The following is a 72,089-nucleotide window of genomic DNA, read 5'->3' on the forward strand; positions in this document are numbered from 1 at the left end:
GTATGGGGTGACCTGTCATGACTATGGGCCCACTCCCTCTTTCGTGGCTCATCCCTGACAGTTGAGGCCGGGGTTGGCACCCTCAGCTCTGGTCTGGGGGTGTCCCCGTAGGTCTCAAATTCGGCCTGGGCGTGTCTGATGGCAGTGGCCATCAGCTCGTCGTAGTTAGCTGGAGGATTATGGTTGATTCCATAGAGAAATTCTCCGCGCCTTAAGCCTCTCCTGAAAGCCAGCTCGGCCAGTTCCTTATTAAGGTCCCGGCACTTGGCGGTAGCCGCCTGCCATCGATTTACAAAAGACTTCAAAGTTTCATTCTCTCCCTGCTGGACCTTTAACAGGCCCTTTGGTGTGTGTATCCCATCGGTGCGTAAGATGAATCGAGCTACAAACTTGTCAGCTAACTCCTTTCCTACAGAACCGACCGGCAGTTCGTAGAACCAACTCAAAGCTTCCCCTGACAAGGTCTCCTGGAACATATTACAACACACCTCATCCGTATATCCCTTGGCGCTTGTTTGCGAGCGGAAGGCTTGTAGATGTTGGTAGGGGTCTCCAACTCCCGTGTAGTCAATCTTCAGTGGCTTCGATATATCCGCTCGGATGGCTCCTCTAACCTGTTGGGTAAAAGGGCCCGGGCGGTCCTCGTAGGTGGTCATGGCTCTCCAGGTGTGTTACGTCCCGAACCCAAATTCACCCGTTTACTGGTCATTTGGACGGTAAACGACAACTATTTTCACTTTGACTGTCGTTTCAGCACTTTTAGTGGCCCTAAAAGTTGACTTTTTGTTCGGGTCAGAATTTGAGAAAATTTTCTTCACGAAAGTTGTAGAGGATGTTAAACCGAGCGCGTGCATATGTGGTTCGTAAAAATCGGAGCTCGTATGCGAAAGTTATATGCGAAAAAGGAAAAGTTACTGTTCAAGGTAAGTTTCTATATAAAGGGAAAATCACTGTGGTAAGTTTCCAATTGGAAACTTACCGGGCTCCCTCTCTCTCCTCTCCCCCGATCTCTCCTCCTCCGGTTCGGGGGATTTTTGAATTTCCGGCCAAATTTCCGATTCCGGCCACCTGACGGCGTGCCACTGGTCATTCTGGGACCGCCTCTTCCTTCCCTACACGCTGGTACCCTGGGCTTTCGACAATTTGGCCGAAAAACCTCGATTCGAAGCAAATTCTCCTCCGGGTGCAATTTTGGTTTTTCCGGCGATTTCGCAGTTTCCGGCCGTCTCCGACCACCAAACTTGGACTGAAGGAGCGCCTTGAGCCGGCGAACATTTCCCCTAAGGTCTCTTGCTCCGATTTGCATCGTGGAGGCCGAATCGACGAAGAACATCCTTGGGTCCGAAGCAATTTTCTGGGCAAATTTCATCAGCTTAATCCGAGCTCTTAAAGGTAAAATTGTGAGATGTTGTAGTTGAATGAATGGTTAGTTTTGTTGAGTAGAAGCTACTGTCCAAATTTGGTGGCCATCGGAGGTGGTGGCCGCCGGCGCGTGGGCCCCACTCGCCGCCACTGTGGGTGGCGCGTGGTGGCGCGTAGGGCTGACATTTAATTCCAATTTTTAGCCCAATAAATCCTATAATTTGAGTAGAGCTTGTTTATGAAGTTTGGTAATTTTTGGAGGAGTTTGGAATTGTTTGTGAATTTTGAAAGTGTGGAGTTTCGGTTGGTGATTTGTGGGAATCCGGCCTTCGGATTTCCCTTATTCCGTCATGGAATACCTTAATCGATGGATTGATATAAATGGTGAAGTTTGGCTTGAAGTCGAAAGGAGTTGGAGTTGCTAGTTTACGTGGGGTTTTCGGGATTCATTATAGAATCGTATTGTTTTATCGAATTGTTGTTTATGGAATACAATTGTGTACAGGACGAGATACTGACTCATCGCTCGACGAGGATCCTTACGCTTGGATACCACGCTAGCCGTATACTGTGAGTGGACTTTTATTTTCAAATAAGTGATGCATGCATTTATTTATTAAAGTATGCTTTATTTAATTAACATATTATTTTCCGAGCATATGAATTGATTTTGGAATTTGATTTCAATTTATCTCGTGGATTTGCTTTCAATAATGATTTTCATGAAGTAATTATGATTTATACCGGTTGTGAATTTTGATTATTAATTTGTTATGCTCGGATTCGAATTTATAATTGATGTTGAATTTGGACGAATTATTTTTCCGAGGTGATTTCCGGAATTAATTATATTTCTATTCATTGTTTTGAGATTTCTGGAAAGCTTTTCGAAATGGGATTTCGATGCAGTTATTTCTTATTTATCTATCGACTTTCGGTTTTGGCATTGGGAATGCCTTGTTGATGATCTAATTATTTTCTTAGCGTGTGGGACACGCTGTTGATTTATACGACGTTTTACGAGAATTTCCGGGTACGGTTGGGAATCGTACCCGTGTTTTCTTTATTCGTGGGACATGGGGAAGCCTTAAGGATTTATTGGATTTTATTAGTTTTTACCCGCCATACCTGGGTCGTCATATTTATTGCTAGCTAGCCTATTAGTACTCCTCCCTGCTTACTATGTGTTTGTGGGTGAGTAAGAGCAGAGCATGGGATGCTCCAGAGTGTGGGACACTCCGACCCGAGCCTGGGAGGCTCCCTTCTTTCGTATGGTGAAACTTCTTCCCCATATTTTATCGTTGCTTGACTAGCGGGGCTAGTCCGATTTCACTGTAGCCAGCGGGGCTGGTCTTATCTTTTTGAGAAACGAGATTTCGGTTTTACGATATATTTTTCGAATGTTGTGACTAGCGAGGCTAGTCGGTTTATCGTTTTGAAATTCTTGGTTTTAAAGCTAAATGTGTTTTACCATTTGTGCATGCATCGAGTTTTTAAAGGAATAAATGTGGAAAAGCACAAACCCACTTTTCTTTACAATTATTTATTTATTTATTTTGTCCACTCACGCTAACGTTTTTATGTGCTTTTCCCCTGGGCCCTTCGGTTTCAAATGCCCAGTCTGCAGAGTAGCTGGTTCGGCATAGTAGGATTCGGGGCATAGCATCTGCTGCTGTTGTTTTCATTGTAGGTTATCTGTTGAACCTACCTGTATTGTTATTTTCTTCTTCCTCTTTTAGATTGCTCTGATAACCTGTTGGGGATAAATTATGTAAAGGTTGGAAGATACTTTGGTGTAATTAAGAATATGTTATTTTCGGATTTCAGTTGCTTATTGTGGAGTTGTTGGATTTTGGGGAGCAGGGTGGCTCCAGGATATTATGGATGATTGTTAGAAGTGTGATTGTAATTCTACAGGTTGGGTAGTCCATTTTTAGGGGTGACTCTGCCGAATTTTCGGTAGAGTTATTCCTAAGGTGGGCCCCACAGGGCCACCTCGGAATTCAGGGTGAAATTCGGGGCGGGTCCTGTCAACTTGGTATCAGAGCATTAGGTTGTTAGGTCCTGTAGACTTCTTTCTTTCCTACTACTCTATATGCTTAATGGCGCCTAGTACCTCCCGAGTGATGGCCCTACCGCGGCGGATCCCCATTATATACTCTTCGGTGCTAGTGTGTTCATTATGTATATAAAGTAGATAGGTTAATGTCCTAATCCTTGAGCTTTGTTATCCTTCTCTTCTTCAGGTGCTATGCCTCCTAGACGCCGAAACCGCAGGGAGACTACTCCCGCTTCAGGAGATGGGAATGCTCCTGAAGGACTAGCGAATGCCTTGGGGCATATTTTCCAGCAGCTGACTGCAGCACTTCCTGGTTCCAGAACCGATTTTACCATGGAGCGAGCGAGGAAGCATGGAGCGTATAGTTTCTCCCATGCTCCTGATGCTATGGATGCTCAGAATTGGCTGAACAAGATGGAGAGGGTTTTTACTCAGATTAATTGTCCGGAGGACCGGAAAGTGGGCTTGGCAGTAGACTTTCTTGATGGTGTGGCTTTTGATTGGTGGAATATGACTAGCAGGGATTTAGAGAATGATGGCCCAATCACTTGGGAACAGTTTAAGGAACATTTTACTGAGCGGTATTATGGTACAGCTATCCGTGACAGGATGAAGTATGAGTTCTTACATTTAGAGAAAGGGGACAAGACTGTGACGGAGTTTGAGCAGCGGTTCACCCAGCTAGCCCAGTTTGTGCCTGATTTGGTTGGCACTGAAAGAGAGCGGATCTATAGGTTTGTTGATGGATTGGGGGGTAAGTATCGTGAGCAGTTGACAGGAGTGCCATTCAATACTTACTCTGAGGTAGTTAATGCTGCTCTGCGACTTGAGACCATGTATTTGTCCGGTGTTCGACCTCGAGATGCGGGTGGCCCTAGCCAGGGTCCATCCAAGAGAGCTGCTTCTACTTCTGGTTCAGGATCTTCTGGAGGTGGTAGACGTGTTAGCTCGGATTCAGTCACCCTATCTGATTTTGGAGGACTTAATATGGGAGATGGTCAGTCTGAGTGGCAGTTCAGTGACGGCACTAGTCAGTACGGTGGTACCTCAGAGGGATTCCATACTTGGAGGGATCGTCCCCAGCGTTGGACGAGGGATGTGACGTGCTATCAGTGTGGACAGCAGGGTCATTATAGGAGGGATTGCCCTACTTTGACTCAGGATGTTACTCCAGACGTCGGTCAAGGTTCTAGTCACGCATCAGGAGGTTCATCTAGCGGCACTTCCACTAGTTCTGTCAGGGGCGGCACTCAACGAGGTAGTGGTCGCCGTGGACGTCCTACGACTCAGACGAGACTTCATGCCATGTTTCAGCGAGAGGATCACGTTCCTCCATATACTCCTGACGGTACGATATTCTTTTCCTTGTATTATTTTCTTATATTGTTTCACCGGGGAACGCGTAACCAATAGAGTTGGTTTAGTTAAGCGTTTTATTGTTCGTGTGAATTTCGAGGACGAAATTTTATAAGGAGGGGAGATTGTTACGTCCCGAACCCAAATTCACCCGTTTACTGGTCATTTGGACGGTAAACGACAACTATTTTCACTTTGACTGTCGTTTCAGCACTTTTAGTGGCCCTAAAAGTTGACTTTTTGTTCGGGTCAGAATTTGAGAAAATTTTCTTCACGAAAGTTGTAGAGGATGTTAAACCGAGCGCGTGCATATGTGGTTCGTAAAAATCGGAGCTCGTATGCGAAAGTTATATGCGAAAAAGGAAAAGTTACTGTTCAAGGTAAGTTTCTATATAAAGGGAAAATCACTGTGGTAAGTTTCCAATTGGAAACTTACCGGGCTCCCTCTCTCTCCTCTCCCCCGATCTCTCCTCCTCCGGTTCGGGGGATTTTTGAATTTCCGGCCAAATTTCCGATTCCGGCCACCTGACGGCGTGCCACTGGTCATTCTGGGACCGCCTCTTCCTTCCCTACACGCTGGTACCCTGGGCTTTCGACAATTTGGCCGAAAAACCTCGATTCGAAGCAAATTCTCCTCCGGGTGCAATTTTGGTTTTTCCGGCGATTTCGCAGTTTCCGGCCGTCTCCGACCACCAAACTTGGACTGAAGGAGCGCCTTGAGCCGGCGAACATTTCCCCTAAGGTCTCTTGCTCCGATTTGCATCGTGGAGGCCGAATCGACGAAGAACATCCTTGGGTCCGAAGCAATTTTCTGGGCAAATTTCATCAGCTTAATCCGAGCTCTTAAAGGTAAAATTGTGAGATGTTGTAGTTGAATGAATGGTTAGTTTTGTTGAGTAGAAGCTACTGTCCAAATTTGGTGGCCATCGGAGGTGGTGGCCGCCGGCGCGTGGGCCCCACTCGCCGCCACTGTGGGTGGCGCGTGGTGGCGCGTAGGGCTGACATTTAATTCCAATTTTTAGCCCAATAAATCCTATAATTTGAGTAGAGCTTGTTTATGAAGTTTGGTAATTTTTGGAGGAGTTTGGAATTGTTTGTGAATTTTGAAAGTGTGGAGTTTCGGTTGGTGATTTGTGGGAATCCGGCCTTCGGATTTCCCTTATTCCGTCATGGAATACCTTAATCGATGGATTGATATAAATGGTGAAGTTTGGCTTGAAGTCGAAAGGAGTTGGAGTTGCTAGTTTACGTGGGGTTTTCGGGATTCATTATAGAATCGTATTGTTTTATCGAATTGTTGTTTATGGAATACAATTGTGTACAGGACGAGATACTGACTCATCGCTCGACGAGGATCCTTACGCTTGGATACCACGCTAGCCGTATACTGTGAGTGGACTTTTATTTTCAAATAAGTGATGCATGCATTTATTTATTAAAGTATGCTTTATTTAATTAACATATTATTTTCCGAGCATATGAATTGATTTTGGAATTTGATTTCAATTTATCTCGTGGATTTGCTTTCAATAATGATTTTCATGAAGTAATTATGATTTATACCGGTTGTGAATTTTGATTATTAATTTGTTATGCTCGGATTCGAATTTATAATTGATGTTGAATTTGGACGAATTATTTTTCCGAGGTGATTTCCGGAATTAATTATATTTCTATTCATTGTTTTGAGATTTCTGGAAAGCTTTTCGAAATGGGATTTCGATGCAGTTATTTCTTATTTATCTATCGACTTTCGGTTTTGGCATTGGGAATGCCTTGTTGATGATCTAATTATTTTCTTAGCGTGTGGGACACGCTGTTGATTTATACGACGTTTTACGAGAATTTCCGGGTACGGTTGGGAATCGTACCCGTGTTTTCTTTATTCGTGGGACATGGGGAAGCCTTAAGGATTTATTGGATTTTATTAGTTTTTACCCGCCATACCTGGGTCGTCATATTTATTGCTAGCTAGCCTATTAGTACTCCTCCCTGCTTACTATGTGTTTGTGGGTGAGTAAGAGCAGAGCATGGGATGCTCCAGAGTGTGGGACACTCCGACCCGAGCCTGGGAGGCTCCCTTCTTTCGTATGGTGAAACTTCTTCCCCATATTTTATCGTTGCTTGACTAGCGGGGCTAGTCCGATTTTCACTGTAGCCAGCGGGGCTGGTCTTATCTTTTTGAGAAACGAGATTTCGGTTTTACGATATATTTTTCGAATGTTGTGACTAGCGAGGCTAGTCGGTTTATCGTTTTGAAATTCTTGGTTTTAAAGCTAAATGTGTTTTACCATTTGTGCATGCATCGAGTTTTTAAAGGAATAAATGTGGAAAAGCACAAACCCACTTTTCTTTACAATTATTTATTTATTTATTTTGTCCACTCACGCTAACGTTTTTATGTGCTTTTCCCCTGGGCCCTTCGGTTTCAAATGCCCAGTCTGCAGAGTAGCTGGTTCGGCATAGTAGGATTCGGGGCATAGCATCTGCTGCTGTTGTTTTCATTGTAGGTTATCTGTTGAACCTACCTGTATTGTTATTTTCTTCTTCCTCTTTTAGATTGCTCTGATAACCTGTTGGGGATAAATTATGTAAAGGTTGGAAGATACTTTGGTGTAATTAAGAATATGTTATTTTCGGATTTCAGTTGCTTATTGTGGAGTTGTTGGATTTTGGGGAGCAGGGTGGCTCCAGGATATTATGGATGATTGTTAGAAGTGTGATTGTAATTCTACAGGTTGGGTAGTCCATTTTTAGGGGTGACTCTGCCGAATTTTCGGTAGAGTTATTCCTAAGGTGGGCCCCACAGGGCCACCTCGGAATTCAGGGTGAAATTCGGGGCGGGTCCTGTCAAGGTGTCCCTGTTTTCTGTGGCCTGCACCCTTGCCTGCAGGGCATGCAAAGAGTTGCTCATTTGCATAAGTAATGTCGTGTTAGCATCGGTTACCGGGGGGATATTCAGAACAGGCTGTGGTAACGGAGGTGGTGGTAGATGCCCCAAGCTTTCCGGGAACAAGTCTACCGGCACTTGTATTATCCGTTGACCGCCTTCCGTGGAAGGTGTTGGGGCGGCGTTGGAGTCTCCTGCTATCGGGGCAGCGTTCACGCTTGCTGCTAGTTGGGATGCTCTAGCTAAGGCCTGGGTGAGTGCCTCGTTGTGTTGGTGCCTCCTGTCCAGTGCTCGGGCCAGCGCTGTGTTTTCATCTTCCAAATCCTGTATTTTCTGTTGCGTAAGGCGGTTTGCTTCCCTATCGGTATTCTGTTGTTCCCGATCGATCCTGGATTGTTCCCTGAAGGCTGCTATCTCAGCTCGCATAGACTCCAATTCCGATATCGGAGCCACTTGGTCCGGGACTTGCGGGTCCAAGGATCCGAGACCATGCATTCCATCAACACGTGGCGTTTCCGCTGATGAAGTTCCCGGAGAGAATATCAGTGCCCTGGCGACACTTCTATCCTCTCCTGTCGTTCCTTCCGGCTCGGTCATGATTCTCCCCTATCTGGCGCGCCAATGTTTCTGGTGGCTTTCTCCGGGTACTTCACACAGAATGCTATACCGTCAGGGGTACCGATCCGACTCCTAAATCCTGTATCAAGAACACACGCTTAGAGGGGTAAACCGTACCGGACGGTTTACGCCTCTCCGATGCTTGAATGAGAAACTAATATAGATGTGTAACAAGTAAATAGTGGACAAAAGGAGTTATTACCCGTAAAAGGTGGTTGTGCTAATGCCTTTATACTCGAGCATGTGAAGGGAGTCTCCCCCATCTTCTATGTGGGACACTAGTTGTTCTTCTGATGCCATATCAGTCCTGTTGTGTAAATAGTTGGGCTGTGCTGGCCTTGCCCAGGGCCCTGGGTGCCCGGGGTGGCATCCCAAATGAGCCCCGCCATGGTGGGTCACCTTTGATGTCATGTTGATGAAAAAAGCTCCTAGTGGGGAGGGAATGAGCGTGGTTTGGGATTCGCCGTAGGGCGTTAGAATGGCATCAAACATTTCTTGAGGAAGTCTTGTTTGATTGAATTTGTGTAATGGAATGCTAGTTGAGAATCTAAGCATGAGGCTGTAGTCACCAGTTGACTTATGTAGGCACGATATGGAAGATTATGGAATTGATGGCCATAGGTGTGAGCTATGTGTATATCGTGTTTAGGTTGAGGTGACTTAAGAAATGTGTTTTGCTTTGTGGTTTTGAGTTTACTCATACGAGCTTCATAAGCTTACAGGGTTTGTTGTGTGGCAACCCGGTGCACTATTCAATGGAATTGTGTAGGGGTAAATCTTGCAGGTCAGGGTGATCGTGGCTGAAGCTGAGGTGGCTTGTTGGCAGCAGAACGGGTAGGAAGCATATTTGATTGGCTTTGCCATTTTTATGACTTCCGTTGTGTAGTAAACTCTGAGGAGCAGTTACGTTTTATATTGTGTTGGCAATTTAATTCGTAAGCTTATGTAATATATGACTCTACGGAGCGGGTCAATATTGACATAGTAGGTTCAGGGCATCAATATGTGTGTAGTTAAAAGGAGAAAAAGTTTCCAGGTATTTTGTATTGATGACTGAACGTTCACGCGTGTATAATTATGGGGTTATATATCGATTTTTATTTGTGTTAAAAAATCAGGGGCGTGACATGCTTCTTTTAAGGATAGTAGCAATTGTGTATCCCGGAGCCATTAGTCCACCAAGAAGACACACACTGACCAAGAAGCCACCACCATGTGGATCAATTTATAAATATTTGTGCTTTAGAATGCAAATGTGAACAGCTCAAATCCAAAATCACATATATCGAATAGATGTTACCAAAGTCTTACCAAAATGTCAGCTGAACTATGTCACTGTCACAACTAGCTACCACCTCCAGAACTTGCCTGAAAACAAAGTCATGTTGAAGAAATGAAGAAGGCAAATACTTATTCTGAGGTAAAATAAAAACCACTTCATCGAGTCAAAGAAAAATAGTGGTAATCATTTAGTACCTTTAGATTATTGTTTAGCAAGAGCATGTCAACCATCAAAGAAACACTATGTGGCACCATGGCACCATAGATATAGTACAAAAGATATAGATTTACTCCAGTTGTAGAAAAATAGTTCTGAAAGTGCATATCTTCATGATCTAAAAAATTTTAGTTGATAAATCATGAACCAATTGGGTATATAAACTTACCAAGCCACCGTAAACATAACCAAGTGCAAATCCAGCTACAAGAGTGAGAAGAACAAATCAGTGATTACGCTACTTTTAATTCCTGGATTCATATATCATAATAAAAATTACACAGTTTTGTGAAGAATTACACAATTTTAATTCCTGAATTCATATATCATAATATAAATTAGAAGACAGAGATTACTGAGAGCTAATTCCTGAATTGCAAAACAACTACCAACAAAATTTGAACAGAAACCAAGTTGATTACAATCAGACCCTCTTCCAATTATCTACTCAAATCCTCAATGCCCTAAAACAAATTGATTACAATTAAAATTTGAACCTATAGAGACTTCGATGCTTATACCCACTACCATTACCCAATTGAATATCACCCAAGATTTATTAAGGCATAATCCAAATCCCTCAAACAGTCACCCAATTGATGATTTGAACCCTAAGATAATCCTAAAATCCCAATAATCAAGCAAATAATGAAACTGAAATTACAAGATACTTACAATATGCAATAGAAGATTCAAGCTGCAAAATTCCCACGAGCCATTACTGCAAAATTAAGCTACCAAGTTAACCAAAGATCTAGAAACTTGAGTAACATGGATCTGGGATTTCATTTGGAAACTAAAATCCACAGCATTAATGGCAAAGTTGTAAACTTAAACAACAAAGGCATGAAATCTAAATAAGAAATTACTGATAAAGAATTTATCTGGGCAAATTGAGATGTTGATTGAAAACTTTACCTTCCTTGCAGGAAATTCATAAACTTGAATACCAATTCTCAGCAATGAGAATAGAAAAGTACCCTTGTTTGCATTTGACCAGAAGTAGGGTTCGTATTTAGGACACAGCAATTTAGTACCCTTGTTTGCTTGTGATATCATAGACCAACAGATGCAGCTGCACAGTGGTAATACATGGGAGCCCGGCTATGGTAACGTTCCTGACCTGCAGTGTCCCATATAATAGAGTGGATCAACCAACATATATTCCTCTTGCTATAAAACAAGTAGACAGCTATGGACCACAGGAATTTATTACTACTACATCAATTTATCATTACAACATGTAACTGCTCCTACATGCTTCAAATGAAAATGTTCAAGACCTTTTCTTGTTAGTCATATTTCAATTAATGATCATGTCACTACAACAAAGAATCTGCTGTGCCACATGATCCTGTGGTTTAAAAAGAATCATATATCAATCATCAACCCAACAATATCAACCATGGGTGGTCTCTCTTGGACTCTACAACTTTGTGATTGCAAAGCACCAAAATCTCTATTACTGGCATAAATTCACAGACAATAAAAATAAAACACTAATATTACCAGGATCTTTGCAAATATTGATTGAACTTGTACAAAAAGATCCAACCAACCCAACCGAAAAAGTGAAACCTAAAAAAAAAGAAATAGAAAAGACGGTACAAGAACCCAGATTTGAAGGCCACTTCAAATCAAATTCATTTCATTGAAGAACAATAACCTTACTTCACATTCAGTATACCCATATCGTTGAGCATAGAGAGTTGGGTTCACTACCCTTTTCAATGTGCAAATAAATAATATGAAAAGTGAATTTTTACATGAACAAATAAATAACATAGAAGGAAATTTAGAATACCTACAGAAGATGGCTAAAAAAGCTTCATTTTAAAGCAAAACTGCAAACTGAAAAAATCTTGAAAACAAGCCATCTCAAGTCAAAATTGAATGAATCAGACCTCAATTTAAGAATAAGAAACAAGAATGACGAAACCCATAAATCAAATTTGGAATCCAAACAACTGAAATTATCATACAAGTTTGAATAAAAAAAAATCTATAACATGGATTAGAAACCCTAAATCAGATGGATACCAAAGATTGGGCAACTGGATTCGCACACAGCTGAGAGGCTGCTTGTCAACGCCCGCTAAATCGAGTATGACATCTTGCCTTTCACAAGGTTACAGTCGAAGTGGTGGAGGTCGTCCCAGCGATGGTGCATAGCGATAAGGTTGAACACAGTGTTATCCGGATACGTGCGTGTCGGAGGATAGTGAAGAGGCCGATAGTGAAGCCAAGGTCATGGCGATATCGATAATGGAGAAGGCGAGGAAGAGGAAGGATTTGGGAGGAGAGAAAGAAGAGATTTGAGGAGAGAGAGAGAGAGAGAGCAAAATGCGAGTGAGCCGAGTGTTTTTCTAGAGATGAGAGAATAGTGTTCTATCTTTTTTATTGGTCAGACAAAGAATGGGTGAGGAGGGAATCTGAAAAATGTGCAGCGCGAAACCATTCTTTTTGGTTTGATAAATTTGTCGGGGAGAGAGAAATCATTAAAAATAGTTCCAACAAAATTCAAAGCCAATTTACTCCTTTGACAAGACAACAGATATATGTTGTCTGAATACAAACAAAAAAAAGAAGCTACGACCCAAAACGAAATCAATTTATCTCCTTTGACGATACGACAGATAACTGTTGTTTGAAAATAAACTTAATTCTCAAAACTAACTTACCATGGTATGTTGCTATATTCAGACGACAGTTTTTACACTGTCTGTCGTTAAATTATATCAGACGATAGAAACCAATCTGTCTGTCGTCTGATGAGGTTATTGGCATAGTGTGGCCATCAGGTTGCAGGTGTTCTCCGGTGGTTGCAGAGGGAAGAAGAGAGAGGGAGCGAGAGGTCAGGGGAGAGAGAGAAGGAGGGAGAGAGAAAATATAAAAAAAAGGGGAGAAAAATTACAAAAATAGAGAAAAAAATTAAAATAATAATAAAAATAGGAAATGAGGGGCATAATAGTCATTTCGGATCATTTTGGACTTGTTATATGAGAATTTGATAGAATAAGGACTATTCAGTTTAATTTAAAAGGTGAGAGACCAAACTGTTTTTCAGGAAAAAGTACGAGGAGTAACAAGTATTTAATCCTATATATATATATATATATATTGCTCTCAAATAGGTCATTGATTTCGAGAAGAGCATAATTGGCACAATTGGTTAAAATATACTAAACAGAATAGGAAATTGGTATCATGTTTTTCTTATTTTGCAAAGAGTTGTCTAAAATACTATAGAATTTTTTTTTTTCTTTTTCCCTTTTCAAGTGAGCAACTCCTTTATCACTGGAAATGAGGAAAACAAATGTTTTTGTAAGGTTTGTAAAAAGAGAAACAGCCATTTCAGATCATCATTTGCTGTTTAATTATTCATATGAATTGATCATGGCTTCACGGTGTCACATAATAGTCTCAGTTTGCCAATGGAACCGCTTACATACATTTTATTGCATTTTAGAGTTTAATGATGAAGTAATTTTACAGTTTAATGCTGAACTGGAAATGAAACGAGAATAATATCTAAAGAAGTTTTATCTAATTAACAATTTGTTCAGATAGTTCCATGTTTTGTGTGAAAAAATTGTTTTTTTTTTGTTTTCTGCAGTGTACATCCAAAAATGCTTTTTGGTTGTCTGTATATATTTTGTTTTCTTTACATTCAATAATTCAAAATTGTTTCGTTCTTGCAGATTATATGCAAAAAACTTTTGCCAACAATTTTCTGCTGCTGTTCCTTTGTTTGCTCTTCAATATTATATTGGTTTTGTATTGTTACTCAGGTATGAAGTATAAAGTACTGTTAGACTATTTCTGTATTCCCTTTATAATATGTACAGCTAATGTAATATCAAATTTTTTTAACTGTTGTCATTTTATTTTGCAGATTTGGGGAACAGTTTGCAGTCAGATTCGTTAACTGTTATTGATCCAGGTAAACAAATTTTTGAGGCTATGCATTACAACTGTACAGCTTACTGATTGTATTTGTTTTTTTTTTTTTTTTTTTTTTGTTTGATGAGAACTGATTGTATTTGGTTTGTAATTATATTTTTGCAAACCTGCTGGCTCTATCTGAATTCTTGCTTTTGTTTTTTTTCTTTTTTTGGTCATGCATTATCTGATTTAAAGAGATTGTTAGACTGCTTTTTTTTTTTTTTTTTTTTTTTTAGAGAAGCGAGAGGAGGACTAACTCATTGTCCTCTCTCGAAATTTTATTAATGCTCGAAGAAAATAATACAAACGGGATGGAGGACTCAGCCAAGGCCAAACCCAAACAAAGGTACATGAACAAATGAAAAACCAAACATAAAAATGAACTTTCTAGAAAACTCCATGCAAGTACATAAGTGATCAAGCAAAACAAACTCAAAAACCTAGAACAAAGACATGAGACGTCCATGATGAACCTGGGAACATAATTAAGAGAATCTATATGCTGGCCTTGAAGAGAAATCACGTCCAAAATCAGCAACCAAGAACGAGGGTAGAGACAACCACATATTCCCTCCGTCATGAGAGGCACCATAATTAGCCAAAGTGTCAGCAGGGGCATTTCCTCTCCTGAATATGTGTGAAACATGCAGATGCAAACCCTTTGCACGAGCCAAACAATTGGACGACTGAACACAGAGCCGCTACGGAACCAATTTTGGTGAAGCAAAATACCTTAAAACAATTGTCGAATCCGTTTCGACCTATACGTATTGCCACTCTTTCAGCTTGGCCACCCTGATAGCCTCAATAAATGCCAATACCTCAGCATCAAGAGCACTAGGAACCCGCACACGTGAAGCAAAAGCCAGAACAAACGCACCGTCATTGTTCCGGGCAATGCCACCAAAGCCTGCGTGATCCGTTAGACTGCTTGATTTTGCTTTGTAAAGAGGTTGTGTATTCCTGAGTTAACACTCACTCTAGAAGATAGGTGGTAATTATAGAAATCAATATTGATATTTGCTTTATCTATATATTCTGCCATATGTTTGTACTCATGATAATAAACTGCAAATATAGTTGCAGCTGTAATAGTATAATAATGAATGAACCATGATGGAACACTAGAGTTTATGTTATTTGTTTGACACTTTCAGACCTTTGTTTTACATGTGTGGTTAACGTTTCTTATTATTATTTTTTTTCAATTCAGTGTCACGCCCCGGATTTTGAATGATAAATTCAAATCCGAAACCTGAATAATTACAATTACAAAAAAACAAATCTCGAAACTTCGAGTTCATTATTACAATTCACTCTCACAATATATTATAAAGCTCAAATGAGCATAACACACCTCACAACTTACAATTGTTGTAAAACTCTAACAATTGCTCTAACCGCACGATCACCGTCCTGGTTCTCCTGTCCTGTAGGATTACCCGCTACACAATTTGAATAGTGTACCGGGAGTTGCAACAACACAAAACCCGGTAAGCTTTTTACAGCCAGTATGAGTAAACAAGAAAGAACTGTTGATTTATTAGATTTCAAGACTACCACAAACCCACGTTACTTTCTCACTCTCATATATATATATAGACACTTATGAGTTACTCTCAATTTAGCTCATAAGATCACTCACTCTCATATATATATATATATACACTTATGAGTTACTCTCAATTTAGCTCATAAGATCACTCACTCTCATATATATATATATATAGACACTTATGAGTTACTCTCAAATTCGCTCATAAGATTTCCCAACATTTGGTAGACAGACTCATATATATATATAGACCCTTATGAGTTACTCTCAATTTCCCTCATAAGGTTACCATATATATATTGACACTTATGAGTTACTCTCAATTTCACTCATAAGGTCACTCCACATTTGGCAGACAGACTAGAGCTCTAACTGAACGTAACCACTCGTCCGGCCACAGACGTGATTACGATTTAATACTATTAATAACCACCAGCCCGGTACGAGAGCGTGATTCACTAATAGATGCCATGGTCACCTCGTGACCTAGTGATCTCCACAGATCACAACAATTTATTGTTCCTCAACAATAAAACTCAACACCTCTCACAATATATTGTTTCTCAACAATAAACTCAATACCTCTCACAATATATTGTTTCTCAACAATAAACTCAATACCTCTCACAATATGTTGTTTCTCAACAATAACTCAACACAACTCCAACAATACATATTATTTCACGTAATAATATATATACAGACATTCACACAGGAATGTCTAGTAACACCAACAATAGTTCATATGATTGCAACAAAATAAAGCAATTAATTGTATTGGGTTCGTAATATGAACCACGTGAGGTTTACTCACCTCGATAATCCCGCTGCGTCTTCAATTCAGCTCAAAATACGATCCACAATCGTCCACCAACTCAAACCGTCAATCACCTAGTCAGATACGATCTTAACTTAGCAATCATTCATAAACCACACATATACGGAAATCCAACGGTCGGATTCTAATTTAATGATGATCCAACGGTCAGATCGAATTTATACGATGATCCAACGGTCGGATCCTAATTATACGATGATCCAACGGTCGGATCAAAATTATACGATGATCCAACGGTCGGATCAAAATTATACGATGATCCAACGGTCGGATCCTCACGGATCGCCCTTAGGATCATCCTCCAAAATTATCACAAAGATCCAATGGTCAGATCTTCTTGAATCACTCTAACAAACATCTCCATAAAATTATACGAAAATCTGACGGTCGGATTCTCACGAATCGCCTTCCGAATCATTGTTTTACATTTATACGAAAATCCAACGGTCGGATCTTCGCCCATGACCACACAAAGCCACTGGGACAGTCATAAGATCATCATATCCAAATTTGAAGTAAAACCGATGGTCAGATCCTCACAGATCGTAAACCGAAGATAAAACGTAAAAACGTTAAATAGTAACGTCAAAACATAAATTCACTATTTATCAACGTTTTCTAAAATGACCTTGTAATATATCAAAACGCTCGTAAGGATGCGTAGATCATCACCTAGATAATAAAAACTCAAAATATGGTCGAATACGCCGCCACAAGCGGCGGTCAGTGGGCGGTCAACGGCGGTCAACGCGGCGGTCAACCACCTCCTCTGGCCACCAAATTTCATCCACAGCATCATCTCAACATTTCCAATCACTTTCTCAACTGTGACAAAGTCAGAAAATACCTTGAAGTAGCCGAACAATTAAGCACTCCGATGTACAGTGAAATTTTCCAATTATGCTTTCTTCCTCCATGCTTCGATCTGGGTTATGAGACTTGGCGAGCATGAAGAGCGGCTTAAGGCGCTTCTAATGGACCTGGGTTTATGACTGGAGGTGGCCGGAAATCGGCGTTGACTAATTTGCTACAGTAAAAATGTTGGCTTCGATCTCCACATTTCCGGCCAAATCGTCGTAAACAACTCCCACATGCGTGATAAGGAGGAAGAGACGAGTCTATCGATGCTCGCAGCTCGCCATTTGGTGGTCTAGAGGTGGTGAAAGAGGAGGTTGCAGAAGAGAGAAAGAGAGAGTTGCAGAAGAGAGAGACTGAGAGAGCACGGGGGAAGGAGAGAGAAAAGAAAGAAAAGTTACCTGGCTACAGTAACATTTCAAATTTATACCAATCTACCATAAACAGTAACTTTCATATTTTGCTTATAACTTTCGCATACGAACTCCGATTTTTACGTACCACATATGCACGCACTCGGTTTAATGTCCTCTACAACTTTCATGAAGGAAGTTTTCCCAAATTCCCAATGTATAAAAAGTCACTTTTTGAGACCCCCTAAATAACGTTCGTTTTTTCGAAAATTAATCGTTCGAACTAATTCCACAATTCCTCCGAGCCTCGTACTCGCTCCCACTATCGTGAAATCATTTCTAAAAATCCACAGAATTTAATTTGGATTTTTCGGGGTATTACAATCTACCCTCCTTAAAGAAATTTCGTCCCGAAATTTAAGCGTAAGTCAATTCCTCTCGATTAAGGTTGACCTAATCATAGAATCTCCATCTTTTCCAAATCTGTAGTAATCTACAAAGCCACAATCCTTTGTATAAAAATACATTCCTATGGCCACTAAATCCCTTCATCACAATGTAAATTCACAAAACAACTGTTCAACAACACTCCACATCACATACACAAAATCGTCACATGGATCATCTCATAGATCCTCACATAGATCTTCACATAGATCATCACATAGATCTTCACATAGATCATCACTCTGTACTGGCATACAAGCACAGTAATCACTCCCACAAAGTGTTTCGCTACTCAATTAGCATCACGGTAAATCTCCATAGTAAAACTTAAGCATGCACCACTCTTCACAACCATAGAGATGCATCACTCAAAACAAATCATCCCCAAAAGTACGCCAATAAATTATGTCACCCAATGATGATGACTTGGGCTTGCTCAATCCTTGGGCTAAGCACTAGGGCTGGCCAATTGGGCCTGAAGAAATCGGACCATCCACATTTCGAACCGGCCCAAACCACTTTGGGTTTAACATTTGGGCCTACTATTCGGGCCGAACAATTGGGCTTACCATTTGGGCCTACCATTTGGGCCTACCATTCGGGCTTACTATTTGGGCTTACTATTTGGGCTTACTATTTGGGCTTACTATTTGGGCCTACCAATCGGCCCACCAACTTCCAGCTCGGCTACGGTATGAAATTGTACATACCGTATATACGTATGCATACCGTACAGATCGTATATACGTATGCATACCGTACAACTGTATATTCGTATGCATACCGTACAGACCGTATATACGTATGTATACCGTATATACGTCGTATATCAAGCATATACGAGATCCAAAAATATTTGTAAGAGGTAAGGTTCGAACTCCCGACCTCAAACACGAAGGTTTTGCTCCCAACCACTGAAGCAAGAGCTGCCTTCATTAATATATGCTCACGTGTTATATTTATTATGTCATAAGCGACATAAATAAAATAACGGGGGAGGCAAGGTTCGAAACCTTAACCTGCTGCACAAGGGCTTTGCCCACCAACCACTGGAGCACAAGCTGTGCTTAATATAATGTGTACAAATGTTTTACTTATTATGTCATAAGCGAACATAATAAAAATAAACGAGAGGCAAGGTTCGAACCTCTGACCTCTTGTACATGAGCCTTGCTCTTCAACCACTAGAGCACCAGCTGCTCTCGTTACTATCCATGCAACTTCTTTTATTTATTCTATCATAAGCGATAGAATAACAACAAACTGTCGGTACACTCCACGTGCCACGACACGTCTCTTCCGTGATTTACGGAAAGCAAATCACTTTCGGCTAAAGCTGTCTGCCACAGCGTCTCGAGGTTCGGCCTGTCCCCTTACACGCTCAACACGCGCCAACAGCTTTTCCGGGTTTCGGGGCGACTTTAATCCAACGCGTGGATTCAAATTCTGAGATCGTTCATCCAACGGTGGAGATCTGCTCACCTTGTTCTATAAATAGGTGCATTCTGGAGAAAAACTGTTCACTCCAAAAGAAAAGAAATTTTTCTTCCGAGCTCAAGTCTTTCTCTCTCAACTCTTCAGCCTTTCTCTTCTCAAATCCTTTCTTCATCAATTTCAATCCTTCTCTTCTGATCTTCTCTCCCATCTAGTTGATTCAATCCCATCTTTCCTCTGAACTTTCAGATCTTCAATATTTTCCTCCAAATCTTCAATCCTTCTTTCTCAGATCTTTTCTTCCATTTGAAGATTCGATCTCATCTTTCCTCTGAGAATCTCAGATCTCCAATCACCAGTTCAACAACTCCAATCCTTCTAACAAAATCTCCCTCAAACACTAAACCATGTATTCCTCGATTTCCACATCCTCTCACCCCATGACCCAAGAGCCACGAACTCTGCAACTAATGGAGCTCCAAACCCCGCAACAAATGGAACCACAACAACAGCAACCAACAGAGGAGGGAGGAAACACCCAAGCAGCTGGAAGTAGTGCCAACATGGATTTCTGGCGAAGCCGTACCAGGTGGATTCCTACTCCAGAACAAATAAGAATCCTCAAGGATCTTTACTATGTCAAGGGATTTAAGTGCCCAACTACAGAGCAGATTCACGAGATCTGTCTCCAGCTGAACCAGTATGGGTATGTTGAGGGTAAGAACATTTACTTTTGGTTCCAGAACGTCAGGGCTCGAGAGAAGCAGATGAATAGGTGTAATCAGGCTGCTCCAGTGCCCATGAGAACTAGTTCTCTTGGTACTGGTAGATCCATTGATCTCAATTTTGGGTCCACTGGTTCTACTGGTGCTGGTGGATCCATCGACATCAATTTTGGGCCAGCTGGTGGATCCATTGACATCAATTTTGGGTCCACTAGTTCTACTGATGATGGTAGATCCATTGATCTCAACTTTGGTTCCACCTATTCTACTGGTAATGAAGGATTTATTTACTTAAATTTTGTTTCGTATTCTTCCTCACACTTCAACACTAATACCAGTACAACTCTTTTGGCACAACAGGAGGACAAACATCCCTGCAACAACGAGGAGGAGATCACCAGGAGGTTCAAACTCTTCCTCTGTTCCCCGTGCACGGCGAGGACGTCTTTGGTAACCTGAAGGCTACTTCCGAGGAAGGTAGCGCTTTTGGTTACTATTCTGGTGGCTCAGGCGGTTACCACAGTGGCTCAAACGTTTCTCTTGAGCTCAGCCTAAATCCATCCGGAGCTGCTGACTAGGCTTAGTATAGCATAGTCCTTGTTTTTTTTTTTTTTTTTTTTTTGTAATATAAAATCAATAAGATGGTGTGCATGTTTTCTTTTCTTTTTGTTTAACCAACAACAACACCAAGGATCGAACCTTGGTCACCCAATACTATTTTCAAAACCATAAACAACTCTACTGCACACATCTTTCATAATGATGTAATAAAAACAATCACTCAAAAAGAATCCAACAATCAAATAAGTCGCATCGAGGTCTAGCTAGTATCCTCTGAGTCAAACCAAACACAAACAATTTCGTCGTTAGAATTAGGGTTTAATAAAGCTAAACACATCCTGAGTTAGCTAGGAAAAACCCACATCCTTAGAGTTACCCATACAAATCTTATAAAATCTCAACCATTTCCTCTATTAATTGCTCCATTAAACTTACCACAATTCATACCCTATGAATTTACGATTTAGAAACCGAATCAAACTCCATATCACATAGTAATTCACTTGAACCACTATGGATATACCTAACAAAGTCACTAAAATCAATATCCGAAATTGCGTTTAACTATATCACCTAAGATCAATCACCAAAGGCACACACTCTCATCCAACATCCTTCACAAGAACTGATTCTAACTTTCCCAATTAATTACACCAAAATCAACTCCATTTCAAAACTTTAAGTGTCCCGCCTACTTAAACTTAAAACACAAACAACCTCAAATTCACTTCAGTCCAACTCCATACTACGATCCAAAACTTAAGAAAACTAGTTCACAAAATCAATTTCCTTCACTTAAATAAAACTATGTCCACAAGTCATAGTCAGGTCAACAGACCAAGGTGTCCAAATGGAGAATTTCCAATCCAGTTGTCTTTGTGAAACGCAAAATATCAATCAAAAATGATGCTCGCAACATCAACCACGTATATAAAACACGTTCCTCGAACTCGATTCAATTTTAGAATCACTAAAATTACTACTAGTCCCACTTCAATAACCCTTATGATTATAGGTACTTGTAGATAACTTAAATATATAGTCGTTCGTCTCAATCACTCAAACACAAGATCAAACTCCGTTCTCGCACCTCAAACTCTGCTCAACAACTTACAAACACATGGAAGAATTAACCACAATAATTCCTTCCCTAACCGCAACACTACTCACAACTCCACATGAGTCAAGAATCTATTCAAAAACATTAGTATATCCAACTTAAAAAGGCAAAATTACTATCGATTAATACTCGTATCCACATTACAGACGAGCATAGGTCCACACCATGCCTTCAACCAAACACTTCAACAATCAAAAGAACCTCATTTCCATAAAACAATCCTCGTTGACTTAACAGAGTTGAATCAAGAGGTTTCTATTCCTCAAGGATTGTAACTCGCGGCCACTGAACTTATTCCAATACGAACCTACAAGACAACTGTAAGGTTCTAAGTACAACCCCTTCGAATCTCCATCACCTAAGGAGTATAGTATGCTTGGCTAATACATGTATAACACCTAAAACACAGTATAAGTCAAATACAAATTCATATTAACCAAGTCAATACTATAGGGAAGGTATTCACGTTCCTAAAACGACCTAGCGGCCTAAACAACTCCCAACACTCACGCATACCCAATGACTTAGCCAATACCGAAGAGCACACGATGGGGATCCGCTGCAGACGGGCCATCACTCGGAAGGTATTGACACATCACCAAATATGCACCTTACGCTCTGATACCAAACTGTCACGCCCCGGATTTTGAATGATAAATTCAAATCCGAAACCTGAATAATTACAATTACAAAAAAACAAATCTCGAAACTTCGAGTTCATTATTACAATTCACTCTCACAATATATTATAAAGCTCAAATGAGCATAACACACCTCACAACTTACAATTGTTGTAAAACTCTAACAATTGCTCTAACCGCACGATCACCGTCCTGGTTCTCCTGTCCTGTAGGATTACCCGCTACACAATTTGAATAGTGTACCGGGAGTTGCAACAACACAAAACCCGGTAAGCTTTTTACAGCCAGTATGAGTAAACAAGAAAGAACTGTTGATTTATTAGATTTCAAGACTACCACAAACCCACGTTACTTTCTCACTCTCATATATATATATAGACACTTATGAGTTACTCTCAATTTAGCTCATAAGATCACTCACTCTCATATATATATATATATACACTTATGAGTTACTCTCAATTTAGCTCATAAGATCACTCACTCTCATATATATATATATATAGACACTTATGAGTTACTCTCAAATTCGCTCATAAGATTTCCCAACATTTGGTAGACAGACTCATATATATATATAGACCCTTATGAGTTACTCTCAATTTCCCTCATAAGGTTACCATATATATATTGACACTTATGAGTTACTCTCAATTTCACTCATAAGGTCACTCCACATTTGGCAGACAGACTAGAGCTCTAACTGAACGTAACCACTCGTCCGGCCACAGACGTGATTACGATTTAATACTATTAATAACCACCAGCCCGGTACGAGAGCGTGATTCACTAATAGATGCCATGGTCACCTCGTGACCTAGTGATCTCCACAGATCACAACAATTTATTGTTCCTCAACAATAAAACTCAACACCTCTCACAATATATTGTTTCTCAACAATAAACTCAATACCTCTCACAATATATTGTTTCTCAACAATAAACTCAATACCTCTCACAATATGTTGTTTCTCAACAATAACTCAACACAACTCCAACAATACATATTATTTCACGTAATAATATATATACAGACATTCACACAGGAATGTCTAGTAACACCAACAATAGTTCATATGATTGCAACAAAATAAAGCAATTAATTGTATTGGGTTCGTAATATGAACCACGTGAGGTTTACTCACCTCGATAATCCCGCTGCGTCTTCAATTCAGCTCAAAATACGATCCACAATCGTCCACCAACTCAAACCGTCAATCACCTAGTTAGATACGATCTTAACTTAGCAATCATTCATAAACCACACATATACGGAAATCCAACGGTCGGATTCTAATTTAATGATGATCCAACGGTCAGATCGAATTTATACGATGATCCAACGGTCGGATCCTAATTATACGATGATCCAACGGTCGGATCAAAATTATACGATGATCCAACGGTCGGATCAAAATTATACGATGATCCAACGGTCGGATCCTCACGGATCGCCCTTAGGATCATCCTCCAAAATTATCACAAAGATCCAATGGTCAGATCTTCTTGAATCACTCTAACAAACATCTCCATAAAATTATACGAAAATCTGACGGTCGGATTCTCACGAATCGCCTTCCGAATCATTGTTTTACATTTATACGAAAATCCAACGGTCGGATCTTCGCCCATGACCACACAAAGCCACTGGGACAGTCATAAGATCATCATATCCAAATTTGAAGTAAAACCGATGGTCAGATCCTCACAGATCGTAAACCGAAGATAAAACGTAAAAACGTTAAATAGTAATGTCAAAACATAAATTCACTATTTATCAACGTTTTCTAAAATGACCTTGTAATATATCAAAACGCTCGTAAGGATGCGTAGATCATCACCTAGATAATAAAAACTCAAAATATGGTCGAATACGCCGCCACAAGCGGCGGTCAGTGGGCGGTCAACGGTGGTCAACGCGGCGGTCAACCACCTCCTCTGGCCACCAAATTTCATCCACAGCATCATCTCAACATTTCCAATCACTTTCTCAACTGTGACAAAGTCAGAAAATACCTTGAAGTAGCCGAACAATTAAGCACTCCGATGTACAGTGAAATTTTCCAATTATGCTTTCTTCCTCCATGCTTCGATCTGGGTTATGAGACTTGGCGAGCATGAAGAGCGGCTTAAGGCGCTTCTAATGGACCTGGGTTTATGACTGGAGGTGGCCGGAAATCGGCGTTGACTAATTTGCTACAGTAAAAATGTTGGCTTCGATCTCCACATTTCCGGCCAAATCGTCGTAAACAACTCCCACATGCGTGATAAGGAGGAAGAGACGAGTCTATCGATGCTCGCAGCTCGCCATTTGGTGGTCTAGAGGTGGTGAAAGAGGAGGTTGCAGAAGAGAGAAAGAGAGAGTTGCAGAAGAGAGAGACTGAGAGAGCACGGGGGAAGGAGAGAGAAAAGAAAGAAAAGTTACCTGGCTACAGTAACATTTCAAATTTATACCAATCTACCATAAACAGTAACTTTCATATTTTGCTTATAACTTTCGCATACGAACTCCGATTTTTACGTACCACATATGCACGCACTCGGTTTAATGTCCTCTACAACTTTCATGAAGGAAGTTTTCCCAAATTCCCAATGTATAAAAAGTCACTTTTTGAGACCCCCTAAATAACGTTCGTTTTTTCGAAAATTAATCGTTCGAACTAATTCCACAATTCCTCCGAGCCTCGTACTCGCTCCCACTATCGTGAAATCATTTCTAAAAATCCACAGAATTTAATTTGGATTTTTCGGGGTATTACATTCAGTTTGTTTAATTTTATTTTGATTTCGAGTTTTGCATTTATACCTAATAAATGATACTTTTAAAATACAGTTATGCTGCCGAATACTGGAACAACAAAAGGAAAAAGATCCTTGCAACAGAGGGATCATTACATTAAGTCAGAAAGATGGAAGCAATTAGGTGAACATCGATTATCAAGTTTAAGATATGATTTGCATTTATAAATTTAAAACGAATAATGTTGTTAAATTTCTATTTATAGTATCTTAACAAGGCCCGGTGGAAGAAGAAGAGATTGTGCAGATCAACAATGAAGAAATCGATCATCAAGCCAAATCAAGGACATCAAAAAGAAGAAAACAAGGTCAGTATATATATATATATAGGTCCGGATCAAGGGACACACAATTGTACACAATTTTTTACACTCCCTTATGAGCCCTTAGATTTTAAAACATTCAATGGTTTAGATTAAGTGTGAGAATGACATTGCATAAATAACCAATAATATATATTTCAACCAAAATAAATAAATAAACTTTACTTTTCTGAAGAAAAAGTAAAATACAAAATACAAAATTAATAAAGAATAATGAAATTAAACAAGAACAAAAACACCACGTTGCCTTCCCTAAGCTCCATCCCCGGCCATCACCTTCCCCAAATTCCAAATATAGAAATTGAGATTCATAATGATTTGTGAATCGGTATATGGAGCACCAATTCGTTCAACTTAACCCAGACCAAAATAAGAGGGAAACCATGGGCGATGGAGATTGGGAAGTAGTGGATGTGGAAGGAAGCAGGTGAGAGTCCTTGTGGGGGTGTTGATCATCAAATGGCCTGAGGAGTCGTTGATTGGGGTGCCTCGATTCGCAACCCAAACGACGTTTCTGACTAGATTAATGTTCTTGTACACTTGGGGATTTGGAACTGCCTGGGCTGAAGAAACCCAGTTGAAATACCCCACTTGGGGAAACCGTTGCCATCAGTGATGTTAAACTTCATTACCAAAAGCTGAAGAAAATAACAAGGGACACAATTAATCCCAGAATTCCAACCCAAAATACAAGCTGAGGAAATATTATGGGAAGCATTAATAGAAAAATAAAAATAAAAAAACAGTTTAATCCACTTTTATTTATGGATTAAATACTTATTACTCCTCAAACTTTTTCCTGAAAAACAATTTAGTCCCTCGCCTTTCAAATTAAACTGAATAGTCCTTATTCTTTCTAATTCTCACACAACAGGTCCAAAACAGGTCTAAAATGACTATTCTACCCCCAAGATCCTTTTTTTATTTTCTTCTCTCTTTTTTTCTAATTTTTCTCTTTTTTTTTCTCTTATTTTATTTTATTTTTTTCTGGTTCTCTCTCTCTCTCTCAAATGCTCTGGTGACTCTTGCAGCTCCATGCTCTAGTTCCCCAACCCCAATTCCAGCTCCGACCAACCCAGCTTCGATCCCATTTCTAACCAGCCCGCCTCCACCGAGCTCCAGTCCCAGCCGGCCAGTCAAACCCTCAATCTCTCACCCATCTCTACCTCTTTGATCTGCTCCACCGAATTCCAACCCCAAATGCCAAGATCCAGGAAACTACATCGGCTTTAGACTAACCCAACAGCGACTACGTGCCAACTCAGCACCACAAATCCATTGTTTTCCTTCTCGACCCAAACGTCGAGAACACATCTTCATTTCCGCAGTCGCATTCTTCTCGCCTCCCCCATACTCTGAACGTTCTTGACAATCATCATGCCGAAATCGCCGCCGTTCTCCTCCTCGTTGTCGAACTAATTGAGTGAGGCTCGAGGCTGCCGAAGTCCTTGGGGAGGAGTTTGAGGACCAGGGGGGAGGAGCATGGCATATGGATCGGGTCCTTGGTCTGCCCAGCTCTTGGGATTGCAGCGTCGCTATTATTTCTGGTCTCGATCAGTTGAATTCAAAATTGGATTTGTCATCGCCGTTGACAACTACAGTGAATGGTCGAATTTCGGCGGGATTTTTCAGTGAATGGTGCCAGTCGGATCCTTTTCAGTACATGCAGAGCCGCCGAGCACCAAGCTCTGGATCCGACGGCAGTCCACGGCTTCAAAGAGTTCTCGGATCTGTCCGAGGAGGCGTTCGGCCAGGTGAGGTGGGTTCAGACGGAGAGGTCCTACGACGGGATCGTGACCGTCCATTTTGACGATCTCAGGCATGCAGAGAAGGCCTTGGCGGAGAAGAGGTGGCCAAGGTGTGTTACTGTTTTTGGGTATGGGGTTACTCTTGGATTTGGGAGTGTGAATTTGGAGAGGTGGAGGAATTTTGTGGGGAGGATTGGCTCTAGATTAAGTTAAATTGGAATATGGAGTAGAGTAAGAAGGGGGGAAAAAAGAGCAGAGAAGAACGAAGAAGGAAGGAGAAAAGAGGCGCTTGGTGGTAGAATAGTCTTGGAGAGAGAGAGAGAGAGAGAGAGAGAGAACCAGAAAAAAAAAAAAAAAAAGAGAAAAATTAGAAAAAGAGAGAGAAAAAAAATAAAAAAAGGATATTGGGGGTAGAATTGTCATTTTAGACCTGTTGTGTGAGAATTAGAAAGAATAAGGACTATCCAGTTTAATTTGAAAGGCGAGGGACTAAACTGTTTTTCAGGGAAAAGTTTGAGGAGTAACAAGTATTTAATCCTTTATTTATCTCTTGTTTTTTCTTTTTTGTTAGGAAATAAATCAAATGTCATGTCATTCTCACACTTAATCTAAACCATTGAATGTTTTAAAATCTGAGGGCTCATGAAGAGTGTAAAAAATTGTGTACAATTGTGTGTCCCTTGATCCGGACCCTAATATATATATATATATATATTTATTTGTATTTACAGAACAAAAGAACTAACTAACATTCTTTACATTATATTTATAGTATCTCAACCAATAATGACAAGACAGAATCAGCTTGGGGAAATGAGCAATCAGAATGTTGACATAATGGAAGATCGTGATCAACAAGAGGTTGGTCAGATCACAGGTATATCTATATCCATAGTGATTATGTAACTATTGTTTTAACAAATATTATAACTATTTTTTTTTTCACATTATATACAGATGAATATCAACATTCATACGGTCAAGCATCATATCAAAGAAGTAGACAAGGTTAGTACTTTCAAATTCTATGAACCATTGTTAAAAAAATTAATAATTGTGTATATTATTTGACAAAAAGTAAAATTGTGTTCGCAGGATCCGCTATTGCATATGAAGATTCAGGTGACAATGTTTACACATGTGATTATTGCGGTGCATGTTTTTGGTTTGATGAAGCTATTAAACAAACATCTACAAGAATATCACCTATCTACACAAATTGTTGCAAAAAAGGACAGATCAAACTTCCAGAACCAAAACCAACTCCCGATTTTCTTAGAACACTATTGGATCCGAATAATGGTTCAGAAAGTAAACTTTTTAGAGAAAACATCAGCGTTTATAATTCAATGTTTTCTTTTACATATATGGGAGCAACAATTGATCATCGAATAAATACTGGATCAGGTCCTTATGTTTTCAAAATCAGTGGTCAAGTCCATCATTTAATGGGTTCTATATTACCTTCTGACGGTGAATCTTCTAAATATGCTGAATTATATAAATATGATACAAAAAATGAGATTTCAAATCGTATTAGTGCTATTGATCCTACTCACGTTAATCAAAACATCAAACCATATATTGTTGAAGGGCTTATTAAAATGTTTGACGAAATTAATGAATTAACAAAACAATTTTGAACAATAAGAGATAAATTCGAAAATCATTCTTTACCTTTATTTAATATGAGCATACTTGATTGCTTACCAACTGATAGCAAACAATATGAAAGACCGACATCTGATGAAATCAGCGGTCTAATTGTTGGCGATATTGGACAATATAATTCAAATAGAGATATAATTGTTGAATCAAATGATAGACATTTACAATGAATTTCCAAAATACATCCAAAGTATATGTCACTGCAATATCCAATTCTTTTTCCATATGGTGAAGATGGGTATAAATCTAATTTACTAATGCAAAAAACTTATGCAAATTCTCAACAAAAAAGAGAGAGAATATCAATGCGGAGTTATATTACATATCAAATTCAAGATAGACGTAACATAGAAAATACTTTATTACAAGGTGGCCGATTATGGAACAGCAGCAGAAAATTGTTGGCAAAAGTTTATGGCATACAGAACAGAGATGAAAATGCATCCACATGGAAACTTACAATACGAAGCTGTTGTAGGTCTGTAAATGCTTCAGAACAGAGATGAAAGTAAAAGATGTAATCAGAAAAAATGTGGAAAAACACATAACAAATTGAAGAAAATCAGCTTAAATGCTTTCACGATGAACCCAATCTTCTAGGTACAAACTCCAGTTACTCAATAGCGGATCTGCACAGCTTATGGCCATCTTTGTAGCATCATGGAAATGCTTTGTCTCCTACTTGGCTTTCAGTCTTTCACTATTATGTTTTTAATGGGGGTTTTGGCGTTATGCTTTACTACATCAGCCACAAATATAGAGTAAAATTATATGCGGTTTAGAATCTTGAGTTTTTGAAGTTACTACAAACAAGATTGTACACAATTTCCACATTTTTCACAGTTAACTACTGTTCTCTCTCTTTTTTTTTTTATATATAAATTTCAGTCACGAGGACATCAATGATTTTCAAATTTGGTTCAACATAGATATAACTTGGAATTTGATTCAGTTGGCTTTCCTTATTTTGTTTTCCAATTTAGACTTTCTCAAAGCAATACTCAATTATCTGAAATGGTTGGGACAACAGGACAGTTAATTAGTTAAAGATAGGTTCACGAAATGGTTGTCTTACTTTATATCAGTTTATTGTGAATTATGATCATCATAGTATCGCGTAATCAAAGAGGCTATTTAATCATACTTAAACTGCATATAGATGGTCAAATTTTAAGTGAACGATTAAGTGACTTAAACTGCATAACAATTTTTAGTTGATGCTTACGCAACTGTTGAGGAAGATCGTTTAGATTGGATAAGGAAAAATAAAAAAAATCTCCGAAGTGAAATTTATGAACAAATTTACACTGTATCTTCATCTGGAATTAATAAAGGTCATGACTTAGGACAAAAAGTTATTTTACCAAGTTCTCATACTGGAAGCCCTAGAAATATGATTAATAATTATCAAGACGCTATGGCAATTTGCAGACAATATGGTAATCTTGACTTATTTATAACTTTTACTTGCAACGTTAAGTGGCCAGAAATAGATAGATACTTCAAAAATAATTCCAAGTGTAAAGTTGAAGACAGGCCTGACATAATTTCAAGAATATTTAACATCAAATTACAAAATATGATTGCTTATATTAAATCTGGTGAACCTTTTGGACAAATTGATGCTGATGTTTGCACAATAGAATTTCAAAAAAGAGGACTTCCTCATGCTCACATGTTGTTTTGGTTGAAAAAAGATTGCAAATGTTACACAGCCACAGATATTGATTCTATTATTTCAGCTGAATTACCAGATAAAAATATTAATCCAGAGCTTTTTAAAATTGTCAGCGAATTTATGATTCATGGACCTTGCGGACAGATCAATCCAAAATCTCCTTGCATGAAAAATGGAAAATGCTCTAAATTTTTTCCAAAACCATATAATGCAAAAACAATATTCGAAGCTAATTCACCGCCAACATATAAACGCACTAATGATCATACAAAATTTGTCAAAAAAAATGGTGTCCATATTGGTAACAATTTTGTCGTGCCCTATAATTCAAATTTATTATGAAGATACAACGCTCATATTAATGTTGAATCATGCTCTCAATCTATGTTGATTAAATATTTATTTAAATATATTAATAAAGGGCCAGACCGAGCTCGAATTTTGCTACAAGAAAATTTAAATGATGAAATTCAAACTTATCTTAATTGTCATTATTTAACTCCTCATGAATCTATTTGGAGATTGTTTGAATATCTGAAGTGGGTCTGTTTTTAACCTGAACCATTCCAAGAAATTGTAAACCAATTAACCTACATGCCAGAAAATGTCCAATAATCATTAAATTTTATAAATGATTAAGAGTTCCAAACTTGGGAATACAATTAAATCAACTCGGTCATGTTATGGTAAAATGATGTCCAAATGATTATAAGTTCCAAACTTGGGAATACAATTAAATCAACTCGGTCATGTTATGGTAAAATGATGTCCAAATCTTTGAATGTCCTTTTCAGTAATGGCTGCAACATTATTGGAGCTTTATTTAATAATTTGTTTTGCAAGCAACCACATTTAATATGGTTCTTCATAATGGAAAGGCCAGCTTGGCCAGAAGTGTTCAAATGTGTGTTAATTGTTTAATATATACATTTTGTCAGATTGACCGAATGGGCCGAATGGTTCCATCCAAGTTGATAAGTACAAATACTGGTTTACAATGTTGACTGTTGTGCTTTCTATAAGTTGCTAAGCTCATGATTGATATATATATATATATATATATATATATATATATATATATATATATATATATAGAGGATAATATATTGCTCTCAAATAGGTCATTGATTTCGAGAAGAGCATAATTGGCACAATTGGTTAAAATATACTAAACAGAATAGGAAATTGGTATCATGTTTTTCTTATTTTGCAAAGAGCTGTCTAAAATACTATAGAATTTTTTTTTTCTTTTGCCCTTTTCAAGTGAGCAACTCCTTTATCACTAGAAATGAGGAAAACAAATGTTTTTGTAAGGTTTGTAAAAAGAGAAACAGCCATTTCAGATCATCATTTGCTGTTTAATTATTCATATGAATTGATCATGGCTTCACGGTGTCACATAATAGTCTCAGTTTGCTAATGGAACCGCTTACATACATTTTATTGCATTTTAGAGTTTAATGATGAAGTAATTTTACAGTTTAATGCTGAACTGGAAATGAAACAAGAATAATATCTAAAGAAGTTTGATCTAATTAAGGAAGATAACGAAATTAACAAAAATTGCGAGATTATTAAACAAATTTTCCTTAATATATGGTGCTAATATAAATTGCGAGAATTAAGACCATTACCATTACCTGGTTAATCTTTTTCCTTAATTTATTATAAGTTATTAATAAATTTGAATTATAGGGCACGACAAAATTGTTACCAATATGGACACCATTTTTTTTGACAAATTTTGTGTGATCATTAATATAAATCAACTTATTCATTCCTTAATATAAATTGGCAATTTTTCTCGCAACTTTTACTCTTTTCTTAATTGTCGTAATTCATTATTTGATCGATTAATAGAAGCAAAAATATTGACAGGAATGAATATAGATCAAAACAAATGACCATTCATTGTATAGGTCATGGGTTTGATTCTCACTGACATATGTAAGGGTGGGGTGGGTTAAGGGTTTTTTTTAAAAAAAAAAAAAAAAAAAAAAATGGCCATTCATTTTTAAAAGACGCCAATTTTCAATTAGACCATGTTACGCTATGACAATTAATAAAAGTCAAGGTCAATCGCTAAATCAAGTTGGTATATATTTACTTGAACCTGTTTTTACTCATGGACAATTGTACGTTGCACTTTTAAGAGTTACATCAAAAAATGGTTTGAAAATTATGATAAATAATAGCGATAATATACCAAATAAATACACTAAAAATATAGTTTACAAAGATGTTTTACTAAATCTATGAATGAGAATATATTTTACACTATATGCAAATATAACCACACTGCAATTGATATTTAACAAAAACAATATTTGGAGGTATGCTCTTTACAATTACAATCTTGCACTCATGTTATCAGAATTTATAGTTTGCCATTGTTTCTCATATATAAACAAAACAGCTAATCTATTGTGTTCAGGAATTAGCAACAGTGAGACCTCGGTGAGAGCTCAGCTTTTTGAAATCAATATCAACACAAGAGTTACAACATTTGCTAAAGAAAAGTTCTCCAGGTATCTTATTCAAGTTGTAAACGTTTAGTTCACAGAGTTTATGTGCGATATTTCAAATACAATTTGACATCTTGAATTGTGGGTTTGATGTAGTATTTCAGATTTTGATCGTAAATGGCTGGGGTAGGAAGATTTTGGTCTACTTTTAAAGCAGAGTTTGGGGTTTGTTTTGGAAAAGGTTGCTGCTAGAATTTTGATCGAGTTTGAGAGCAAGCTTTCAATAGGTATGTGTTTGATTTAGGTTCTTTTTCAACTCTCGAAAATTGTGGTCTTAAGTGAGTTTTTTGTAGTTGAATTTTGTATATTTTTATAGCAATTAAAATGTGAATGAAAGTGAATTCGGTTTAAGCTTTGGTTTGAATGAAAATGAAAATCATGATGGTTTTATTATCAAAGTTGATTGAACAGGAAAATAGTCACTACCAATGGTAGACATTATTGAATTGTTATTGTCAATGATTGATTTAGTATTGTTTATATTTGGAGTTCAGTTTTGATGGCTTTGTATGGCTCTTCGATTGCTGGTTTGTGATATGAAATCACTACTCACTGAATCATTAAATGATACTTCTCTTTCTTTTGGTTTTGGTGATTTAGGTGTCAAGCTCTGGGTATGGTCACAATCTGAATTGTTCAAAGGTGCAATCATTCATCTTTGGGGATTCTATCTCAACTTGGTCGTCTTCTTTACAGTTGAGGTAATCGGCTCTCATTTTGTTAATCTTATTTAGTTTGTTTGGGGATTGAATTCTAGGCTATATTCTCCTTCCTTAATTTCGTTATCTTGCATACCAACTCCTTTGAACATCTAAAACATTGCTCATGATTGAAATTAGTTTCCTATTTTCTATCCTGAGCTTCGTTTTTGTGTCTGTGTCTATATAATTTACAATGTTGATCAATATGAACTTTACTGCTAACATCATTGTTCATTAGTAGATTGTTCTGTTTCAAATTTAATGTGGCTGTGAATATGAGAAGGTCAAAGTATAAATAGATATGAAATTAGATTAACAGCTAAATCAGAAACCCATAACGTTACCAAGAAAACACTAAATTTTAAGTTCTAGCATCTATTTACGCATGTTGACAAATTTATAAGAAAGTGGAATATTTCAAAGTTATACAAATATGATTATTATCTCTGTTGGTTGTATCTAGCTGTATTTTCCAATGACCTGAACCAAAATTGTGCATTAGGGTGACTAATAGTTTTTTTATGGGTTTAATTTTTGAATTCGAGTTCTAATTTCAGTTCTGTGTTTAATTTCTGAATAGCTGATGGTAAAACTCTTTCATCCTCTTTTACAGGTTTATCTGTAAAAATTTTGCTGATCGAGCAAATCCCACATCATTTTCACTTTTGCGTTTAATTTCTGAATAGCTGATGGTAAAACTCTTTCATCCTCTTTTATAGCTTTATCTGTAAAAATTTGCTGATCGAGCAAAACCCACATCATCTCTTTGTTCATTTCTCAGTTCTTGAATACAACCATATATATCATAAAGAACCAAGAGAGAGAGGTGGAAAGTTGTTACTCAAAACAAAACAAATAGAAGGTATTTGTGTTTTGGTGCAAATTTGATTTGAAATTTTTTACGGATCCTGTATTTGATCGGTCAAGAATTGAATGCTTCAGAAGTCAATACTTGATGATAAAGAATTACGTTTTCAATGATTTCGCGTTTTCACAGTTGTATGTTCATTATGCTGTTTGTGTTGTTTGTGTATATATACTCACTTTACTTTCAACCGTATGAAAACACTTTTATGAAAAGACTATCATGTTCTTGATCAATGAAACTAAAACACTATTGTGATTCAGTTGATGTAATTATCCTTTTTCCTTATGATAGGCATGCTTTGTGCTTTGGTTGGTTTTGTGTGGCAGGTGTATTTTTCAGAAGTTTTTCTCATTACTTTGTTTTATAGGGGTACAACAGTGAGTCTTTTGTTTATGATACTTTGTTTGATATGCTGCTGATTAGATATCAAGTGCTCAACAAACCAAGAGAGGACAACACCTTATGAAATGAATATCTAAAAGCATCAAAAGACCATTCTACCTACAACCACTCTTTAGCTCGAGACCGAAACGCAAGACACACCTAAAGAATAGTTTATCCCTTCCTTGGTAAGTTTTCTCTAAAAACTATTTTTTCACTATGATTGATAAAAATATATTCTCTACTACTTCTACACTTTTTTCATATTAAAAAAAGGATTAAATACTTGTTACTCCTCAAACTTTTGCCTGAAAAACAGTTTAGTCCCTCGCCTTTCAAATTAAACTGAATAGTCCTTATTCTTTCTAATTCTCATATAACAAGTCCAAAATGATCCGAAATGACTATTATGCCCCTCATTTTCTATTTTTATTATTATTTTTATTTTTTTCTCTATTTTTTTAATTTTTCTCCCCTTTTTTATACTCTCTCTCTCTCTCTCCCTCCCTCCCTCTCTCCCTCTTTCCTGGCCGCACGGTCTCTCTCTCTCTCCCTCGACCTCTCTTCTTCTTTTCTTCCTCTGCCATCACCGGAGACCACCACTTCCGGCCACCATCTCACCAAAAACCTAAACTCTCCCTTTCTCTCTTCTCACCCGCGCGTCCTTCTCTCTCTCTCCCCTGACCTCTCGCTCCCTCTCTCTTTTTCTTCCATCTGCAACCACCGGAGAACACCATCTCCGGCCACCATTTCATTTCTTCTGCCATGTCTAATCTACCAACTCAAAAACGATTTTTTACTTACATTTATCAAAGTACGGATCAAGAATAGGTTTGATCACCTCCCTGCAACAAGCCAAGCATGAAAGCATGACTTTAATGAACAAAGATTGCTGAATCAAAACTCTCTAGTCTACCGTCAGATTTCACATAATCAATCCAATGCTCCGTTACAACTAAATTCAAACTCAATAATCTAAACCATACATACGAGATTCGAACCGAGTACTGTGTGCTCAGATACAACACAATAGCACGAACAGGAGGATTTGCTGCCTACAGACAACCAAATTGAACCCAAATTTAGTTAAAATTTCCGAAACACCAAACATTCGATTAATCAATTCATAAAACACGAAGATTGCCTAATAGAGGCGGTCTGAAGCTCCAGCAGCCATGAGCGGCGGAGCTAGCTTCTCCCACGCACCAGCGGCGGCGCGTGAAGTGCGTGCGTCGGCTCTGGTCAGAATCGGAGGTCGGGAGTTTGGGGTTTCGAAAGATAGTGTAACTCCGACTTCGTTTATGGAGGTGTTGAAGCTCGATTTGAGCTGGAGACTAGAAATCGAAGGCATGCAGAGCCGAGAGCTTCGATGATGCTCGAACGACGTCGTCAGGCGTCGGCGGGCAGAGGGGTTTTTGGGATTTGGGTGCTGGATCGATTGGAGGTGGCGGCGTGATGAAATCGTGGCCGGATATGGTGTTCCCGGTGGTTGCAGAGGGAAGAAGAAGAGAGAGGGAGCGAGAGGTCAGGGGAGAGAGAGAAAGACGCGGGGCTAAGAAGAGAGAAAGGGAGAGTTTAGGTTTCTGGTGAGATGGTGGCCAGAAGTGGTGGTCTCTGGTGATGGCAGAGGAAGAGAAGAAGAAGAGAGGTCGAGGGAGAGAGAGAGAGACCGTGCGGCCAGGAGAGAGGGAGAGAGGGAGAGAGAGAGAGGGAGTATAAAAAAAGGGGAGAAAAATTAAAAAAATAGAGAAAAAATAAAAATAATAATAAAAATAGAAAATGAGGGGCATAATAGTCATTTTGGATCATTTTGGACTTGTTATATGAGAATTAGAGAGAATAAGGACTATCCAGTTTAATTTGAAAGGCGAGGGACCAAACTGTTTTTCAGGCAAAAGTTTGAGGAGTAACAAGTATTTAATCCTTAAAAAAAGATGATCATCACTGTCTTAGTGTCTTTATATTGATTCTTCATCCTCTCATATTTTTACCATGAAATTGATGATTTACTCTTAAACTACTTTTGATTAAAAGTAAATTCTATCAATCTTCATATAATGTATACTAGATTTCATTTCAATTCGATCTTCATATAATGTATACTAGATTTCATTTCAATTCGATCTTCATATAATGTTTACTTTTAAACTTATTTTCTGTCCCAACAGTTGCTCTCTGTATTAATGACTTGCTATTTCTTTTTTTCTTTATCTCACTTTAGCCACTGAAAATCTGATCCAACTGTAGATATTAATACTCAATTGATTCAATTGTATCTAAGCAGACCATTCTACTTGGTGTGGAGATAGTGCAGTAGCTTCTCATGTCTTTCTACAACTGTAGCAATTGGATGTTCACTGATACACAGATTTAGAAACTTGACATATTGGGCTCCAAGGTTACCATAATCACTAACTACACAAATGAAATCAGCAATAGCCCTTCATTCTTAATGAAATTTATCAAATGTACATTGCAGGGGCCGAACTATAATCTACATCAATGTTCAATCAGATTGGTGGAACTTAGGAATAACGTCTATATCGCTTGAGAAGGCTTTGTTTCTGTTTCTTAGTATTGAATGCAATTTTAGGATGTTTCATTGATGCTCGGGCTATTTAGTTGATGGGCTGGATGTTTCAACTTAAAAGCACATCAACCATATACCATCAATGGTTTTAGTGTGTAGCAAAGCAGAACATAGATATTTTGATATCTGTTTGCTTGCATTGTGATGTGGGTATCTGTCTTGCTTTGGACTGAATTTTTTTGGTCATAATTCTAGCTCTGAAATCGTAGAATAAAAGCACCAAAAGCCATATCTGGAATCGTATAATTGTCAATACTGAGTGACTACATTTTGTATCCAGTAGTATTCAAATGTAATATACGTGATTATTCAAAATTAGATCACTTTGAAACAAACTGCAAACATGCAACGATTGCTCCGCAGCAAAGCGCGGGCACGTTTTCTAGTTCATATATAATTGTACTCATGTTGCAAATGCACATCATTGCCATGACCGTTGCTTATATATCTCTTTTCTTAATTAATTAATACATGGCTATCATGGACATAAGCATGCATGCCTAGGTCTACGAGCATGCATGTGTACAACAACTGTTAAGAGCATGACTATTAAACATAGCCACTACGTCATACATGTGCTACGCACACAACCACATGACTATTAAACAAAATAAATACATATATGCAACTTATTTGTCATCAAACACTACATTTGCTTATACACTTTGCTTACAATTTTATCAAAGTACATATGCAAATTAGTGATGTTGATTTTACAAATCCACATATTAATCATATATTTTGTTTCAAGGAAATCTCTATTTCTATCGAGCATTCAACCGCAACTACGAGTTGACGGACATTATCGGAGTACTTTATCCGCCACAAGCAAGGGATCGTCATGCTCGGCCAACTTTGCTAGCCTCCAAATCGGCATAAGATAAGTAACTATATCTTATCTTTTACGCTCTTTCAAATTGAGCTAATGCCATGCCAATCACATGCTTTTACTACTTCTAAGCATGACTACAATATATTACACTTGATATGCTTTTACATGTTTCCATAAACTTTTGAGCATGACAACAACCTTTCGTAGATTTGGCAACACTTTCTAGACCTCACATGCTAGATATGCCATGCTTCACATACCGATCTCAATGATCCTTTAGCATATCTACAAAAATGTAAAAAATGATATTAGCATCCACATTACAAGTACATGCTATACACATGTGCCATGTTTCTATTTAATTACGATTTAATTAAATAAACATGGGACACTCATACAAAATATTATTACTTGCTCTATTTGTTTGTCATTTTTTCATACAAATACAAACGTTACGAGTCTATGGTCTACGACCAACCGCCAAGCGGTAAGGCAACGCCTCATAATGACAATGACCGCTACGCGGCATTGCAGTCAAGCTTTTCTCTTTCGAGAAAAAGTAAAGGGACCAGTTAACACAGCCCACGACAGCCATTGATCCGGCAGTTAACCCCGACGCTTGGGTATCTAAGATTAGGTTCGCTACCTAACGCCCACTGCTTAAACGCAGCTCCCCTCATCAAACAATTTTCCGACCATCCGGAGGTCTATAGCCAGGAGTGGGGGACTCCTCGGAGGGCCTAGCAGGGGCCCACCCGAAAGGGCAAAAGCGTTCGCTCCGACCAATTCTAGATGGAAGACGCACTCGCACTACGGCACAAAGCCACGCTTTGGTATCAACCCCGCTGAAAACCCTCCTTGACTGGGGACTTCGGGGACTTATAGATACAGCCCAGCATAATTAGCAACGGTCACGCTCATGCCTCAGGGCATCACATTCGAGCTACCCGTTAATGCCTTCCCGGCAACCCATGAGCTTCCGCTCACGAGCTTACTGCTCATGCCTTCCCGGCAACACGAGCTTCCGCTCACGCCTTCGCGGCACCCCCGAGCTTCCGCTCACGAGCTTACCGCTCACGCCTTCGCGGCACCTCCGAGCTCCCGCTCACGAGCTTACCGCTCATGCCTTCCCAGCAACACGAGCTTACCGCTCATGCCTTCCCGGCAACACGAGCTTCCGCTCACGAGCTTACCGCTCACCCCTTCGCGGCACCCCCCAGCTCCCGCTCATGCCTTCCCGGCAACCCACGAGCTTCCGCTCACTCCTTCGCAGCACCCCCGAGCTTCCGCTCACGAGCTTACTGCTCACGCCTTCGCGGCACCTCCGAGCTCCCGCTCACGAGCTTACCGCTCATGCCTTCCCGGCAACACGAGCTTCCGCTCACGAGCTTACCGCTCACGCCTTCGCGGCACCCCCGAGCTCCCGCTCACGAGCTTACCGCTCATGCCTTCCCGGCAACACGAGCTTCCATTCACGAGCTTACCGCTCACGCCTTCGCGGCACCCCCGAGTTTTCCGCTCACGAGCTTCCGCTCACTCACGAGCTTTCCGCTCATGCCTTCCCGGCACCCCCGAGCTTACCGCTCATGCCTTCCCGGCGCCCCCGAGCTTACCGCTCATGCCTTTGCAGCATCCCCGAGCTTTCCACTCACTCACGAGCTTTCCGTTCATGCCTTCCCGGCACCATTGAGCTTACCGCTCTTGCCTTCCCGGCACCCACGAGCTTCCCGCTCATGCCTTCCCGACACCCACGAGCTTCCCGCTCTTGCCTTCCCGGCACCCACGAGCTTCCCGCTCTTGCCTTCCTGGCACCCACGAGCTTCCCGCTCTTGCCTTCTCAGTAACCCACGAGCTTCCCGCTCATGCCTTCCCGGCAACTTCGAGCTTCCCGCTCACGAGCTTTCCGCTCATGCCTTCCCGGAAATCCTCGAGCTTCCCGCTCATGCCTTCCCGGCGACCCCGAGTTTTCCGCTAACGCCTTCCCGACATTCCCAAGCTTCACACTCATGTCTACTCGACACACCACACGTTAATGGAACATTGAATTCTTCTACCATTTGTCGCTTGCGACAAATTGAATTCTTTTCGCGTTCCATTAATATGAGCAACAACCAAACAAACACAAGCGTTCACGTAATCATCATTCATGAATTACAAACGCTTACCTTCGCAGCGCTCATACAACTTACATTTATCATATGCAATCCATATGCTCACACGACCATACGCGCTCTCGAGTTTGTACATCATAATCGATCGTACTCGGCGCCATTTGCGTGTATACATCAACATGTATCACGCACCCCATACGTTCACATATGCCAACGCATATCAGTGCAACTCACATTTGTTGCCCAATGCAACGAGCATTCTACATATGCCTGTTTTTTGTGTTTGTTGTGCAGGTTAACGAGTCCCTTCTTGCTTACGGAGTTCGGGGACTTGTAGGGGCTCCGTGCCGGCCGGTTACTTATGCTTGATGACTTAATGATTATAACTCCCCAACCAAGAAGCTCCTCTTACTTGGGGACTTCGGGGACTTGTAGATACCTCTACTAGCATGACTAGTTTGCTATCTCACCAAACATAAGTAACACCCTCTTGGGACACCCACAAGCCATGGTGAGGCCCAACCGCTACTTGCATCTTGTAGCCCTATGTTCAAGCTACGCTACGGTATCCGGAAGTTGCAAATACGTCGCCGGGAAGCCACCTTCCCGGCCTTGCAAAGTTGCCTTAACAAACATGCTTTCTAGACTAGAATAGTGATTTTAGTCATCCCACATCTAAGAAAATGTAAAGGAGAAGCATTCCTTCACCTATAAAAGGAATGCATCCTCCCACTTAAACATCACTCCATTACATCTTTTGTAATCCCCTTGGACCGCAAGGCTCAACACACTAGTGTAACATTCAAGTGGACGTAGTTTCCCGCTAAGGCGGGAGACGAACCACTATACTTCGCTTGTGTCGTTCTCTCTCTCTCTCTCTCTAAAGCTAACTAGAGACCCCTCGGTCACTAACGTTAACAGAGAGATTTGACACTTTTCTTCACACTTCAAACTTGGGTCGTCGTCTTCAAGCTTTGTGACCTGTGAGAGTCTGCAGCAGCAAATGTTCGAGTTTGAAGCGAGGGTGTCGATTTAGGAGGAGAGAAGCCACGATTTAGGAGGAGAGAAGCCAACCCAAAGACAGAAGCAATCATCTGTGTGCTCACATATTTCAGGTAGGTGACCTCTGACCCTTATCTCGTGCTTCTGTGTTTTCGTTTCTCTGTTGTTTATGGTTGTGTTGGGTTTCTTTTGGGATTTTGGCATATTATGGCAACATGTTTGAGGGTCTAGAGGGGTTTGTGGATTGGTTTTGGTGTTTTCACAAAGGGTTTATGGTGGCTAACTTGCTAGATGGTCGAATCTGGGTTCGGAGGGTTATATATATTTTTTGCTTTGGTGATTTCTGAGTTTGCTTTTGCATGTGTGTTCTTGGATAGAATCTGACATAGGGGTAGCTTAGATCAGTTTGGAACTAACAATTTGGGTTTTAGGGTATTTGCAATGGCTAACGTCATAGAGATCTCGAGCAGTGAGGATTCCGGGTTTGATGTGTCGCTTAGCGGTTCAGATAGGATTTTTATTGATTTGGTGCATCCGTCTGCTCCTGCAGGAACCTCACTGTCCGATCCGCTAAACATATGTCCAAATATGGGTGTGGACGCAAAAAGCGGTGGCGGCCGAGCGGAGACCTCTGTGGCGGCGGGTGAGGATATCGCCGCCAGCCATCGGCGGGAGGAACGGTTGGCCAGCCACAATGGTGCCAGCGGTTCACATGAGGAGAGTGGCAACCCCGGCGATGACAGTACTGTGGAGTAATCGTGGAAATTGTCTGATGGGACGCCGGTTGACGAAGCGGGCGGTCCGATGACTCAAGCGGTGATCAACAAATTGAAGCGAGTGTTCAAGATTCCCGGGGTGGCAAAGCTAAGCTCGCCGCTGAAGAATGAGAAAGCATCGTCTCTGGTGGAGTGGTACGCGGCCATGTATGAAGCGCTATTTCCCCAGGGGGTTCGGTTCCCGCTATTGCCGAACCTTCAGATATTATTGTGCGAGTTCAACATCGCCTTCGGACAAGTCTGTCCGAACATGTGGAAGCTGTTGATGGGGTTGAATGCTTTGTGGAGCCTGTCCGGCTTCGAGGGTCCGACCGTGGCCGAGGTGCTCCACTTCTAAACTCTTGGTGAGGTTGGAGTTTAGGGTCACTTTTCGGTCTCATATCCACATCTCGACTGTTTAGTTTTTAGGTACTAATATATAGATCATCTCTGCAATGTTTCCGCAAAATTGATGATCTTTAAGGTATCTAACTCGTTTAAACCAATGGATGAACTGAATCTGTCAAACCTGAACCGTACTAGCTTTAAGGCAGTTATCAATGCCTTAACGACTATCAATTTAGCTGAAATTTTGCATAGATGATCTATACATTAGTACCTAAAATTTGAACGGTCGAGATGTGGATACGAGACCAAAAAGTGACCCTAAACTCCAACCTCGCACTTTAATTTCAGAGCGAGGCCTCACTCTGGATAGGATCTGTATATATATATTGTGTCACCTTTGCCTTATCGGTAGAACATGGCGTTGGTTTTGTAGATCTCGTTCCCGACAACAAATTAAGTCGTGCGGCATTTGATAAGGCGATAGACATCGCCCAGCAAGAGAACTACTTGGAGGGCATGTTCGCCGCTGGCCTTAATGCGCGAAAAACGACCGTCGACCCCCAGACTAAGGAGGTCAGTCCCGCCGAGGCTGAGGTTGTCCTGGAGATGCCTCATCATGAAGTCCCTGGAATGGAAAGTGCACGTTCAGAGCCTCCAAGGAAAACTAACCGCCCTTTCTCGGTTCATCTCCAGACGCACAGACAGATGCCTCCCATTTTTCAAAGTTCTGAAGAGGACCCACAAGAAAGAAATTGACTGGACCCCAGACTGTGAGGCGGCATTCCAGACCTTGAAGGAGTACTTGGCAGCAGTCCCACTTCTTTCCATTCCTGTACAGGGTAAGATATTGTACATATACCTAGCGGTATCCCCATCAGCGGTAAGCTGCGCCATTGTACGACGAGAGGGCCAGGAAGAGCTCCTAGTATTCTACGCCGGAAGAGGCATGAATAGGGCGGAGACAAGATATACCCCCCTGGAGCAGCTCGCCCTCGCACTCATTATCGCCGCTAGACGCCTCCGCCAATACTTCCAGGCCCACACAATTCATGTCTTAACAAATCAGCCGCTGAGGTGATAGGAGCATTTTAATGCGATGTTTTAACTGCTATTTCCCTACATTTCCTGCGTTATTTCCTTAATAAAACTTATTTTAGGAAAGTTCCATTCTTCGATTGGGAAAGTTCCTATTTGTAGAAAGTTTCCATTTTGTAGTTTCTATTTTTGATTTTTAGAAAGTTTCCCATTTTAGTTTAGGAAAGTTTTTGTTTTTCATTTTAGGAAAGTTTCTATTTTTCTTTAACAGTTTCTATTTTCAGGTACTTGGAATAAATGTGCTGAAATGAGCTCATAAATGGAAAGAGGAGCTAGCCAACGTTGGAGGGAGACAAGATGAGATACAAAGGGAAGCACAAATGAGCAGAAATGAAGCTTTCCTGGTCCAACCAGGAAATCCTGTTCGAAAGAGGAAACTGTGTGACGCAAGACTCCAAAGCCCATCAAGATGTGTGACCGAAATAATGAAGTGACATGATGTTGAAAAGCTTCTTGAAGACACTAGAAGATGACATGGCAAAGAGGTGACGCAAGAAGGCCCAAGAACTCTCAAGACCTTTGTGGATTTTCGTAAATGGACAAAGCCCATGGAAATTAGGGTTTTGTGATGCAAGGGAGATATTTTTGGGAGACTTAAGAGTCTTTGCCGTGCAAAGAGAGAGAGAGAACAACGTGAGAATCAAGAAAAATCAAGAAGAAAACGTTGGGAGAAGAAATAGGGAGAGTTTTAAGGAAAGAAGAAGTGTGGACAACAAGAAAAAGCTCAAAATGCGTCTAGGTTCATCCCTAAATTCCCTAGAGGAGTTTTGGCCGAATTTAAAGTATAAAATCAGAATATATCCATAGAAATTCGGCAACTATATATTAGGGAATTATTTTGGAGCTTTATGATTGGTTGGATGACACCCTAGGGCTTAGTTGGCGCTACATGATTGGTTGGAGCCGTGTGGCATGATTAAATTAATTTCTTGGGAAATAAAGGAGAAATACACGGCTTGGAGACCAAGTATGCCGTCCCCTATATAATCCCTCTCCATTGTGACGTCTAGGCGTGAGCTCTTCTCTCCCTCTCTCCATCCTCTAAGTGCAAGCCACGGATTTCAAGCAAGGTCAAAGAAGAGAAGAAGGAGCCGTGAACCATCATCCATCACCACCCTTGAAGCTTGCTTTCGAGATTCAAGAAACTAACAACGTTAATCATCCATCCTCATCTTCCATCCACGGTGTAATTCGACCTCTACTTTGTAACCTTGTTTTGATTTTCTTTGGTTTGTGCTTAGTTGACATTCATGATTGAACAAAGTTATTATTTCTGGAATTTTTATGATTAAATGAGAATTTTGAATCCTATATTGTAATTCTTAGTTGCTTTTGTGAGAATCGTTTGATTAAATTTGCTTAATAGATATCTTTTGTATTTTGATCTTATGTGGTTCGAAACACTTAGGGTTTTTATATGAATGATGCTAGGTTTAAGAACATGAATCAACTTTTTGTTTTGTGTAAACTTGAATCAAAAGTAGTAAAGGTTTTGTGCAAAAACCGAGTTTAATTAAAGAGGATTGCAATTAGGTGGACTTTTTCATACTAAGTTGCACACTTGAGTTGATAGCCTTTCTATGTGTTTCATGCGTTAAACATGTTATGATTGTCTAGCTTTCTAGAGCTTGAATGCATGTTTGATAGGATTAGTCTTTGTGCTTTCACTTAGATTAATTAGCGTTGAAAAGTAAAATATGGGAAATCGTTTGCTTTCTAACGTTTCACATGATCAACTCCTTTCTCATGACTGCTTAGATGAACAATATTAGGGTTGAATCAAATTTGATTATAATTTCGGTTTTGATCTTTGTTTCTCTCATTCCATTCGTGTAGTTATGTTTTTGTGTTTTAATTGTTTTCTTTACTTAGTAAATTTTCGAAAACCTAAATCCAAAATCCCCCCTTATTTCGTAAATATGTTTATACTTTGTATTATTTTTGTAAATAATTGTCTTTGTATTTTTATTGACAGGTGTACCATCAATCCCCGGATTAGATCGATCCCTATTTACTATGTACTAACGATGACATTTTCAGGGTTAAATTATGCGCTTGCTTTTAGCGTATCATGAGGCAAGTAATGCAGAACCCTAAGCACTCCGGGCGCCTCAGCAAATGGGCTATCGAGCTCAGCGTGTTCGACATTGACTACAAGCCAAGGACCGCCATGAAAGGCCAAGCGATGGCAGATTTCATCGCTGAGCTCACCGAACGTCAAGATGAACCCGGCCTAAGGGAAGAAGAGGTCAACATAGAAGTGGTAACCGCTGGGGAACCAGCCCCCCAGCAGCAGTCAGACTGGAACCTCCATGTGGACTGCTCCGCCTGAGCCAAGGCCTGCGGTGCCGGAGTTATCTTGATAGGACCAGGGGACTAAACGTGGAATACGCGTTAAAGTTCAATTTCACATCCTGGAACAACATGGCGGAGTATGAAGCGCTCATTGCAAGCTTACTCCTCGCCATCGACTCAGTGGCTGACAGCATCAACATATTCAGCGACTCCCAGCTAGTCGTTAACCAGGTCAACAACAGTTTGTAGGCTAAGGACCAACAGTTAGCGGCATGCTTGGGGTACGTCAAGACGCAATTTCACACCATCACACAGATCTCCAGGGAAAAGAACGCCAAGGCTGATTCACTGGCAAGACTAGCAACCGCTCAACCACACCAAAGTCCAGCGGGCACAAGGGTGGAGTGCCTTGAAAAGCCAAGCATCACAAAAACCCTAGCGGAAATCTTCAACATTGAGGTGAACCCCAGTTGGATGGATGAAATAATTGATTACAAGCGCAATGGAACGCTGCCAGCGGACAAGGTCTAGGCACTGCAACTTAAACGGAGAGCAACCCGCTATAACATCTAGAATGGCAAGCTTTACCGCCAGGGGTTCACCCACCCCAACCTCCGGTGTCTAACCACAGGGCTACTTCTGGCCCACGCTCGGCGACGACGCCAGAAGGGTGTCAAGGTCTTGCCATAAATGTCAACAATACGCTGACCTCCCCCATGCCCCGGCGGAACCCCTGTCAATCATCATTGGCCCATGGATGCACTCCACGTGGGGATTAGATTTGCTTGGCAAATTTCCAACCGCCAAGGGCCAGTTCAAATACAACAGAAAATGGATAGAGGCAGAACCACTGGCGACAATAACTACCGCCAAGGTAACTCACTTCCTCTGGAAGAACATCTATTGCCGCTACGGCGTCCCCCACACAATCATCACAGACAACGGCACACAGTTCAACAACAAGGAACTCATATCTCTCACCGCTAACCTGGGCACCAAGATGAGTTTTGCATCTGTCGCTCACCCTCAAACCAACCGCCAAGTCGAAGCAGCGAACAAGATAATCAAGAAGCTGCTAGAAAAGAAACTCGACGACGCCAAGGGTTTATGGGCGGAGAAGCTCCCGGAAGTTCTGTGGGCCATCAGGACTACGCCAACTTCCGCTACTAATGAAACATCATGCTGTATGATGTTCGGAATTGAGGCCGTCCTACCCATGGAAGTCACCCAACCTACCGCTAGGGTCGAGGGCTACTGCTCCGAGACCAACGGCGAAGGCGTCAACCTTGACAAGGACCTCCTCGAGGAGAAACGCCACAAGGCCTATTTGCACAACTTGCAAAACAAGCAACGGGTAACGCGTTTCTACAACGCCAGAGTCAAAGCCCGGAACCTCCAACTGGGGAACTGGGTAATGAAGGAAGTTATTCCACCGCCAACGGTACTCCGCCCAACTTGGGAAGGACCATACAAAATAGTGGAAGTCGTTAGCCCTGATACCTTCTACTTAATGGACAAGGATGGCGTCACAACGACCCACCCTTGGAATACCGAACACCTTCGGTATTATTACAAATAGGCATGCCGCTACCCAAGAGCATCTTGAGTTAGCTAAATTTTTGTTCCATATTTAGCTAAGGGAAGCTACCCAACGGGTACAACCTCGCTTTTGTAAACGCTGATCTGTCAGCTATCAATGAAATGAGGAATTATTCAAACCATTGTCCCCAAGTCTAGCACAAAAGTCAATTGGCAACGCCAACAACATTCGGCGGACCACGTTCGCTACATCGTGCACTTGGAATAATTTTAATTCCTTTAATGTTTTGTTGATTAGAAAAGCACAAAAAGCTCTAGCGGTGTTTCAACATCCAAACAGCGCAATCATATTTTCAAGCAACTACCACACTTGGAAAAATTCAGAGAAACAGTACTTCATATATCTAGGGTCGGGACTCCCCGCCCAAAAATATTGTCAAGTTACAAAAAAAAGAGAGCCTTAGCGGCATTACAAAAATGGAACAGATGACCCAGCAGCGGCATCGTCCTCACCATTCTTCGACGGCTGTTGCCCGACCAGGCGACTTGTCTGATCCGAGCCACGAGCGGTGGGGCTCGGCGTCACCATGGTGCCATCCTCCCGAGTGTTGGCCACCATGAACTCAGCACGGGACACTTCGGACTGAGTAGGCAAGGGAGTCCGCTGGGAATCCTCCGCCAGACCATGGTCACTCTCACCACTGCCGGAGCGCGCGCCTCCGGTCTGATCAGCGGCAGACCCACCCATTGGCACAGGCGGCTGGCTCGACGTACTGGCAGACTGAGACGCCTTGACCCAGTCAATGGCGCCCTTCTTGTTCAAAATGACCAAGTTAGCAGTAGCGCCAGCCTTCGCCGCCTCCGTCAGAGCTTGCTTGTACTCCGGGGACTGCTTGAACAACTCCACGGCGGCAGCCTCTGCGCGGCTCCTCTCAGCCTCTAGCCTGGCAACCTCACCCTCCAACCTCTTCACCTCCGCAGACTGAGCGGCAGACTCCCACTGGAGGATATCCGCCTGCTTAACCTTGGCTGCCAGCTTCTCCTGCAGCAGAGCTATGTCTTGCTCTAGCTTGGATACGTGGTCGTTTCGCTCAATGGCTACGTTTAGCTTGCCGCGAGCATCCAGCGCGTCACATTCTGCCTTGGTCAGCCGCCGCTCGACCTCCGTCAGCTTGTCCTTGGCCTCTACCAAATCCCTCTGGAGACCTTTGATCTCCTCCCTTAGTTGCCGCTCAACCCGAGGCTGGGTCGACGCCGCCAGGGACAGCTCGTGCAGCCCAACGGACAGATGGCCCAATGCCGAAATGAACGCTCGAGTGCTGAACGGCCATCGAGCGAACGGTCCCATCCAGGCCGCCGAACCCCAGCCGCTCGCGTGGAAGAGAAACTCCCTCTCGGGGTCGGTTAGGAATTCAGCATATACGGCGAAGGAATCCAGACCGCTCGCATTCACCTCCCCGACAACGACCACAGTCGCCTTCGGCGGAGCCTGTCTTGCCATCTTCTGCTGGCGGGCCCCGATGGTCACCAGGTCATCCGCCTCATCTTCTTCAGCGGATCATTTTGCCTCCACTTCCGCAGCACAGCGCCTTGTCTGGCGCCCACATTGGTGGACCGCGGCGGGTTCTGCGGCTCTAGGCCCGCAATCGAAGCCGGTTCCTTCGTCGGCACCACCTTTTCCTTCTGGGGCCCACGCCGGGTGGCGACCACCTTCTCCTTCGTCTTCTTGGGCGCGGCTCGTGCCTGATGCCCGCCAGCGGCTCCACGCTCTGCGCGAGTCCCCATCTGAGCAGCGGACGGACTGCCGGCGCCGAGATGAGAGTGATGCATCATCGGCATCACCAAAGGAGTCTCCGACTGGCTCACCGCCAGTGTCTGTGGATCGACGACACTCTGCTAGGCCGCCAGCCCAACAGAATACATGCTCTCCAAGAATTTATGCACTTCTGCGCGATCCATGGCCTTGTCGAACGCGCCGCGGCTCGCTTTGTTACCCGACGGCGTATCTAAACAAACACAACGCTAGTCAGCATGGGACAAATTGAAGCACACCACAATTGGCGGGAGATACTTACCAAGGGCACGTGTCAACTGCAGGTCGACCAGCAACTCCCAACCAGTGAGCAGGCGAAGGTCGAGAAGGTTGTGGTTTTGCCAACACCCTTTAATCCTGGCTACGCGGCACTCCTCCTCACGCATCAGGTTAAAGCGTAAGCCCGCTACACAAACAAAAAAAATGGAGAAGCAATGATCAGAACAGAACAAAGGCATATCACACAAGAAAAACCGCCGAACTTGGTCCCGAACTTGGTCAGCAAGGACTGGCGACAACCTCGGATTGGTTGAAACTCCAACTTAATCCTAAACGTTGGAACCCCTTCATTTACTCCTGCGTCATACTCCCATCAGGTAGTCGCAACGCAGAAGGTAGCCCGCTAGGGGGACATGGAATCTTTCAGATTTTCGATCAACTTAGGCGCCCCCTGGCGGCGAGTAAGATTCACCTGTCCGCTGCATCCTTGGCGCCTCACATAGACCAGCTCATATAAGTGAAGTACCTCCGCTACGGTTGGCCCTTCACAGCCAGACAGACGCCAGAGCGAGTTCAGTGCCATTAGTAACCGCCATATATTAGTGGAAATTTGCCCAAAGGCAAGATCGAACTCGCATACTAGGATTTGAAGGTTTGGCAACAGCGGAAACGTCACTCCCTGGCGGAAGATGGCCTCATGCACGGCGGCGTGCCCCATTGGAAAAATCGACGCTCTCTCGTCTCCCGTCGGCGGACGCAGCTTCACTACGCCAGGGAGGAGGAATACCCTCTTCAGACGATTTACCGCTGACGCAGTCATCGGACCGCACCCCTCGTCAACTGCGGTACCGTCACGAAGGACCCAGGCTGACTCTATTTCTTCCCCGCCAGCCTCTCCCCCCTCCGCGGAACCACTAGCGGCGCTATTGCTCGCTAGCCTCTCCTCGCACCGATTGCGGGCGGCAGCGTCCTCCATTGTCCTAGAACTCTCTGGTCGCCCACCTCGAGCCATTGCTACGTCTCAAGGGTATGGTTTGTAAAGGTTCGATGTCTAGCGGTTCTGGCAGTGAGGTTCCTGCAGGAGCAGACGAACGCAACAAATCAATAAAAATCCTATCCGCAACGTTCAGCGACACATTAGACCCGGAATCCTCACTGCTCGAGATCTCTACGACGCTAGCCATCACAAACCCTAAAACTCAAACCAGTCAGTTCCAACAAGATCTAAACTATCCCTATGTCAGATTTTAGCCAAGAACATCAAGAACAACCATACCTAGAAAACCCAGAAAGTACCAAAACAAGAACACAGCGCATATGCATCCAAAACCCAGATTCGACCATCTAGAAAATCCATAAACCTCAACTCTCTGTCAAACACCTAAACCCATCCCCAAAAATCATTCTAGAGTATCATAACACACCGGGGAATGGCAGAAATCACTTCAAATACCAAAAGCAGAAACTGACAGAAACAATAAAACAGGGACGAGACTCAGATTACCAACCTGAAATAGCAGAACCTTCGATGAGCTTAGAGGTGATTATCTTCCCGGCTACAACTCTCTGTCCTCAAAGAACAACACTCAATTTGCAGGGCACAATCCTCGGCTCTCAGAAGGAAAGGCTGGAAAACGACGAGTTGAGTTTGAAGTGAAGATGATGTTAAAACCATTGTGGTTTCCCTCTCTTTTATGTCAACATCAAACAAATCTAAACCATCCACTGAAAAATGACATCATACGACAGCCGTACACGTGCCCCACGATCGCACTTACTCTCCGGATTAACCGAGGCGTCGCCTCGGTTACAAAATCAATAATTACAAAAAATTAATGGAGAAGAGAAGGGCGTGCTGAGGAGACGTGATCCCACACGCTAACCCATGCTTGACGGCCCCGTGTCGGGCGCCGTCAGATGAAGAGTCCATTCTAAGTAACCGTCAAATGGCAAACATACTAATCGCCGCTACAATTCCCTTTTCATCTTGCAAGTGAGACAGTCTTCGCTAAACGCAACACCGCTAGCGGAACTTCTCCCTTTTCATCTTGCAATCGAGGCAGTCTCCGCTAAGCGCAACACTGCTAGTGGAACTTCTCCTTTTTCATCTTGCAAGCGAGACAGTCTCCTGATACGTGCAAAAGCAATGGCCAATTTAAACCCTGAAAATGTCGAGCGTTAGTATAGAATAAGCAGGGATCGTTCTAAACCAGGGATTGTGGGTGCTAACATGTGAGAAACAAATTAATAAAACAATATACAAGTTACGAAAATTATAAGAACACTTTACAAATTCACACGAAAATTAGAGAGAATAACAAAGAAAGAATTAGAGAATTAGAGAGAGAACATACAGGGCACACGAAATTAGAGAACAAAGAATGAAGGAACTACAAAATATACAAGTATATATACACACAGAATTCGAAAGAGAGAGAGAGTTTAAGTTAGAAAAGGTTTTGGAAATCCTACTCCTATTTATACACAATTTACAAGTCCATATCATATTAGAAAACCATATACAACAAGGATACATATTATAAACCAAGTCAAACAAGGAATCCTAAGTCAAAACTAACTCTAACTACTTTTCCTAAAAAACACCAAAGAATCCCTAAAATTTAGGAACTCCTAGAAAACACAAAACAAAATCCTAAAAACCACTAAATTAATTCCTAGAAAACACTAACATATATTTACTATTCACGGAGACACTATTCATGAATTTTTAAAAACATTTTTTCCTTTTTATTTTATTATTTACATGAACATGCTACCTAAAAACTCTAAGTTAATTTTATTTATTTACACAAACAAGAAAAAGTAAAGATGGGGGGTTTTTGAAGATTGAAAACATAAATTTTAGAAAACATATAAAAGATTAAAATCGTTTCTATACAAAGGTGGGAAAAGAAGAATTTTCGAAGAACAACTTATCAAGAACCATTCAAGAACAACATATTCATGCATCCCTTAATCTTTATTAGTTACGATGGAAAGCTATCAACCAAGACACAAAGATCAAAGCAACCATTGTCCCTTTTTACTTTCTTTCTTAAGTTAAATCGAAATAGCAAAGCACCATATCAATTTTATTTTGAAAAGTTCGATATCACACACTCAAAGCAACTGTGTTGAAAAATCCCGTTTTCAAATCATTAAGTTCAAGAAAGAATCAATAGACATGCAAAATCCAAGGGTGTCAATACTCATCATCACATGCATAACCTGATTTCGACTCAAAGCAAGCCTTTACTACTTATTCGAATTAGATTTACAAAGCATAAACCTAGTTACTAGCAAATTACATGCAAGTCATTCTATGTTCCAACCACAAGAACGTTACATATAATGAAGCACAAAATCAGATTATCATTCCATACATTCGGCAACTAAGCAAGATCAAGAACACATAAACACATCAATCATTGAATAGAACATCAAAATTATACTTGAAAATAGTTTTGCATACTCAAAAGATTCGGTTTACACATAGACAATCCAAAGCAGAAAATCCATTCAACAATTACACATAAACCATGAGTGAATGTATGTTAAAGCATATGAACAACCCTTGATTACGTCCTAAAGATCCAAAGCAGCTCCTTAGCACAGCAACAAGTGATGAACACGGCAATGGAGGAAGGTGGCACGGCTTAGCTCCTTGAAGAATTGTGAAAACCTGAAACTCAAGAGCACCCAAGTGAGAAATCGAAATTGTGGAGAAAGATGTTAACCTTGAGACGTCTAATACACTAGGTATATATAGGAGAACGTCTCAAAGCACTCCCAATTCGTTTCTACTTGACTTCTCTTAGTTTGTGTTGATTTAGAACTTCTTTGGCACAAGACAGATTTCCGGCAGACTTGACCTCAGTGCACTCAAACAGACATAACTTCTTCTAGAAAATAGATATTGCTGAGCTGTAAAACGTTCTGGAAACTAGACATCTGTAGCTTTCCAACCATATAAAGATCATAATTTTCTGAGCTCTGAAAGATTTATGACACTCCGTTGAAGTTGACTGATCTGCACATGCAGTTTTCCGAATCTGTAATGGATTTGACTTTTAAAGCACAACTTAAGTCCAACTCGGTTTTCCTTCACATCACATGCCTCTCAAAAGTCTTCCACGCCTTGTTGAAGAATGAAACGTCAAGAACTCCCTAGAACCTTCAAGAATCTCACGGCAATTCCAATCCATACTCAACTAGAAATCCAAACTCCATATTGCTTTGAAATCCGAATTCCTTGTTGCTTTCTCTTCCATGTGCACGGCATATGATCTTCTGGAGACTTCTAGATACTTCATGAACGTTCCAAGACTCTCCTAGTATGAGTAGAACTCCATATGCAAGTAGGTTTCCTAGTTGAATACTGCTTCCTTTTCCGAGATGCTTCTACACTCTTCCGGAACCTTCTTGAGTAATCTTTATCCAACAGGGACTCCTTGTCACACTAGTATTCCTTATCTAAGTAGAATTGGGTTTCCTTGTCCAAGTAGAACTCCTAGTCCAAGTCAGCTTCAGACTCCTACTCCAACTGGGATTCCTTCTCCTAGTCAAACTGGGAGAACTTCCATTTCTTCATTTCTTTCCATTTCTGCGCCACTTGTGCCTTCCTTAGTCATTTTTGGACTTTGAGACTCCATTTACACCTGTGAAACACTAACTAAGTTAAATTGATCAAGTTAAAGGAAATAACTTAGCGAAATATAGGGTTTCAACATTATAAATGTCGCATTTTATGCTCCTATCGATCATCTCCGCTAAGCGCAACACCGCTAGCGGAAAATCTCTCTTTTCGTCTTGCAAGCAAGACAGTCTCCGCTGAACGGCAACCAAGCAGGTCCCCACGACACTTCTTGCCACTTACTATCAGTGGGGGGACTTCCGCCAATGGCGATTCCCGAGGCAACGCTTCATGCTGGCAACGACCGCCACGCTGCGTTACAGTCAACAGTCTACGACGACCGCCACGCAGCGTTACAGAAGCTACGTCCCTCCTGGACAAGGGGACTTGTCAACAGTCTACGATGGCCCTGATCAGGCACGTTGACCCCTGCCACTCGGGTATCAAAGATTAGGCTCGCTACCCAACACCCTCTGTCCAACACAGCTCCCCTCAACAAATAATACACCGACCAAACGGAGGTCTATCTTAGTCGGGGAATGGGGGACTCCCTGGGGGGCCTAGCAGGGGCCCACCCGAAAAGGGTATAAAGCGTTTCCTCAGTAGGTCCATGGTTGACAACGCAATGATGCTAATTATGCTTTTGCAAGTCTAGCGGAAGTAACGCTTCAAAACCGCTAGGCAACTCCCCAACCAAGATTGCCCTCCTTGACTGGGGACTTGGGGGACTTGTACTTACATGAGCATTTGCCAAGCATAATTAGCTATAATGAGCCACGCTCATGCTACCGTCAGCGGTACCAACTCCCACCAACGGAGTGACCTACGGAAACACAGCTAAGCAGGCTACCGCCTGAGTCCTGGCTCACTCCCAGATCACCGTTGACGCGCCGCCAGGGGCCGCGCCAAGATAGCATCAGAAGCTCCAGAAGCTGGGAACTGAAGCATGTCAGTCCCACATCGAAAACAAGGAAGAGGTTCTCTCCTCATTAATTACACATTTACTACTTACCTACTGTTATTCTGTCAACATAAATACATTGACTAACTTAGGCATCAGAGAAGAGAAGACCACCCAACGCGGTCTCCCTTTGACGCCCTTTGTATTTTACTTGACAAGTAGCGGAAGTATTGATTACATCACAAGTAGCGGTCCGCCCATTGGACCAGCGTTAACTAGGATTTATCCACCGCTAAATCTTAGACATTAACAGAGGTCAAGCGGTTGCAACGTCGGGCCGAAGGTCTGGAAGTGGAGAAGGAAAAAGTAGGCGCCGCAACTATTGAGGCCTTTAAGCAGTCCAAGGAGTATGAGGACGCGCTTACAGCCGCCGGGATGGCCAGGGCCGCGGCTAACTTCAGCAAGTTGGACGAGAAGGGCGTCATCAACTGGGACAAGGTGGCCCAGCTGCAAACTGCGCCGAGTCAGCCACAGACCGCCCAAGGTGGACAGGAGTCCTCCCAGCCCGAAGGTGTGCGGTCCGGTAGTGGTGAGTCTGGCCGGCGGACGGGTAACGGTTCCCAACAATCGCCGATGCCGACGGCCTCCGATGCCTATCACGCTCTGTTAATGTTGTTGACTGAGGGGTCTAATTAACGTTAAAGAAAGAGAGAGGAAAAGATAAAGAGACACAAGAAGTATAGTGGTTCATCTCCCGCCTTAGAAGGAGACTACGTCCACTTGAAGGCTTAACTAGTGTGTTTGGGCCTTGCGGCCCAAAGGGATTACAAGAGATGTAATGGGATGGATTCTAAGTGTGAGGAGGGGTCCCTTTTATAGTTAAGGGAACCCCTCCACTTTACATTTTCTTCCATGTGGGATGCTAAACCCACTATTCTAGTCTTTAGAAAACATGCTTGTGAAGGTAACTTGGCAAGGCAGGGAAGGTGGCTTCCCGGCGAGGTATTGCCGCTTCCGACTACCGTGGCGTAACTTGGACATCCGGCTATGTGATGCATGTCGCGGTTGGGCCCCACCGTGGCTTATGGGCCCCCCTAAGAGGGTGTTACTTATGCTTGGTGACATAGAAAATAGCCTTGCTAGTAGAGGTATCTACACGTTCCCGAAGTCCCCAAGTAAGAGGAGCTTCTTGGTTGGGGAGTTATAAACATGAAGTCATCAAGCATAAGTAACGTCCGGGCGGCGTCCAGCCCCTACAAGTCCCCGAACTCCGTAAGCAAGAAAGACAAAATCACGCACTTGTAGAATACTTGTTGTATTGGGCAACAAATGTGAGTTGCATTGATATGCGTTGGCATATACGAATGTGCGAGGTGCGTGATACATGTTGATGTATACATGTGGATGGCGCCGAGTACGATTGGTTATGACGTATAGACTCGAGAGCGCATGTGGTTGTGTGAATATATGAATTGCATATGATAAATGCGTGATGCGCGCAAGAAAAAGAACGAGGTCGATTTGACGAGGTTACACTCGGTTTAAGTTGCATGAGTGCCATGAAGGCAAGCATTTGTAATTCGTGAACGATAAATACGTGAACGCTTGTGTTTGTTTGGTTTTCGCTCGTATTAATGGAACGCGAAAAGAATTCGATTTGTTGCAAAGGACAAATGGTAGAAGAATTCAATGTTCCATTAATGTGTATTATGTCGAGGGGATGTGAGTATAAAACTTGGGAATGCCGGAAGGCAAAAGCGTGAAAACTCGGGGGTGCCGGGAAGGCGTGAGCGGAAAGCTCGGGGGTGCCGGGAAGGCGTGAACGGAAAGCTCGGGGTTGCCGGGGAGGCGTGAGGGGGTAGCTCGGGGGTGCCGGGAAGGCATGAGCGGAAAGCTCATAAGCGGGAAGCTCGGGGGTGCCGCGAAGGCGTGAGTGGGAAGCTCGGGAGTGCCGGGAAGGCATGAGCGGAGAGCTCGGGGGTGCCGCGAAGGCATGAGCGGAGAGCTCGTGAGCGAAAAGCTCGTGAGCGGGAAGCTCGGGGGTGCCGCGAAGGCATGAATGGGAAGCTCGGGGGTGCTGCAAAGGCATGAGCGGAAAGCTCGTGAGCTGGAAGCTCGGGGATGCCGCTGAGGCAAGAGAGTGAAAGCTCGGAGGTGCCGCTGAGGCAAGAGCGAAAAGCTCGTGAGCGGGAAGCTCGGGGTTGTCGCGAAGGCATGAGCGGAGAGCTCGTAAGGGGGAAGCTCGGGGGTGCCACGAAGGCGTGAGCGGAAGCTCAGGGGTGCCGCTGAGGCAAGAAAGCTCGGCGGTGCCGATGAGGCAAGAGCGGAAAGCTCGTGAGCGGGAAGCTCGAATGTCATGCCTTGAGGCGTAAATGTAACCGTTGCTAATTATGCTGGGCTGTATGTACAAGTCCCCGAAGTCCCCAATCAAGGAGGGTTTTCTTGCGGGGTTAATACCAAAGCGTAGATTTGTGCCGTATTGCGAGCATAATTAGTGCAAGTGCGTCGTCCATCTAGAATTGGTCGGAGCGAGCGCTTATGCCCCTTCGGGTGGGCCCCTGCTAGGCCCTCCAATGAGTCCCCCACTCCTGGCTATAGACCTTCGTATGGTCGGAAAATTGTTTGATGAGGGGAGCTGCATATAAGCAGTGGGTGTTAGGTAACCTAATCTTTGATACCCAAGCGTCGGGGATTAACTGTCGGATCAATGGCTGCCGTGAGCTGCGTTAATCGGTCCCTTTACTCTTTCCCGGATGAGAAAAACTTGACTGCAACTCCGTGTAGCAGTCATCGTCATTATGAGGCGTTGCCTTACCGCTTGGCGGTTGGTTGTAGACCGTAGACTCGTGGAGTCTAGACCCGTTTAGGTCTCTTTCCCGTGGGGAAAGTTTGATAAAGTATGGTGCCCGGGGGCTAGACTATATGTTTACACAGAGTACATGTAAATATTGCTAATTGTATGGGCAACAAAATAGCAAGTGATATTTATGTGGATCTTATGACCATGTAACATGCACAATAGATAGTGGCAAGTGTGATGGGTGTCCATATAAAATTTTGAGAGTAGCTTCCTATGAAAGCTATGAAGCATTGTGAACCTAGAGCTTAACTAAAGCATGTTGGATATGTTTGAGCGAGTTAGGTTCTGTTCGAGCAAGTTGGGTGTAGTTGAGCGGGTAGGCGCTGTGCGAGCATGTTTAATTAAGTAATAAGTGTCACAAGCTTCTAGACATGGCATAGGTTGTTTGAGTGTCACATGTTTATTTAATTTTGCAATAGAAGCATGGCATGTGTAGCATGTAGTTGTAGCGAAGTTGCTAATAACATTTTTGTATGTTGTAAACATGCCTAAGGATCATATAGACATGTAGATGCATATCAAGTGTGATATATTGTGGGCATGCTTAAAAGTAGTAAAAGCATGTAAAGGCATAACAATAGCTCTAATTGCAAGAGCGTGAAAGATAAGATGTAGTTACTTATCTTATGCCGATTTGGAGCGAGTTGGATTTGGAATTGATATAAGTACCCAAATCATGTTGGAGTTGTCCAAGCATGACGCTCCATTGCTTTGGCGAAGCATCCTAGTAGAAGGATGATGATTTCGTTAATTGGAGAGGTGATCGGTGATTATGTCCCCTTGAAACAAAATAAGTGATTAGTACATGAGTATGTAAAATTAACAGTACTAGTATTTTGCATATGCATGTACTTTGATAAGATATTTTAAACAAAGTGTACAAGCAATTTTGAAGCCAAAGGTGAGAGCTGATCAATTTTTGTTCACGGCATATTGAGTTTAGGAGTTAAAATGACATGAGGAGACATGATATGTGGTTATGTGACATGTAAAAATATGATCACGCAATAATTGATATAGCAGTTAAGATCATGCAAGTAAAGCATATTCAAATCAGCTGTATGCTTGCTGTAGCTGTGCACAAGCGGATAGGTATACTACATTTTCCATGTGTCAGTAATTTAGAGCATGCATAGCAGTACACGTATATGACTTAAACCGCGACAAGTGTGCTTCAGTACCTTACTGAGAATTTTGCATGGAATTTTCCCACCAAAAAGAGATGTTAATGGCATGAGAGAATATTGTCAAGATCTTTTTATATTATGCACATGCATATATGTACCAGTGACTGGAGTTGGTAGTATGATTGACAATTAAGTTACTGGTTTGTGTGATATATACACATAAGCATAGGGTGCACCATGTATAATGTGGCCAATGTCACAATTAAGCTATGGCTATGCATGAATTTGCATATGAGTGACAACTCAAACATGAAATTAAAGTATTTATAAATAGCAACATATATACGTACCCTATGCATAAGCAGATTTGAATGTCAATTGTATCATTCCCTCTGACATGTGGCAATAAATTAGGAGTCAGTTGCTTTAACTAAACATGTGTGTATGAGCAAGGATCAGACAGATATAAAGCAAGAGGCTTAGCATTGAACTTCAGAGGAGTACGAGGTATGGCTCATATGTAAAGGATATGTGATTTAGCTTATTCGGATAAGCTAGAGACTTAAACAGGAAAGCAAACTTATCTGATTGCTGCAATTGAAGCCTGAAGGAGTGCTACTTGGTGTTGAGGTAACCTGATGAGTACTCAAGTGTCCATAGCAGCTATATGGGTGCCGAGAGCAGAAATCCTCACTCTTATTCTCAGCTTTTTCTTTTTTTCTTTTTTTTAATGGTGAATATCACCGATTTGACTGCTTACGAAGCGAAGTCACCGGAAGGAGAGCGGGAGTGAGATCAGTTTCAAAAATCAATTGGGGAGGGAAATTTGCAGGTTTTGGTGTCCGACTCATGGCTAATTACCGCTGGTTGTTGCTTTGTTGAAGAAGCTTGGCGGTGCTGGGTTACCGCTGATGCCGTTTAGCGGAGGAAGCTTGCCTTTGTCGGAGGTTTTGACCGCTATATAAATTCGAAGCCCGAAGTTCGAAACTAAAAATGAAGGCTGGTTGCCCTGAAGGCTTACTGATGAGTATTGGCCGCTAGCCTTGCTAAGCGGAGGCAGGTGCTAGCAGTAGCGGAGAGGAGCTTCGATCAGCGAAGCGGAGTTTAGGCCGCGGAGGCGCTGCATGCCAAGCCTAACGGCGGTGCACAGCGGAAGTTGTCTAGCGGTGACTTGGCGCTCAGCGGAGACATAGAGTCAGCGGAGAAGCTTTTGGCTAGCTGTTGGCGGAGATATGATCAACGGTGCTTGAAGTTGATGATTTTGATGCTGCGTCATGGCAGCGTTGGGTTGGCAGGCGGAGGGGTGCCTCGCGCTGGTTTTGCTTGGCTTGCCGCTAAACGCTAGCCTCGCTAAGCGGAGGCTGTGTGCTGGCAGGCTGGCGGGCTGTGCATTGGCCTGCTGCCTTGGTACCGCTGGGCATTGGGTTGGCAGGATGTCGCTAGCATTGCTAGCGGTAAAAAAAATTTTTTTTTTTTTTTTTTTCGTTGGATGCCGCTGGCGTTGTTTGTGGAGCTTATTGGCGCAGATGCGAAGCACTTGGTGGTGCCCTGCCTTGCTTTTGCTTTGTCGCTGGCGCTGATGATCGATCCAAAAGAGTGCCCAAAGAGAAGGCAGAGTGCCCAAAGGAGACTTATGGGTGTCAAGAATAAATTGGCACACAAAGATTTTTTTTAGTTGGAGTTGACCAACCTTATCAGCGTTGACCAAATGTTGACCGCCAATAATGGGCGTTGACCAAGCATTGACCGGCCCATATGGGCGTTGACCAAACATTGATCAGCCATGATGGGTGTTGACCAAGTGTTGACTTGACGCTAGCGGGCCAAAGTTCATGGTACGTGATGAAGCCTTTGTGTTGGCTTCCCACAGACAGCGTCAATGTTAATATTGTTGACCGAGGGGTCTAATTAACGTTAAAGAAGAGAGAGGGAAAGATAAAGAGACACAAGAAGTATAGTGGTTCATCTCCCGCCTTAGCGGGAGACTACGTCCACTTGAAAGCTTAACAAGTGTGTTTGGGCCTTGCGGCCCAAAGGGATTACAAGAGATGTAATGGGATGGATTCTAAGTGTGAGGAGGGCTCCCTTTTATAGGTAAGGGAACCCCTCCACTTTACATTTTCTTCCATGTGGGATGCTAAACCCACTATTCTAGTCTTTAGAAAACATGCTTGTGAAGGTAACTTGGCAAGGCCGGGAAGGTGGCTTTCCGGAGAGGTATTGACCGCTTCCGACTACCGTGGCGTAGCTTGGACATCCAGCTACGTGATGGATGTCGTGGTTGGGGCCCACCGTGGCTTGTGGGCCCCCCTAAGAGGGTGATATGCTTGGTGACATAGAAAATAGCCTTGCTAGTAGAGGTATCTACACACTCAGTTCATGACGGCCAACACCCGCGATGATGGCACGATGATTACCCCGAGTCGTACCACCTCCGAGTCCGACCAGACGAGCCGCTCGGCGGCACAACCCGCCCCAGCCGACGATGAAGGTGATGCAGCCCCCCGAAGTGAATCGAGAGATGTTTAGAGTTTTTTTTTTTTTTTTTTTTTTTGTCACCGCCGCTGAGGCATTTATGTTTTGTATTTGAAACAATGTTTTGGTTGGGGAGTCCCAACCTAGATTGATAATGAAGTAATTTTTTATCTTTGAATTTTTCTAAGTGTTGGATTACCGGTGGCAAATAGTTGTTTTTTTTTTTTTTTTTTGAGAGTTGGTAATACCGCTGGAGCTCTTCTTATACTTTTGTCTATCAATGAAACATTAAGGGAATTAAAATTGCCTATCGATACATTAGTACGTAAAAACTGAACGGTCGAGATGTGGATATGCAACAGAAAAGTGACCCTAAACTCTAAAAGCGCACCTTAATTTCAGAGCGAGACCTCGTTCTGGATAGGATCTGTATGTATATGTATGTATATATAACTTTTCTCTGCTAAAGAAATCCTTTTTTGGGTCTCCAAGGCATAAGTAGATCATTTTTGTAAATTTTCAGTCAAATTGATAATTGTTAAGATACCGAACTAGATCAAATCAATAGACGAACCGAATCTGTCCAACCTGAGCCGTTCATGTCTATAATGGTAAATCACGATTATGAACACCTTAACGATCCATCATTAACTTGGCTGAAAATTTGTAGAAGTGATCTACTCATGCAGACCTAAAAATTGAACGATCAAGATACCGATATGTGATTGAAAAGTGGATCCCACAAGAAATCTCTGAAAATGTCAAAAAAAAAAAAAAGGACACACGCACACACCCATATATCTTAGAAATTACGTATAACAAGTGCCTTGCTCGTCCAGCTGGCCTTTTTATTTGTTTTTTTAACGCTCACACTTCGAGTTGAACTTAAAGTGCTTAGAATACACTGATACTGGATCCAAGGTGTGATAGTTAATTTCTACATGGATTTTATGGATATATGTTAATGCAATCGAGGAACATGGTATAAAACTTGTTTTTCGTTTTGATGATATATTTGTTTGACAAAATGTTGAGCCTGTTTTAGAGAAACGGGAATTGAGAGAAAATCGCTATGTCTTCTCATTGATAATAGGGGCCTCTTTATATAGAGGATTATAATGCATAGAGTCTGAATCATACAAGGAAAGGTAATCATACATTGAATAGGAATCTCTAGATTCTTCTAATTAAACCCTATTAATTACCACTAGGTCAAGTAACCTAGAGTTTGGGCCAGACACAAAATAGGGATTTACTTGAACACTCCCCCTTGTGTCGCCCAAACGCGGTGCTTCTCTCGTTGCCTCGCTAAAAACCTTGCCGAGTAACAAAAACTCAGTAGGACAAAAATAACCTCGGTCGAAGGGGAAAAAGAGCACAACACACCCTTCACATTTTGAGATTTACATGTAGACATCTCCCCCTGATGTCTGCGCCTCCCCCTGATGACTACGATCATAGGAGTTTAGATAATTTCCGTAAGCCAATTCTTGCCACATGTTTCTCGAACGTGGATTTAGGCAATGACTTAGTAAACAAGTCTGCCACATTGTCCTCAGATCGAATCTGGTTTACTTTGATCTTGAGGAGCTTCTGTTGTTGCTGATTGTAGAAGAATTTAGGCGATATGTGTTTGGTGTTGTCGCCTTTGATGTAGCCTTGCTTCATTTGTTCAATGCAAGCAGCATTATCCTTATAAATGCTAGTAGGCTCATCTGTGGTAGATTCCAAACCACAATTACTTCGAACGTGCGTAACTATGGATCTAAGCCATATACACTCACGAACTGCTTCATGAAGAGCAATAATCTCTGCATGATTCGAAGAAGTAGCGACTAAGGTCTGTTTAGTAGACCTCCAAGATATCGCGGTCTTACCCATGGTGAAAACATAACCAGTTTGGGAACGACCTTTGTGCGGGTCAGAGAGGTACCCAGCATCAGCAAAACCTTCCAAAACACTTAAATTATTTTGGGATGAGGAGAGGGAACGCAATCCACCATGTGTGGCGTCCCTGGCATTTGATGGGTCCGAATCCATCGTCTCTCTGTAGGGATAGAACAAGCCCATATCGATCGTACCACTTACGTATCAAAAGATATCTTTAACACCAGTCCAATGGCGTCGTGTTGGCGCAGAGCTATATCCAGCTAACAAGTTCACAGCGAATGAGATGTCCGGTCTTGTGCATTGTGCTAAGTACAATAATGCGTCTATTGCACTTAGGTAGGGCACTTCTGCCTCTAGTACTTCTTCGTTGTCATCTTTTGGGCGGAATGGATCCTTCTTTGGATCAAGACTACGAACGACCATTGGGGTGCTTAAAGGCTTAATTTTGTCAGTGTTAAAACGCCTAAGCATCTTTTGGGTATAAGCTGATTGATGAATCAGGATACCATCTTCACGGTGCTCAAGTTCCAAACCGAGGCAAAACTGTGTTTTCCTAAGATCTTTCATCTCAAACTCGGATTTTAAGTGTTCAGCGGTTTCCCTTAACTCTTTAAGGGTGCCAATTATGTTCATGTCATCGACATAAACCGCAATTACTGCAAATCCGGAACTTGTCCTTTTTATGAACACACATTGGCATAGTTCATTGTTGACATATCCCTCACCAATCAAGTAGTCACTAAGACGGTTATACCACATCCGTCCGGATTGTTTCAATCCATATAGTGAGCGTTTCAACCTTATAGCAAACGCGCTCCGTGATTTAGAGCCACTTGATTTGGGTAACTGAAGTCCATCAGGAACCTTCATGTATATTTTTGTATCTAGATCCCCATATAGATACGCAGTAACCACATCCATAAGCTGCATGTTCAATTTTTCGGAAACTACCAAACTGACAAGGTAGCGGAATTTGACCCAAAAAAAAAAGACAAGGTAGCAGAACGTTATGACGTCCATTACGGGAGAATATATAGGTCTCCTCGTAGTCGATTCCAGGGCGTTGTAAGAAGCCTTGCACCACAAGGCGAGCTTTGTACCTTACAATCTCGTTTCTCTCATTACGCTTTCTAACGAATACCCATTTATGACCAACTGGTTTGGTGTTGGCCGGTATTAGCACAACCTTTCCAAATACCTTTCTTTTCGCTAGAGAATCAAGTTCTGCCTGGATCGCATCTTTCCATTTGGGCCAGTCAGCCCTACATTGGCATTCATCAACGGAGCGTGGTTCGATGTCATCGGTCTCAATAATCTCACGCGCCATTGAATACGCGAATACATCATCAATGATGATGGAGCTTCTTTCCCACGTCACATGTACACTAGTGTAATTTAAAGAGATCTCTACGTTCTCAGGGATAGGTTCTGACATTGAGGCGTCCCCCCATGATGTCTCTTGGACATAACCATAATCCGGAACATTCTCATGGGACAGATTTTGAGTATCGATGATCAAAGGATTTATTTGTGCCTAATTCGCTCTTTTTCTAGGGCTAGTATCCTTCGAACCAATTGGTCTACCGAGCTTCCTTGCAGGACCTGTGGCCATAGACGCCACATCATTGCCATTTTGGGCAATGGCGCCATCTCCTGATGTCACAAGAGTGGCGTTATGTCCAGTATTCGGGACATCGATCCTTGCAGGCACGTTTGCAGCAGGTATGTGTGATCTTGTCACTTTTGCAACATCAGAAAACGCATCAGGCAGAGTGTCTGCTACGTTCTGGAGATCGATTATTCTTCGCACTTCAAGTTCGGACTGTACGGTACCGGGATCGAGATGAGACATAGTGGGGACAGACCACGACAATTCCTGTCGTTCCTGTTGAACATCTATGTTCTTATCTCCCCCTAACGATGGGAAGACTGTCTCATCAAAGTGACAATCCGCAAATCTAGCTATAAAGAGATCACCTGTCAAGGGTTCAAGATAGCGGACAATGGTTGGAGATTCATAGCCAACATAGATGCCTATTCGTCGTTGTGGACCCATCTTAGTACGCTGTGGCGGCGTAATAGGCACATAAATGGCACACCCAAAAATGTGTAAATGCGAGATATCAGGCTCGTACCCAGTCACTAGCTATAACGCAGAGTAAGATTGGGTTGCAGTGGGTCGTAGGCGAATTAGCGTCGCTGCATGCAATATTCCATATCCCCAAGCAGAAACAGGGAGATTGGTGCGCATAACCAATGTCCGTGCTATCATCTGTAGTCGTTTCATAGCGGCTTCTGCAAGACCATTTTGGGTATGAACATGGGGAACTGGATGCTCTACATCAATCCCCAGTGACATGCAATAGTCATCGAAAGTTTTCGATGTAAACTCCCCAGCATTATCAAGTCGAATTGACTTAATAGGATGGTCAGGGTAGTGAGCCCGTAGACGAATAATTTGGGCGAGGAGTTTAGCATAAGCAGCATTTTGGGTGGATAACAGCGCGACATGTGACCAACGTGTCGACGCATCAACCAATACCATAAAGTATTTAAAAGGTCCGCATGATGGTTGAATTGGTCTACAGATATCCCCTTGGATTCTCTGTAAGAACGGAATGAGTATTTTGGGATCCTTTGTGTAGGACGGTCTCGGTCCTAATTTCCCGAAGGAACAGGCTTTGCAAAATGAGCCAGGGGCCTTAGAAGTAACCAATGAGGATTTTGGTTGGGCCTGAGCGTTTGTAGCGCTATTAGAAGCAAAATGTGTGACTACATCACCCATCATGGCGTTGGAACCATGGAAAGTGGCATCCATGGCGTCTTGGCCATGGGGAGAATCATCCATGGCGTCATGACCATGGGAAGGAGCATCGATGGCGTCATGGCCATGGTTGGCGCCATTTATGGAGTTGTCACAGGGGACTTGGGGCGGCCCTATGACAGCCCAGGACAGATGCAGCGCCTGATGCTGCTGTGGCTACTATCTTACTAAGTCCGGGAATCAATTTTCGATTCTTGCTTCTTCTCACTCTGAAGAATGGATGTCTATGTGAAGTAATTAGTGTACGGATCATCATATCACGACCAGGATGTCCTAGTTGATCATGCCAAAGCCAGTATGTGTCAGAATCCAAGAGATCTTCTCTTATCACATTATTGGATTCAATTGGTTGAATTGTAGTGACATAAAGTCCACTAGATTGACACATAAGCTTCTCTAAGATGCGCTTCCGTCCGCAATCATTAGTGGTAATGCAAAGGAACTCTTTTCCTTTCTCAGTATGCGTTTTTGCATGGAATCCGTTGGCTCTTATATCTTTAAAGCTCAATAAGGTCTGATTTTCCTTAGGAGCGTAGAGAGCTTCTGCGACTTTAATCAAGGTGCCATTTGGCAATAGGAATTGGGCCATTCCATGTCCTTGAACTAAACCGGATGGCCCTGCCATCGTAGTCACAGAGGAATATGTAGGCAACATCTCTAAGAATAATTGCCTACGGCGTAGAATGGTGTGCGTTGTCGCACTATCCGCAAGACATTGTAACTCTCCATAATCCATTCCTAAAAGAAAAGCTCATAATTAAAAAGGAGTCATAAAGAAAATAACTCAACTTTTATTAATAAGCCAACGGGATTACATCATTGTCTCTTTCACTAGAGAAAATCTAATCCAAAAACTAGCTAATGCAAAACTATGGTAATCATCTAACTTCTTTCGGTAATTCCAACGCAAATGTGACCAGGTGAGTAGAGAGATGTCGGTGGAGCAAGGCTCACTTAAGTACCACTAATCTCAAAACCTTCCTAGACATCACATTTTTATTAAGTACACCTACTTTGAAGAAAGATTAAACCATTGGCATCTACTACAAAAATAATATGGCAATTGCCTACATCTCTTGGAAAATAAAAAGTCTTAATCAAAATCGCCAATTTCTGGGTCTTGATCCTTGAAGTCTTCCACCCTTAGATCGAGATCGCCATCTTGATCTTCTTGTTCCATGTAATTTGCCTCCCTTGCTTCACGATACATCTTGTATGCGTTTGCAACATTCTGGGATGCTTTACACGCCCTTGCCCAATGTCCTGGTAGTCCACACCTAAGACAAGCATCTTTATGGTCAGGTTCCCTTGATTGAGTCGCTTTAGAAGCGCTTTGGGGACGGTTCCTTCCTTTGGTGGCATCACCACCATAACCGGAGGCTTGGCCTCTCTCTCTCTTCACACGTTTACCTCCACGGTTCCGTGCACGCCTATCTTGGCTGTTTCCTTCCTCTTTAGGGCGAGAATATGGACCAGAACGTCCAGAATTATCCCTATCCTTAGGGTTTCGCTCCTTGCGCCCTCCCTTAGGGGCGCGACTATAATTAGACTCTGGAATTGACTTGGCTCCCACGGGTCTAGAGTTATAGTTCTTCACAAGTATATTGTCATGCTTTTCAGCTACGTTCATGGCACCAATAAGCTCATGAAATCTTGTGATGCGTCCAGCATTGACATCAATCCGATAGTTCTTGGCTACCATCAATGCAGAGACGGGGAAGGTAGAGAGAGTCTTCTCGATCAACATTGTATCAGTGATTTTCTGCCCACAGAATTCCATCAAAGACTTGATACGAAGTGCTTCCGAATTGTAGTCAAGTACAGACTTGAAATCACAGAAGCGAAGGCTATGCCATCTCACTTCTAAATCTGGAAGTAGAGAGTCACAAACGTTGCCAAAACGCTGCTCGAGTTCTACCCATAGTTTTCTTGGGTCTTCCTCATTGAGGTACTCATCCTGGAGCTCGTCATTCATGTGCCTTGTCATTAGAATGATGGCTTTAGCTTCATTCGCCTCTCTCGTAGCTCTATTTGCTTCAAAAGCAGCAACTTGTTGAGGACTAAGCACGTCCTGACTTGGCTCTTGGATCGTACTCAGGATCCCATCAGCCTTAAGATCACTAGTACAAAATCGAAAAGAGATAACGGTTCCGCACCGTTGTCTACAAAAATATTTTTTCGTTGTCTAGGTGAGTGTTGTCTTTTTAAGTTTCACTCCACAACGGTACATGACCGATGTCTAACATAATAAAGCACGACATCTTTTAGTTAGAAACCGTTGTAGCTATACACAGCACATACCGTTAGCACTAAATATACCGTTGTGTATTTAATTATTCAATAACGGTTTTTATTTAGAAATCGATGTGGTAATACAATTTACACATTACCTTTGGCCTTCAACAACTTTAAAACACAACGGTTCTTAACCCAAAAAATGTTGGCTTGAAGGATTCTATACATCGGTTTTTAGTTAAAAAAATGTTTTCCAACTACATTACATGCACAACAGTTTCTCGTCAAAAACGTTGGTTTTGAGGAACTGTTGCATCGGTTTCTAAATTGACAACGTTGTAGGTGACGATGAAGATGGTAAATTACAACGATTTCTAGGATAAATCCATTGTCGACTAGCCAGAGAGACAACGATTTTTTTCAACCATGGTCTAGTGCATCAATTCAGGAAAATAAAATGAAATTGCAATATATTAATAGAGAACTACTTCAAGTAATCACATTTACAATGCTTTTGTAGCTGAAATTTCTTGAGTGAACTTTGCAAAAGTAAAAGAAACAAATATATACTGGCTGTCGTATAAAGGTACTTAGCTGTCATATAATGGAAAAGGTACTTTTACTACAAATTAAAGAAGCTTCACTAGGTACATAGTTAAGCATAGAACTGATGTGAGTTCCATTTGTTGCAGTAAGACGATCAAAGTCCAATCAATTGGGTCAGATAAAGAATCAGACCTGAGGGTTGATGATGGGGGTACTTATAAGGCTTCCATAAAATTCACCATTGGATATTGTAAATGAACCTCCAGCCATATCATCAATTGAAAGACGTCCCTCATTTACCTTCTTTGCAAGCGAATTGATCTCCTTCTCTATCTCACCACAATTCATCTTATCAGCATTGTGGATAACTGGCACAACAAGGCCCTGCAAGGAAATAAATTGAAGATGCATTCTCAGTTCACAAGTTCTTTAAAGAAAACTCATTAGCAATGACAACTACATACATAGCAAAAAAAATTTGGACATTATAAACGGAAGATTGTTAAACCAAAAGTTCCAAATGGAAATGCTAGATAAAAGATCTAAACATTTTGACAAGTCCTTCTACACTAAAGCAGTTACTGTGACATTCAATTGTGCAAGTTTTCTATAAGAACATTTGATAATACTCGAAAGAATTCTGACATACCTTTGGAGTACCCACGGCTGTCCTTGGTTGTCCGTTGCTGAGGTTGGCTAGAACTGGTTGTCACTGTAAAGTAACAGAGACATAAGAGAGACATAATGTACAGTAACAGAGACATAAAAGAGAAAGTGGTTGTCACTGGTTGTCCTTATTCCAATAATAGCAAGTCATTACGAAATGTAAAGTAACAGAGACATAAAAGAGAAAGTGGAGACGTGATTTTTGTTGAGAAGGTGTGTCATTGCAAGCCAAACTTCTAAATATAGACACTACTGATTATTATACTGGTGTTGAAACTCATTCTCTCGGATCAATTCCAGCAAGTTATCTAAAAATTGAAGCTAAATCAAAAGCGTAGGCCAGAGAAGACCCACCTTGTTTGAACCGCTTATATAAATTCCAAATTTTGTAATCCTGAAAAAAAAAGAAAAAAAAAAGAAGGTTAAACCTTCAATTGTAGGACTCAACATGGAGATAACATATATGAGAAGTAATTTTTTATTTCAAAATTTCATACATTGTAAGTTGAACAAAATTTTGCTTTCTGGTTGTTGTGTATAATTTGAAAAGGTAGAAGCAAATCTGATAATTGTAGTGAGTCTTAAATGTTGATATTTCTTAGTAATAACGTTGGCTGTTTTTTTATTTTTTTTATTATTATTATCAAGGAATAAACATTTGGAATAGTACATAAAAGATTGAAGGGTATAGAGTCGAAACTTACTTTATGTGCAGCAGTCTATCAAGCAAATCAATCTTTCCAATTGTGTTTTCAGAATAAGTAAGTGCTGATCCATATGAATGCAGAGATAAAATTGTTAGTATACCAGTAGTTAAAAGGTCTCCAAACTGAAAGACAATGAGAGAATTAGCAAACACCAGTAGACTACCTAATATTCACGAAAGTAACAGAGTATGAACTGTGTCACTGTGTGTGATCTGCATTGGATAAAACATTTGTACTTGTAAAAGCAAAGACTCCTCAATTTACACCTCCAAAATACTAAAAAATCTCAGGTCTTTTCTATGATTACTTGAAAAAGGTCGCTGAAAATCAATATAGAAAAATCTTCAACAAATCAAGGCAATTGCAGCATTCTATCACTGATCCCATGATTAGATTCATATATAACTTAATAAAAGATTTGAAATTATCAAAGATAAAAACTATACATTGAAGTAATTAGTACACCAAAAACGGTAAATGAAATCAAATGTGCAGGAAATACAAAATGCAGAGAGAAATTGACCCTTGCTATCTTTGAATTTATCGTAATGCAATCATCTCTAAGTTCTTTTCTAGTAGACATACTTACATGGTATATCTTGTTGTTTTAAGGCTTAGGAGAATTACAATAATTGTTGCAAGGAAACTAAAAGATGGAAGACAACAGACTACTTACCAAGAAGCTACAGCTCATGATCTGTTCAATAACAAATTAACAACTTTCAGCCTCTCCTACAGAAAAAAAAACAATAGCAAATGGGGTATAAATTATTCCGAATCACCATATTCATATGAAATGCGAATATGGAAGAAAAAAATTCTGTAAAATGAAGAAAATTTAAGGAACATTGATATATACTCGTTGTCATTTTATCTAAAGTAATTACTGAGTCAAAATGACCATAAAAAAGGAACAGAATCTCCCAAAATATTTTGATGTAGTTCTAAGCCTCCACTGTATGAAAGAAACTCTAGTCAATTGTAATTGCTTCTACAAAGAAAATACTTATTTCTTGATTAAACACAAAAGTCAAACAAGAATTTAGGGTATACATGATATTTCCAGATTACCAAAAGGGGAATACAGACCAAAATGGAAGCCACTGCTCATACATTTGACTGATTATATATATGTATGATACTTAATTGACTGATTATATACATGATATTTCCAGATTATGAAAAGTGGACATTATTTTTGTCATTTTTTTCCAGATCAAAAAGAAAAACGAACGTAGACAGAAGTTTTATTTCTATTACAACTGTACACACTAGGGAAGTCTCAACTAAGTTTGGCACTATCGGCTGGGCCCCATCGGTACCCCCAGGTACTATGCCATGGGCCGGGTTCACAACCCACCATGGCGGGACTCATATGGGATACCAGCCCAGGCACCCAGGGCCCGGGACAGGCCAGCACAGCCCAACGATTTGCACAGCAGGGGGGCTGATATGGCATCAGAGGAGCAACCTGTGTCCCACATCGAAGATTGGGGAGACTCCTTTCCCATGCTCGAGTATAAAGGCATTAGCACAACCACCTTTTACGGGTAATAACTCCTTTGTCCACTATTTACTTACTATACATCTATATTAGCTTCTCACTCAGGCATCGGAGAGGTGTAAACCGTCCGGTACGGTTTACCCCTCTAAGCGTGTGTTCTTGGTACAGGATTTA

General features: G+C 41.5%; 2 protein-coding genes across 7 annotated transcripts in view; one reads left to right on the forward strand and one right to left on the reverse strand.

The window, feature by feature from the left end:
• Positions 1-13,201: 13,201 nt before the first annotated feature.
• On the forward strand, positions 13,202-37,504 carry LOC133732595 (uncharacterized). 6 transcript variants are annotated; one of them, XR_009857211.1, is made up of 14 exons: positions 13,207-13,726; positions 25,091-25,180; positions 25,263-25,364; positions 27,900-28,004; positions 28,085-28,135; positions 28,223-28,249; positions 32,890-33,001; positions 33,095-33,225; positions 33,599-33,699; positions 34,313-34,391; positions 34,481-34,561; positions 34,991-35,136; positions 37,233-37,346; positions 37,428-37,504. XR_009857211.1 is itself a non-coding variant. In XM_062160178.1 (6 exons), exons 4-6 carry the CDS (start codon positions 27,914-27,916, stop codon positions 28,768-28,770), a joined length of 690 nt encoding a protein of 229 aa, XP_062016162.1. In that variant the 5' UTR covers positions 13,202-13,726; positions 25,091-25,180; positions 25,263-25,364; positions 27,900-27,913; the 3' UTR covers positions 28,771-29,170. The 6 variants fall into 6 exon arrangements, 1 of the variants encoding a protein (XP_062016162.1); XR_009857214.1 differs by having other exon boundaries at positions 33,103-33,225; positions 37,233-37,498; XR_009857213.1 differs by lacking the exon at positions 37,233-37,346 and having other exon boundaries at positions 13,208-13,726.
• Positions 37,505-69,224: 31,720 nt separating this feature from the next.
• Positions 69,225-72,089, reverse strand: part of LOC133730634 (probable dihydrolipoyllysine-residue succinyltransferase component of 2-oxoglutarate dehydrogenase complex, mitochondrial) — a 13,665-nt gene continuing 10,800 nt past the window's right edge. The window contains exons 2-4 of the mRNA XM_062158186.1: positions 70,409-70,533; positions 70,059-70,098; positions 69,225-69,422 (exon numbers count right to left, since the gene is read on the reverse strand). Of these exons, the coding sequence (XP_062014170.1) occupies positions 69,225-69,422; positions 70,059-70,098; positions 70,409-70,533 (363 nt within the window). The remainder of the gene's footprint in view (positions 69,423-70,058; positions 70,099-70,408; positions 70,534-72,089) is intronic.

Source organism: Rosa rugosa, chromosome 2, assembly GCF_958449725.1.
Source record: "Rosa rugosa chromosome 2, drRosRugo1.1, whole genome shotgun sequence".
Taxonomy (NCBI): Eukaryota; Viridiplantae; Streptophyta; class Magnoliopsida; order Rosales; family Rosaceae; genus Rosa; species Rosa rugosa.

Coding starts and splice junctions, on each gene's coding strand:
- LOC133732595 (XM_062160178.1), top strand. CDS start 27,914: ATGACAAGACAGAATCAGCTTGGGGAAATGAGCAATCAGAATGTTGAC. Junction 28,005..28,084: donor AGAGGTTGGTCAGATCACAG/GTATATCTATAT, acceptor CATTATATACAG/ATGAATATCAACATTCATAC. Junction 28,136..28,222: donor ATATCAAAGAAGTAGACAAG/GTTAGTACTTTC, acceptor TTGTGTTCGCAG/GATCCGCTATTGCATATGAA.